The 72,089-nt window shown below is 34.4% G+C and overlaps 4 protein-coding genes and 1 long non-coding RNA gene across 5 annotated transcripts; 3 read left to right on the forward strand and 2 right to left on the reverse strand.

Annotated features, from left to right (window-relative positions):
• Positions 1-13,018: 13,018 nt before the first annotated feature.
• On the forward strand, positions 13,019-32,020 carry LOC124543865 (sulfite oxidase, mitochondrial). The gene is made up of 11 exons (XM_047122189.1): positions 13,019-13,299; positions 13,514-13,674; positions 13,946-14,045; positions 14,955-15,133; positions 24,477-24,630; positions 24,712-24,904; positions 26,407-26,538; positions 28,006-28,189; positions 28,684-28,884; positions 30,120-30,289; positions 31,823-32,020. The coding sequence occupies exons 1-11, from the start codon at positions 13,274-13,276 to the stop codon at positions 31,949-31,951; spliced, it is 1,629 nt and encodes a 542-aa protein (XP_046978145.1). The 5' UTR covers positions 13,019-13,273; the 3' UTR covers positions 31,952-32,020.
• Positions 32,021-32,706: 686 nt separating this feature from the next.
• Positions 32,707-34,133, forward strand: LOC124532757 (gamma-butyrobetaine dioxygenase). Its single transcript, XM_047107819.1, has one exon. The coding sequence runs from the start codon at positions 32,819-32,821 to the stop codon at positions 34,073-34,075; it is 1,257 nt and encodes a 418-aa protein (XP_046963775.1). The 5' UTR covers positions 32,707-32,818; the 3' UTR covers positions 34,076-34,133.
• Positions 34,134-34,259: 126 nt separating this feature from the next.
• LOC124532766 (mitotic spindle assembly checkpoint protein MAD2B) lies at positions 34,260-35,163 on the reverse strand. The gene has a single exon (XM_047107831.1). It carries the CDS (start codon positions 34,955-34,957, stop codon positions 34,370-34,372), a length of 588 nt encoding a protein of 195 aa, XP_046963787.1. The 5' UTR covers positions 34,958-35,163; the 3' UTR covers positions 34,260-34,369.
• Positions 35,164-37,673: 2,510 nt separating this feature from the next.
• Positions 37,674-55,384, forward strand: LOC124544030 (tripeptidyl-peptidase 2). Its single transcript, XM_047122417.1, has 25 exons — positions 37,674-37,882; positions 37,963-38,094; positions 38,553-38,739; positions 39,531-39,678; positions 40,150-40,313; positions 40,770-41,013; positions 41,524-41,654; positions 44,744-44,906; positions 45,886-45,956; positions 46,041-46,180; positions 46,424-46,601; positions 47,134-47,299; positions 47,540-47,706; positions 47,786-47,964; positions 48,040-48,254; positions 48,597-48,708; positions 48,791-48,913; positions 49,773-49,928; positions 51,094-51,182; positions 51,501-51,697; positions 53,388-53,499; positions 53,779-53,851; positions 53,927-54,012; positions 54,435-54,594; positions 54,678-55,384. Exons 1-25 carry the CDS (start codon positions 37,718-37,720, stop codon positions 54,885-54,887), a joined length of 3,768 nt encoding a protein of 1,255 aa, XP_046978373.1. The 5' UTR covers positions 37,674-37,717; the 3' UTR covers positions 54,888-55,384.
• LOC124544037 lies at positions 42,633-43,391 on the reverse strand. The gene is made up of 3 exons (XR_006967514.1): positions 43,334-43,391; positions 42,952-42,996; positions 42,633-42,773 (listed from the first exon to the last, which is right to left on the reverse strand). It is a non-coding gene; the product is annotated as an uncharacterized LOC124544037 (long non-coding RNA).
• Positions 55,385-72,089: the final 16,705 nt, after the last annotated feature.

Consider the following 72,089-nt stretch of genomic DNA (forward strand, 5'->3'; position numbering starts at 1 on the left):
CAAACGACTGGAAACAGACATTACTGTAATAGCAGATAGGTTCAGCTGGGACGTAAGTGGAAGGTACTACTTCCTGCATTCTAAATGACTCAACAAGTAACCAGCGAGGGGAAAGTCGCTGATTCAATCCTAAACTAAATTAATTAAAATTATTAAATTTGAGTACCTTCAAACAAAGAAGGTATATTAACGCAAACCTAGACCAGACCAAGCTAAATTATTGTACAAGTAAAGACAAATGCTACTTTTTAGGTCTTACACCTGACGATCTAAACCTACGACTACTTATTAACATAATCTATTAGTACATATTCAACTTTTGTCTTGAGAATTGAATATGTACTCAGGGGTAAAGTCTTTGACCAGCATGTGTTGCCAGTGATGACTTACGGCTCCGAAACGTAGTTCACAATGGGCCTCATAAGAAGGCTCAAGGTCACCCAAAGGGCAATGCTATGCTCGGAATTTCTCTGCAAGATCGAATTAGGAATGAGGAGGTCCGAAGAAGAACCAAGGTCACCGACGTAGGCCGAAGAATTGCCACACTTAAGTGGCAGTGGGCGGGGCACATCGCTCGAAGAACCGACAGCCGAAAGAGCAGACAAGTTCTCGAGAGGCTAGAGCGTAGGTAGGCCACCCACAGGGTGGTCCAACAACCTGGTGAAGGTTGCGGGAAGCCGCTGGTTGCGGGCTGCACAAGGACCGGTCGTTGTGACGATCTTTGGGGGAGGCCTATGTCCAACAGTGGACGTTCTTCGGCTGACATAGATAGATAAATGATCATACAGAAACAACTTAATTAATTTAAATATAGTACTGGCGTACATAAAAGATCAACCTAGAGAAATTGTCTGCTTAGCCATGTGAGAACAATGACGAGCTTACTGCATTAACGTTTACTAATTTATAGTATTCGAAATAGTTATATTATTAACATATTGTCAGTAGAGTATCTTGTCTATGAGATGTATATTTTATTAAAAAACTTTCGTTAGACTAAGTTTAAATTTTGTTTTGTACAATAGATACACAATTTAAATAAAACATGTTACACATTATTGTCTTACTAGATATTTTCTTATAACTGATTAACTCTTTTATATAACCATAAACATACAGCAATATAAAATTATGATATGAGTATATCTATATCTTTTTCAAAACAATCTACATTTCGAAGCGGAGGAAGCCTCATTTTTAATATCTTTAAAGTAATGATTTACAATTTTTCCACCTATGTTTCACCCACTCATACACCTACCTACGTGGATAATTCTTTAAGGTGGTTCTTCGTATTATGTTGTGTGTTTTTTTCCATGGCCGGTGGACGACAGCGACCATTTAACGTCAGGTGATTTCCAATCAGTCTAAATATTGCATAAAATAGGGATATTGCTAGGCTGATGTTGAGGATGATGAAAGTTACTAACTGGTTCACGATTTATTAACGAGACGGTACAATTATACGGACTGTGATGCACTTGATAGACACTCTGTCTTACATCTGCAATGCTTTTACTATTTACTTTAATACCTATGTGCATATACGGCACGGGCATATATTCTACTTGATAATGTACGAGTATGTTTAGAGGCAAGGACTAAAAGAGAAAGAGAAAGATGTCTGTTGTTCAGGCAGAGCTTTCGCACTTACAATATTACTAGAAGAATCTGCGACTTTAACTGCTCGAAATTTGTAAAATACACATTTCCAAGCCCGGTTTTATCGCTTTAGGGGTCGCGTTTCATAAATTCGGTTCTTTGCCCCATAAGGAACCTACCTGCCGATTTCAAATTTGTAAGTGTTACAGTTTCTGATCTTACATGATTAATCAGTGAGTAGTATTTCGCTTATAAACAATAAATATATCATACATATATTTATTTAATCTGTATGTATTATAATTGAATACTCTGATTGTTAAAATTTATTGGAAGAACTTCCCCGAATGAACTTCTTTTTTAAAAATGTATTCATTCCGAATTAGTGGCCCCAAAAATTTTATTGAATACTCTTAAGCTTGTATGGAAGCTGTGATACGGCAATACTTTTTAACGCCTATTGACAGTTATTCTCCACGTGCAATATGTAGGTCAAATGTAGGCAAAATGACACTCACGAGTCCAATAAAATAACGCCTTGAGGGTCTTGGGGCTATATAGACAATGTTATACGTGTAATGCTTGTGTAAGCACACACAAAATTTCCAACTAGTGCCTTATTGCTCCTTTGAGTAAGTGGTAGTAGTAATAGTATTCTGAATGTCTTTATCAGCTTGACTCAATAACAACAGCAACAGCCTGTAATTAATAAATTTCCCACTGCTGGGCTAAGGCATATAGGCAAGGAACATATTCAACCACGCTGTTCCAATGCGGATTGGTGGAATACAGATTTAGTAGATTTTTTATGAAATTAGACACATCTAGTTTTCCAAAGATTTCCTTCATCGCCGAGCACAAGATGAATTATGAACACAAATTAAGCACATGAATATTCAGTGGTGCTTGTCTGGGTTTGACCCCGCAATCATCGGTTAAGATGCACGCGTTCTAAACACTGGGACATCTCGGCTCAGCTTGACTCACTTATATGAATATGATGACAATTTAACGTTGATTTTCCCGAAGAACTTATCATACCAGTATTTAGTAATTGATACTCCCAATTTCCATAGCACATCAAAAATAAATTCAATAATTTTTATTAACATTACTGAAACAGACAATCCCACCTAACGATATACAAATGGTACGTTAAAGCGCAGATAACAAACCCAATACGGAGATCATGATGGAATATAAGCCCACATTTCCTTTCTTTAGTTACGACGTAAATTATCAATTCCTTTGATATGACATCAATCTTCAAAGCAAACAACCTCGAGCTCTTCGGGCTTACGAATCAATATCTTGTTAAAAATACACGATACTGTGTAAACATTATTTTGTTTTCCTCGAATTATAGAAATGATTTGATAAACAATTATTTATTATTTATTTTATTGGTATACTATTCATTTCTTCTCTTGCATAACTATTATATTTATACTAACTGTTATACCTTCGACATTGATCACACTCACACACAGCCTTACTGAAAATTTGGCATAGACAATTTTACTATTTTTTTATTAACTGTCATAATCGTAATACCATAGACAAAAACTAAGATATTTATTTTACTATCTCGAGCTGAGATGGCCCAGTTAGCTGAGATGGCCCAGTGGTTAGAACGCGTGCATCTTAATCGATGATTTTGGGTTCAAACCCAGGCAAGCACCACTATATATATGTGCTTAATTTGTGTTTATAACTCATCTCGTGCTCGGCGGAGAAGGAAAACATCGCGAAGAAACCTGCATGTGTCTAATTTCATCGAAATTCTGCCACATGTGCATTCCACTAACCCGCATTGGAACAGCGTGGTGAAATATGTTCCAAACTCTCTCTTTAATGGAGGCCTTCGCTCAAAAGTGGGTAATTTACAGGCTGTTCCTTTTTTACTTACTTTTACTTTAATTTTTTGTCTATATTGTTAAGGTATACAGAAAATTGTTTTTGAAATGTTACTAGTATTCCTGTTATCAACTCGAGACTAGATGTATAGTGATCAATAATCTGCAACTTGTTGTTCATCTGGTTCGTTGATCTAATGACTTGATCAAATTCCGGACCCGATTAATAGCTATGAAGGTTTCCTGGTTTATTATTCTCAGTAGCAGATCGTTGGTAGTCTTAATATGCATAAAATAAAGCTGTATTGCCTTGAAAGACAGTTTAAGTAAACAGAGTATGCACGTGATATGTTTTGCACATTTGGCTTGGTAAAATTAAGTCACCGCAAGTAGGGCTCGTCGATTTGACGATACCATAATGGTAAAGTGTTCCAAAAGTCACTGATTTTTGACTTTAACATGTGTTGTCATTTGCAATTCACATTATGAGTGTTTCATTATGGGTTAAGAGAGTCTACTACTATTGTGCCATTAAAATTAAACTAAGCCTGCAATCTCGACCGCACCGTTCAATCTCCATCGTGTCTTCTCTATCGCACGTGACATTGGCGAAATAATCTGTGCCCTCCCGGCACAAATAAAAGCCAAATAATTATAAAAAAATGAATGTTTCATATTAAACATGATGTATAATATTTTTTTGTGTTTCATTTTTAATATTATAATGTATTTTTAATATATATTACATAAAATATCTTAGCTTTTAGAAACCTATCTTCAATATAAAATTTTTGCCGTCCCAAATTTCATATTTCTTTTGCGTAATTATCGTAAAAAAGGATAAAAGGTTTTTTGCGTTACGTATTAATATATGGATTTTTAAAACAACTGTTCACTTACTTATATATAGTTATTTAATTACGATAATCTAAAACACCATGTAATCTGGATATACATATATACATGAAGAATTGAAGAGTATTTTCATATCACCATTGCTGACTGCATTGCATGACTGCAACATATCACATTAAACCCAATGATATTCTAATAAACAGATATGTTATACCCATACTAAACAACAGAAAAAAGTGTGCCGCACCGGGTACCGTTTATTTTAGATTTCGTTACAAGTAAAAAGGATAGCTTGATAAAAATAATAAGTAAAAGGGATAACTAGATGTTTTAATTACGCAAAACGTATTACTATATAAACGTATATACTACATAATTATGATGTATTATAACGTAGTATTGCGTAAAACGAATAAAGGCAAACGACCCAATTAGGACGTTTTCTAGTCTTCACTTTTTGCGCGTTAATAACATATCTATTTACTAGAACATCATTGATTAAACCTATGTATTAATTTATTTACAATTAAATGAAATATTACGAATTTATAACACATTTCTTAAAACTATTTCGATAATTAATAAAATAGTCTAAAAGAATTTCAAAATCAAATATTAATGTTACGATATTTAATTAGTTTCTTACGATAAGTAAAAGTAATAAAGAAAATGTAATTATTGTTTAGGTGGTCGGTATGTTTCATGCATTAATTCAAGCTAAGTCGTCGTTAACTTTTTCAATAACCGAAATCCCCGGACGCGAGCCCGGGTTGCTCAGGGCCCGGGACAGAGGGAGGGCCTATAGTGACAGCTTTTGAATAATATAGTATTTACTTTTGTTTAAACAGGAAAACCTTACAACTAGTCAGGTAGACAATTAAAATGTTTAAATATTACCCATAAGAGGTTTCGCTGTGAGAATTAACCAAAATTGTAATTACAAATAATAATTTGGACCTTACACTTTTCACGTCACGTTCTTCTACTGATGAGAAATGACGTCACAGATTATTCTTAATGACAATTAAAGAAATAAAATTTTATAAAGATAGTTTCTAAACGAATTCAGTAATTAAAAAAGTAACACAAAACATTCCAACACATTAATCATATAATTTTGATTAGTAGTAACATTAAAACGCTTATAATATTAGGCTCCTATTCCCCGCCGTCACTGAGACCGCATCGAATCGAGCTAATAAATAGGAGTTCGTTACTGAACATCGATTTCGTAACTCGAGAAGTCGTGATGGAAAATTTTGTTCTGAAAACCTGCTTGCGTCTCACGCAAAACTTCTAACCAACTTAATAACCATGTACTGAGCCTTCAAAAACTTTATGTACCATTTTGTTAACATTGATGCAAAACACGTTTTAAGCAAACTCCTATTATCGTGATTGATAATTGTTAGGGATGCCACCTTATAATTATTAGTCATAGTAGTATTTTTATTGGATTTCTTACTGTCAAGAACAAATCAAAATCATAATGTACATTATTCAAGTAGGTTTTTACGAGCAATTTTTAATCGTCAACCAACAACTATTTTAAGTGAAGCTACCACCGGTTCAGAAAGTAGATTTTACCGAAAAGAACCTGCAAGAAACTCCGTAGTATAGTAGGTGTCCTATTCGTAATGTGACGTGCTAGGTTTGAATGTCACTCTTAAGTCAGTCAGTCAAATTTTAAGTGATTTATTGTGATATATAACTGTTTATTTTGATTTATAACTTATAACTTTTGGACTACATCACATACATTACTCTGATCCCAATGTAAGTAGCTAGCTATAGCACTTGTGTTATGAAAAATCAGAAGTAACAACGGCACCACAACACCCAGACCCAAGACAACATAGAAAACTAACGATAATCTAAAAAAACGATAACATCGACGCGGCAGGGAATCGAACCCGGAATCTCGGAGTGGCGTACCCATGAAAACCGGTGTACACTCCACTCGACCACGGAGGTTATTTGCTTATTTATATATAACGCTTTTTAGCATCGAAGTCTCGATAATTATCCAAATGTCGGAATCTCGAAATATTCAAAGTCAAAGTAAAGAGACGTCTTAGTTCGAGAAATATCTAAATAAACATTTTGGTTTACTTGTATTTACTAAATAACTTTTCCTATATATAATATATAATAACCTCACCTAATCAACATTTGATTGAATATAAAAATCAACTCCAAAATTAAAATTTGCCTCATTTTATTACTATTATAAATGAGAAAGTTTTTCGGATGGACGTTACTGATTCACGTCAGATTGGAATTGGAATTAAATTTGACACGAATATGGATTATAGTCTGGAATAGCATATAGTTTAATTTTAATCCCGGGACATGTACGAGGTACTTGCAAAATATACGACCAATATCAACAATCACATTGACTGTACAAAACAGTTGACATGTGTGTTAACTGTTATGTACAGTCAATGTACATAAAAAATATATATACACATAAAGTTTCCACATATAAACTAATAAATACATGTAAGCAATTTATTTAATTGAACAGAAAACATTGAACAGTGGATTTGAATTGAAACAAAAAAGGTATGTTCAATTAATAATGAAAATACAATAAATAGACAATAGTTTTTAAATTCTATTTTTCCTTTATAATTAAATACACACTAAATATTTTACTAAACAGAGTAAAAAATTTTCATAACTAAATTCCGAGTCGTAAAACAAAAAGCAAAACGTAGTTCGTGTAATGAATATTTTTACCGATCGACGCGAACATAAAAAACAGAAATATAAATCATAACAAAACATTATGTATTCATTCAAATAGAACTCGGAGGTAACGTTTATGACGCGTTTAATAATTCTCCTTTTACGATCAATTCTAAGAAGCTTTTAAGAAAAAATGTTTTTCGATTTTTTTTATAAGTCGTTACCAAGTGATATGATTTTACGTAGAATCAGTCGCTTGGTATGAAATAAACAATTTAAATTGTTTCTTATTAACCATAGTTAGTTTGGCTTTATATTTAAAGTCTAACTAGGTATACTTTTAATTACAAAAAAACAATGACAGATTTGGAAAATAGGTTTTACTGACCAACTTTTCAAAACTTAGTATTCACGCATTAACAAAATATAATAAGACACAACTTAGATGTAGTATCGGCAAATTCAATAAAACCGATGACAGCCCAGTTATACATCCAATAGAAATAGCTCCCTATCGCGAAATTCGACGCTATTCATCGCTATAGATTCTCGCGCCAGAGAAAGCAAGTGCATGTAAATAGACTTGTCAAATTAACTTATATATTATGTCATACGATATTACAAGTTATTAATTTTGTATAAAGATCATATTTACATAAGAAATAAATATTGATAATTTGGAATAGCGTACTTAATTCGGATGTGATCGGTTTTACTAAGTTTTTCGATACTACATCTAAGTTGTGTCGTACTACACACCCTTAAGAACTTTTTTGTCTATCAGTCAAGGGAACAGTTTTCAGTAGATTTATTGAATAGATTATTCTAAAAAATAATAGATATATATTATAATATTATAAGAAATTAAAGTAGAAAAGTAGTCGTCATTGCTATAGGTTATAAATTATGTTGAAAAATCTTTCCTAATACAATGTGTACCCGTGCTAAGCTGACGGATCGCTAGTTAACAATAAAATACAGTAACAATATACCAACAAAATACTACATACCTACTAGGTTAATTATTTTCAATGACAAGGAACAATACGCGTTATTTAGCTTTAAAGGGAAATTTTCAGTCATTCACGAACGAACGCTGGTAGGGAAAGTATTCACGAGTGATTAATGTTTTAAAAACACGGCCATTTTACGTGTCGTTCGTTGCTACGCTTTGCGGGAAGTCCCCGCAAGCTATGTATTGAACAGGTTTATGCAACAGGGTGGAATTAGTTTACCAGTTACACTAGTGACAAGCTGAGATGACCCAGTGGTTAGAACGCGTGCATCTTAACCGATGATTGCGGGTTCCAAACCCAGGCAAGAACCACTATATATATGTGCTTAATTTATGTTTATAATTAATCTCATGCTCGGCGGCGAAGGAAAACATCGTAAGGTAACCTACATGTGTCTAATTTCATCGAAATTCTGCCACATGAGCATTCCACCAACCCGCATTGGAATAGCGTGGTGGAATATGTTACAAACCCTCTTCTTAATGGAGGAGGAGGACTTATCTCAGCAGTGGGAAACGTACAGGCTGTTGCTTGCTTTATTGCTTTGCTTGCTTTACTAGTGACAAAAAGTAATGTAAAATTTTATGTATGTCGAGCATTGATCGCATAGAGATGTAGAGGATCATAATCATCATCATCATTAACAGCCCATGTTCATCCTGCTGGACATAGGCCTCTCCAATTGCACGCCACTGTCAACGTTCTTGGGTTACCCGCATCCAGCTCCTGCCAGCCGTCTTGCGTCTTGAAAAGAGATGTAGAGGGTATGGAAAAGATGGTATTTCACATTTACCATACTGATTATTAAATGTATGTATTATTGTTTTCAAGATAAAACAGGATCAGCGTTCATCCACTAATTGTTGGAAACGCACAATAAATAAATAGGTGATTAAAAAAGAAACGCAGTAAACATGTCTATTGTACTCATGTATATTGTTTTCATTATGAACTGTGTTTCGCTTGTTCAATATAAATAGAATATTCCAGTAAATATAAATGCATTCGCTCAAATGACGTTTGACCCAATTACATCTAGGTACGTAATATTCTTGAAAACTTACTGGAAAACTCGCATAGCGCATTCGTTTATAAAATAAAATTGATATGTAATCCTACTACTATTATAAAGGAGAAAGTTTGTAATTTGTAAGTATGGATGTATGGATGTTTGTTACTCTTTCACGTAAAAACTACTGAATGGATTTGAATGAAATTTTACCACAATATAGCTTATACATCAGAATAACACATAGGCTACAATTTTTGAGGTTTCTAATGTGAGGTCGTAAAAAAACACATTTTTTGCGCTTACATTGCAAACGCTGACTGAATCCTACAAGATAGATAAACAATGTACTACAGTATTGTACAACTTAAAAAGGTCTACAAAAAAGTCCGTGATGTTATATGTTTATCTCTTAGGAATAACCCACAATAATCATTTTTATCCTTTACTTTGTACGAGAAATAATGGCTTATTTACGAAGCGATTTTAAGCGATTACTAGACTAGACGGGACGAACCTGAAGTCCACGCGAACGAAGTCGCGGGCAAAAGCTAGTTAGATATATTTTTACTTAAAGGAGATAGAATAGTACAAATGGTAAATACAGTTTAGGTATCCAGGTCAAATACATTTTAAATACATTCAACGAGGAATGCTTCATATATTTCAGTAAGCTACGTTTTCTATCAATATGTACCGGTCATGTAGAAAATTCGTCGCCTACCGAATGGTAGTACTTCCTAAATATGTAATTGCCTATGTACATATATAATCTGAGAAAAATATTAAGCATTGAATTTCATTTTGGTTCTTTTTCAACATTTCAAACTGGGAAGCTTTACATAAAATCTTATGATATGATGATTTAAAAGTATCCATAATGTTTAAAAATTTGCGATTTATATTTGATAATTATTGGTAGCAGCCCAATAAAAACGTATAGAATGTGTTGGATTGATGCCCGACAGGACAGTAAAAGTGTTAACAGAGAATCAACTTGAGTGAAACGCCGATGTGAACACACTCAAATCAAATCAATTTTATTCAAGTAAACTTCACAATGAAACGTTTTTGAATCGTCAATAATTAAATACTACCTCCGTTTCGGAAAGCAGCTTCTAGCGAGAAGAAACGGCAAGAAACTCGCATAGTTGCTCTTTTCATATAAACAAATTTACAATGCTGTTATTTACTTTAATTAGTGTCAATTAGGGTTGTTGAGGAAGTGATTATGAGGAAGAGGAGGAGGAAGAGGATTTTTCGAACGCAAATTTAGAGGATGCGGATGAGGATGAGGATATTTTTCAATAAAGAGGATGCAGATGAGGAAGCGGCAGAGAGAACAGATTAGGAAGATAGGAAAATATAAATACTAGCGGACCCAACCGAAAAGCCGTTGTCCTGTCTGTACATAACATACATACACTAAAAAAAGTGCAGTCTTTATATCTTTATTAATTACTTAAGTCAAATATTTTATTAATCAAAAAAAAAAAGAATTGAATACTAATAAATAATCAAAATAAATTATAGGGGGTTTTTTTTGTAAAAAATAATTTGGACGCTGTTTCCCCTGACAACCTGTTTCTTAGCTCATCATATACCTACTCGTACTAATCCAACACTGCTAAAACGTCGTTCGCTGGGCATACTTGATGGAGGAGGAGATAGGTATTGCCCTAAAGCTCCCAAATATTTCGGATCATTTTTTCACCATAAAAGACTGTGTTCATGCATATTAATTAGTTTTTTTTTTTATGTCGTTATTTAACAGTAGCTTTAGTAACATGTACCTCTCCTCTATTGGTAAACGTGGAAGCGGTGGGTGTGGGGCAGGATGTGTCTACTATAGCTTCAGATTCCTCTTAAATTGCTCTTAAATTTTGAGGAAGCGATAGCGGAAGAGGATTTTTAATTTTTATTTATGAGGAAGCGGTATCGGTTGAGGAACCCAAAATATTGCGGAACTTTTGCATTATGAGGAAGCGGAAGAGGAATCCTCAGCAACCCTAGTGTCAATAGTGTCCTATCATGAAACCCGAACCTAACTCCAGGCGTTTCTTTCCAGAAAGTACTCTTTTAATGAGTAATACGATTTATTTATTAATTTAGTCTTTATAATCTTTTTGAATTTTGGAAATGGTAAATTGATTATTTTTCCCGGTATCTTCTATATATGTGTATAAAAACGTTCTCTTCGCCGTATGCAAACGGAAACTCTTAGCCAAACTACAGCCAGACCAACAATACGCCTAATATTGCTTATAAGCGTTTCTTCGTTTTAAAGAATCTATGTCATTTTACGCGTGATAATTCATAAGCATTAGGCTGGTACTCAAAACCGAATGAAGTTGTGTAAGCGAAAGAATACTGAAACAAAGAATGAATGGAAGAATCGAAATGCTTTCATTTTATATTTAAATCGTCCGTGTGGTAATTTTTGGGCCTGAAGCCAAATAAAACCAATTCTATTGCGTAATCTGCAACATTTTGTTTAATTTTCCTTAGTTATTAACAATTATTATAAACAATTTGTAACAAAATCATCAAATATTAAAATTTTACTGTAATAAAGTATCATTATTTTCAATAATCAAGTCATTGTTGTTGTTAGTGCTCATAAAATATTTGCAAAAACGCTTCGTTCAAGATGACAGATAACACTCGCTTTTCCCTGAGACACAAACTTGGAGTTACACTAAGGGCCTGTCTCTTTCCCTTAAGTAATTATTTATTTTACAGCGTTGCGATTCAATTAAAGGAAAGAAAACGAGCCGAAATATAAATGCTTCACATAAGCCCTACACACACTACAGCGATTTTTTACGTTAATAAATTTACGTTATCATAAAATAAATAATATAAACAAAGTATTATTAATTAAAATATGAAACTAATATTATTAGTGTGATAGTACACACATGTGTGTAAATGTATTATTATTAATAACTGAAAGGTCACGTGATTGAAAAATCATGCTCCATTTTTTAATTAATTAATAAACCTCTGCAAACTGTACTATACATACCAACGCTTCGAGAATAACCACTACTCTCAGAACTAATGCATCAGGTCTTTAAAAACTCATTAGGGGAGAAAAAAGTGAAGGTTCATTATAAATGGGTCAAAGGTAATGTATGTAACTCATTTCAATTATAATATCTTAGGTTATGTTAGCTTAATATTTATTAAAATTATTTAAATAAAGAAATTAAAAAAATGTGAAACTTTAATAAATAAAGCCAAGGAGATTTAACAGTTAAATTAAAATATCAGAATTTACGTAAATAAACAAGCTAATAGATTTATTTTTGTTAACAATTACATATTTGTATTTTATTTATTTATTTGATCTGTCGCCTTATCTGGGGCCCTGGGCACTTGCCTAAAGTGCCCAATGGAAAAGAGGGGTCCGACCACTGCTCCTGGACATCTGCAAAACCGGGGGACTTCAAGGAAGCGTTGCCGGCCTTTAAGCAAGGAGTATGCTGTTTTCTTGAAGGTAAATATCAGAGAACACACTTCTGTCATAACTCATACTAAATTATATTAAGGACCCAAAGTTCAATACTTATTTGTTCAGTTTAAAAAAGGCGCTTCTACAGAATATAAAACGAAATCAATTTACGAACAAAAAAGAAAGGGAGCAGATTATTATATCACCTTTGCACCCTTTAAAGTTCATAAATCAGAATGATAATTTTAATGAATTTCGTCATTGTTTTATGAAGACAACATCAGTTGAAAATATTTTAATATCTAATAAAGCACGGCATTTGACTCGATACGATAATTACACAATTTTAAGATAATAAGGATATTTAGTCTTTCGAAAGCTAAGCTATTTTAGTTTTCAAAATATATTAAATAACAACAGTTGTCTGTTTATTCATTTACATCCCTTTATCATTTGCCTGGCTAATTTATTTATTTGAAGTATGAATGAAGAATGAATGAAACGTAAAATATGTCAAAAGTATGTCAACGTCAACAGAGTTAGACATAAGACAGGTTAGCGGTCAAAATCAAAAATCAAAACATTGTCATTCATAGCGTTGTGTTTCTTGTAATAGTATTAACGTATTGTATAGATATTTCAATAAATATAAACATAGGATAAGATAAAAAATCAAGGTCAATCGCTTAGTTCAAATTCTTATACTCTTGGCTGTGAATAAAATTTACAGCGACGTGTACGTGGGTACATATTGGAAGATTTTCATAATTGATATTTAATCAAGATGTCTTTAAAAACTTTATTACTAAGGTACGTTTGGCATTTTAATTATGAAATACTTTTACCTAATCATGTCACTGTAGTTTATTGTTTTGGTTTAGCTTTCTTGGTGTCAATGTTCACAGTTTCAAAAACAATTATGATAATAATCATTGGACTACGTTTTGTATTTAAATCTTATAATCATATAATGTTGTTATAAAACTTCACAATTGATTTAATAATACTTGAATTTTATTTTCAGAAATTTAATTAGAAACAGTAAGATCACTAACTTTGCTCCTATTGTAATTCAGAGACAATCATATTATAATAATAATGAACGACATTATTGGAGCTCCAGCAGAAACACAGCGGTTGCATTAATAGCTTCAGCTTCAGTTCTAATAGGCACTGCTGCCAAAGGTAATTTTGTACTGTAGCGACAGAAACAGCTGTATATTAAATTTGCCTTCTAATTGTATATTAACTGAAGAATTATAAGCCGAGCATTGATTTATCTTCATGTGCTCGAAGCCTTAGCCCAGACATGGCTATCCAATATAGAAACATTTTAGAATTTAATAAAATAGTCATATTTGACACTGCTTACTTTTTGAGCGATTTTATTATAGTGTTTATACAAGTGTGTACAGTTTGTATGATGTGTAATATTAATCAAAATTAATAATTCTAGATCGAGAAAATGTAAATAAAAAAGGAGATGTTGAAGCAGGAGAGAAAAGATCAGATTTGCCAACTTTTACAGCTGAAGAAGTCAGCAAACATGATAGCAAGTAAGATCATTTAATACCTATACTTTGAACTCAAATATTTTTTATAAAAAATGACTACTAGGTATAAGATGAATTATTTTATACCATATACAAATTAAATTTAATTGTTGTATTCAAATGAAGCTGTAGCTTAAAAAATTAATTTCGTAATCTGATCATGATGGTCCAGGATCCATGGATCATTTTCATTACTATCACGCTAATGTCTCGTTAGTAGCTTCATTGTGATGAGAGTATTATATAGATAGATAGATATATTCAGTGGTAACAGGGATAAAATATATTTATTAGATGATTTTCAAAAATGTTCTACTAACTGGGTTTTTTTTTGTTGAATCTCAAAATACTTATCTTAATTATTTAAGTAATTAAAAATGATAACTAACTAGCACATTTTTTTACTTAGTTAATGTTTATATCATTTAAGAGTCACATTGTCTCAATTCTGTGAAACATTATCACGATGCTCCAATTAAATACATCTTTGATGTTCATGAAATTAAAAATCATTTTTTTTTCTGTATTTTGCTAATACAGCTAAATCACACTGGTATATATGCGCAGAGCATTGCATACTGCATATGAATATATATCACATTAGTGTCAAGCATAAACATTATTTCACTGGTTCACATATTTTATTTTGTGTCTCAAACAATAATTTCCAGACATGGTTTTTGTGCTACAAAATAATTATGATTGATGATTCTTGACTATAAATCTAGCAAAGGCAATACACATGTTCAGTATATTTCTTTATTACAACCAGCGTTCCAATATAAAGTATTGGATTTAGCATTACCCATCACCACACAATAGGATTTCACGTACAAATTTGATCATATAAGATTACTTGCCAATTAAAAAATAACCATCTTTCTACTATTAATCAAGATTTTGTTGTTTTAGAAAAAGTTTTTGGGTAATATACAAGCATGGCGTATACGACGTGACATCCTTTCTGCCATCACACCCAGGTGGAGAGCAAATCTTTAACGCTGGAGGGCTCAGCGTAGAGCCATTCTGGAATGTATACGGCATGCACAAGACAAAGGAGATATTTGAACTTCTAGAATCTTATAGAATAGGTAAATTGTTAATTCACTGTTATCACCATCTGTTGATTGTAATGTTAAATTTTGAAGGGGGCGTCAATTGTAATAATTAATTGACTAAAAATAAATTTAAATTTAAAAATTTTAATTTTCTTCGAGGCAAACTAAAAATGCGGTAGAGCTGGACAAGGTTTTTAAATTAAACAAATCCTCGACAGAAAGTGCTCCGGAAGTCAGTTAAATAACCCTTCAACATTACAAGTAGATTTACAAAAAAGGCAAATCTATGTTATAAATTAATTTATTCACAAGAATAGAATATAAAAAAAAATAATTTTAACAATTGTAAAATCTTAAATTTAAAGAGTAACAAAATCGGGCGCCTGGATGTTTACATCCATTTAAAATACATTAAATTTAATTAAATATTATAAATTGTAAATTTTTCAAAGTTAACAAAAAAATATTTTAAAGTTAGACTAAGTTATGTTATTAAAAGTTTCTCCAAAAAAAATATTCAAATATAAATTATTAGAATTAGGTGTAAATAAAGTTACAACAATGTATAAATATTATTTTTAAAAAAAAAGTTTGAATGCCAAATTTTCATAAGATTATAAAATGTATACTAAATCCCACGAAGTTCCAAAATTGCGGTAAAATAAATATGTAAAAATTACATACCGAAATCCAGAAGTTAAATAAATGTTATAAAGTTTTCACTTCCTTTACGGTTTCTAAAATTTTATCTTCAAAATATCCAATGAAATTAAGTTCAAATGTTCTTCGAAAAGCGTTGACAATAATCCACTCGAAGATACAGCCAAAGAAGATAATTCAAGGAATAATCCACGATAACACAGTTGTAGAAAATAACTGTAGAAAATAATGGTAGAAAAATACCAATTGAAAATAAACTGTTGAAAATAACCATTGAAAATAACCATTGAAAATAACTGCAAAAGAGAAACAATTCTAATTAGAACCTAATACGAATTTCGAAAATCTATAGTTTCACTTTAATAATTCAACCAACTTACCCGGTCAATCCCGGTTATTTTCCAAAAATAACAAAATGCATCATGGGAAATATTCTAAAAATTCCCTGTAAAGAACCACAATCGTTGTTACGAAACCGAACAATTGAAATAAATTCAAATTTCGAAGAACGTTTTTCGACTTACCACGAGGCGACAAATATCCAAAATAATTTTTGTAATCCGACATGGATTTACTTCCAATTCTTTACATTAAGACATATCGTGCCTTAAAACTTCAATTTTCAACAATATTCAATAGTTTAAACCAAATAAAAGTTACAAAAACTTTGAAAATAATTTAGCGTCACATTTCGACTTAAAAGGCGGAAGGAAAGTGAGGTCTTAGACAAATGTCAAAGATCATCTCAAAGATAATAAATCACAATTAGGTCAGGAGCGCATAATGCATAAAAAGTGCATTTTTATTTTAAATGTCAAATTTAGCGGTATTTTTAAATAACGCATAAACATAGCCTTAGAAATGGTTGTCAAAGTCAAATGACAGATGACATCCGATAACCTATATTAGAAATTTAATATATTTTTGTTGAAATTATTTAAAAATGGATGAAACATGTAACGTGCGCCACAATTACGTTACATTACCCCCCAACCAAAAAATAAAAGAGGAGCTCAACCTGAGAGACTCTTTTATTCGACTCTACAAAAGAGGTAGAGACCGACTCTATCAATCAAAATATTAGTGACATAACAAATAGTAACTCTTCAAAAGTTAGAAAAATATGGAAAACAACAAACCATAACATTTCTAAAAAAATCAAATCAAAAGTAATAGTTAAACACTACCCTAGAGATGAGAACTCTAATATAGTCTCACTCGAAAGCAAAAAGTTGTCTAACTTAACTTTATTCAGAAAATATGATAAGTATAAGTAATTATCAAACAACTTAACCTTGGAGATGAGGACTCAATATAGCCTCACTCGAAAGCAATGAGCTGTCTAATAAAACTTGTTTCATTTAGAGTAGGAAATTATAAAGTATTACCTTACTCGAAAGATGGAAATTTTTTTTTTTTTTTTTTTAATAAAATGTTGGGTCTACGGAACATACACTAATTGGCATACCAAGAACACCAACCTCAAAATGGTTTCAAATAAAAACAAAAGATATGACTAACGTGGCCGACGCAACTCAATACGACTTTCCGAACACGAGAGCATACAAAAATAGTTCTAACTGTGACCGACTCTACACCATCAGCTTTTCGAACACAGTTAAACAAAATTTCCAAAAAATGGGTGTCTGTGACCGGCTCAACACCACCAGCTTTCCGAGCACAGAACAAAGTTACCAAAAAATATGTCTGTGACCGGCTCAACTCCACCAGTTTCCCGAGCACAGAACAAAACAACAAACAATTGTTTCAAAAATGTGTTATTGGAAAATTCACAAAATTGGAATATCCAAAACAAAGTCAAAACCAAGCTGGACTAAAGTAATAGTCAATAATCGAATCCAAAGGATTACTTCTACAAAACTTCAACCAAAAATAACTTATTACTAAAATATGCAATAAGGTTCTACACAACTAGCAAAAATGTTATGTACAAAACACACAAACAAAATAATACAAAAGTATAAACACAAAAATATTGTAAAAACAATATTCAAAAAATATTACAAAAAAATGTATAAGATCTTATGAGTCAAAAGAAATATTCGGAATTACTTTTATATGGAATCCAAAATGTCCTAAGTTAAATTTAGCAAAAATACACTTGTAGAAAAGATATTCAAATTGGAATCCTATCACTCAATCTACTCACAAGTCATGGCTAACTCTATCATACTTCTCGCTCATTCCTCTCTAACAAAGCCATGGTTATTCCAAATCCAAATATAAATCTACAAAATATTTTAGAATGAATCCAAAACTATATTTTAATAATATCTTTAATATGATAACGACCAACAGTACCTTTCTCTAAATCTTTTAATATATAAACATTATTAGAAATCTTCTCTACTATTTGAGATTTTATAAACTTAGGAGCAAGTTTAGCCGAAAAATATTGAGAGGCATTAGACAAGATGAAATTTCTTCTCCAAACTATATCACCTGACTCATAGGAAATGACTTTCCTTCTTTTATTATAGTATAAAGCATTCTTTTTATAAGCTTTAAATAAAGATTTGGTTACTAAATCAAAAATTGAACTTAAGGAATCTAAACTTTGTGCATAAGTTCGACGATTACCAAATTCGAGTTCATTTAAATTTGTAAATGAATTACTGAAACGATGTAATGAAGCATCAATTATAACTTCACGACCAAACATAAGAAAATTGGGAGTAAATTCAGTAGCTAAATTAATACTGCTATTCAAAGCTAATTGAACATGACATAAAAAATTTGACCAAGTTCTATGATCATCATGAACAAAACATGCTATGCAAGTTTCTAACGTTTTATGATAACGTTCAACTGGATTATTCTGAGGTGTATATAAAGTGTTATAAAATATTTTATTAATGTTAAAGCTTTTCAAAAATTGTACAAAATGTTTAGAAGTAAATTGAGTACCATTATCACAAATTATGATTTTTGGACAACCAAATTTGAGAAAAATATCCTTTTCTAAAAATCTACAGATGGATTTTGTGGTAGCATTACTTAATGGATTTAACCAACAATACTTAGAAAATACATCTAATACTGTGCAAATATATCTGTGTCCAGAATATGATTTTGGCAATGGACCAACTATATCAATAGATAGCATAACCATAGGTTGAGTAACAATCTTTTGATTCGTCATAATACCAAAAGGTGGAGCATTTGAGTGCTTATAAGCTTTACAAGTTTCACAATTTGAAATATAATCTTTTACATCTTTAAACATATTAGGCCAATAATAGTGGATTTTTAACTTATTTAAAGTTTTATGAATACCTAAGTGACTTGAATCTAATGAATCATGATTATTACGAATAGTATCTAATACATTCTCTTTTGGAATAACAATTTTCCATGCTAAATTACTTTGCAATTGAAATTTGGGCTTACAAAATCTATAAAGAACTTTGTTTTCAACTCTATAATTTTTATATCTTAAGGGAAATTTTTGACAACCTATAAATATATTTTTGTACCAAGGATCTTCAATTTCTTCATCAGGATGGGTTATCTCTGATGGAATATCAATAGCATTAATTTGAATACGAGATAAAGTATCAGGCACAACATGTAAATTACCTTTTTTATGAATTATATTAAAAGTAAATTGAGATATACGAGCAGCCCAACGCGCTAAGCGTCCGCTTGGATTATTTAAGCGTAATAACCACTTTAAACTAGCATGATCTGTTATCACAGTAAATTCCATACCTTCAATATACGGTCTAAAATGTTCTATAGAATCTAATATAGCAAGAAGTTCTTTTTCAGTAGTACTATAATTAATTTCACATTTATTAAATGTTCTAGAATAAAATGCAACAGGATGTTGATTATCTTCATCATCTTTTTGACATAAAACACTACCAATAGCATAAGAGCTAGCATCACAATGCAGGAAAAATGATTTGTTAAAATCTGGACAAATTAATACAGGAGCAGTTAATAATGCTTGTTTAAGTTTTACAAAAGAGGTTTCGCAATCTGAATTCCATTCTACGGCACGCTTACTATTTCGACTACCGCGAGTTAGATCAGTTAAAGGAGTAGCAATATCAGCAAATTTTTCTATGAATCTACGATAATAAGAACACATACCAAGAAAACTACGTACTTGTTTTACAGTTGTAGGACGAGGAAAATTTTCTATTACAGACAACTTAGAAGGATCTGTATGTAAACCATTGCTATCGACGACGTAGCCTAAATAACATAGACGTTCTTTACAAAATTCACATTTTTTCAAATTAATAGTTAAACCAGCATCTTTTAATTTTTGATAAATTTTACTTAAAAGAGTTAAATGAGTTTGAAAATCACTAGAGATTGCTATTAAATCATCTAAATATACAAATACATTAGAATCGAATTCTACACCAAAAAGTTTGTCTACTAATCTTTGTAGTTCAGCGGGAGCATTAGTTAAACCGAAGGGCATACGAACGAATTCGAATAATCCCTTTCCAGGAATTACGAAAGCAGTCTTCTCTCTGGAAGTTTCTTCCAAAGGAATTTGCAAAAAAGCTTTAGACAAATCGATTGCTGTGATATACTTAGCACCACGCAAATTATCCAAAATCCGCGACGTGTAAGGTAAAGGATATGCATCTTTAATAGTGACAGAATTTAATTTTCTAGAATCTAAACATAGTCTTATACCACCATCTTTTTTTGTGACAGCTAATACTGGGGAGCACCAAGGAGATTTAGAAGGTTGAATAATACCATCACTAAGCAAAACTTGAACTTCATCATAAAGTTCTTTTTGTTTAGCAGGACTAATAGGCCAATAACGTTGTTTAATAGGTTCACCAACAGTTATAATTTTATGCTTAGTTAAATGTGTTAAACCTAAACCTTTCTTTTCATAAGAAATTTCTTCAAAAAGTTTTATAATTTTATTTAATTGTTCTTTTTCAGAAGAAGAAAGTTGAACTACAGAAGTTACAGAATTTACAATTATTGAATTCTTATTTTCAAATGTTATGTTTTTAAATAATTCATGAGCTAAATTAAATGCGAGCCAAAAATCGAATCCTAGAATAATTTCTGGATTTAGTGAAGGAACTACCATGAATTCTACAATGCGAGTTACATTGTCACATGTAATTGGAATATCTATAGTACCTAAAACGTCTTGTGAACTACCATCAGCTGTACAAGCTTTATAACTACTAGTCTTAAGTTTGAATCCTAAATTGAGAAATTGTAAGTGACTATTACAACCTAGTACACTTTTATTAGCACCACTATCCAATAAACCTGTAAATGATTTACCACAAACTTGAAATTTTAAAAATGGACGTGTGTCACTATTTTTAGTAAACAAAATGGGAGCAAATTTATTCATTGAGAAAAATAGTTTTAAATAATTACACCAATTAGAAAAGTCTTCACGAATTTCAGAAGCATTGGGTCTAGAAATTTTAGTATTTGTCAGATCAACTGATTCTTTATTAAGAACCTGAGCCTGACAAAATCTTACTCGTTTTTTAAAAGAGTACAATTATTGCAAAATTTAGTGATAACATTTAATTTACCACATTTAAAACATATAGTGCCTGGAATCTTTTTACAGTTTTTATAAGTATGTCCAATTTCTTTACATTTTAAACAAGTTAATGTTTGAACTGAATTAATATGCTTAGTCTTGAAATCTGAGTTATTATAATTAGATTTATTATTTAATATGCAAAATTCATCAATCTGATTTGAAAGTTTTACTAAATCATCAATAGAATTCAATGAACGACCTACCAAATGAATAGAGTAGCTTGGCAGCATATTATGTTTCATTATTTCTAACAAAGTATGTTCAGATAAGGGATAAGTTAATCTATTTGACATATCTACAATTTCAATAATAAAATCTGATAAAGTTTCAGTTTGTTTCTGTTTTCTAATTCTTAAATTGTATTCAAGTCGATAATCAAAATCTAGTTTGTCAAAACGCTTTAGTAATTCTAATTTAAGATGTTTCCAAGAATTAAGTGAACTGCGAATAGATCTAAACCACTTGAGAGCAATGTCAGTTACTACATCAGTAAAGCATGGCAATATTTGGTCATCACTAATATCTCGACTCACACAGTATTCTTCAAACGTTAACAAAAATTCACGTACGCATGTTTTACCATTAAATTTATATTTAAACTTAGACAAATCTACTCGTTTATAGTATTGAGGTTGTTTATTATTCATAGATAAAGTGTTACTAAAAAATTGTGGCAAGTCTGCCGACAAGTCTACTAAATCATTAGAAGCAGAAGGCTTCGCCTGAGAAATATTCGTCTCTAACATCTGAGAATGTTCTACATTAATTACATTAGGAGTTAAATTTTTATCACCGCTATCATCAATAGATGGTTTAAGAGTTAATTCATCTCTGTCAGTCATGGTTATGTCCTAGAATAGAATTGATAATGGAACGAAAAGCTTTACTTCAAAACATAAAAAAGTTATAAACTTGGCATTCAAATTACATAAATACTTAACATTAGTATTTAGTACAAAATGATTTTAACAAAAATTATACATATGAAAATACATAGTACATATTAAATGCTTTACAAGAGCTTTAATTGTAATTCAGGTCCCTGGCTGAGGGCGCCAATTGTAATGTTAAATTTTGAAGGGGGCGTCAATTGTAATAATTAATTGACTAAAAATAAATTTAAATTTAAAAATTTTAATTTTCTTCGAGGCAAACTAAAAATGCGGTAGAGCTGGACAAGGTTTTTAAATTAAACAAATCCTCGACAGAAAGTGCTCCGGAAGTCAGTTAAATAACCCTTCAACATTACAAGTAGATTTACAAAAAAGGCAAATCTATGTTATAAATTAATTTATTCACAAGAATAGAATATAAAAAAAAATAATTTTAACAATTGTAAAATCTTAAATTTAAAGAGTAACAAAATCGGGCGCCTGGATGTTTACATCCATTTAAAATACATTAAATTTAATTAAATATTATAAATTGTAAATTTTTCAAAGTTAACAAAAAAATATTTTAAAGTTAGACTAAGTTATGTTATTAAAAGTTTCTCCAAAAAAAATATTCAAATATAAATTATTAGAATTAGGTGTAAATAAAGTTACAACAATGTATAAATATTATTTTTAAAAAAAAAGTTTGAATGCCAAATTTTCATAAGATTATAAAATGTATACTAAATCCCACGAAGTTCCAAAATTGCGGTAAAATAAATATGTAAAAATTACATACCGAAATCCAGAAGTTAAATAAATGTTATAAAGTTTTCACTTCCTTTACGGTTTCTAAAATTTTATCTTCAAAATATCCAATGAAATTAAGTTCAAATGTTCTTCGAAAAGCGTTGACAATAATCCACTCGAAGATACAGCCAAAGAAGATAATTCAAGGAATAATCCACGATAACACAGTTGTAGAAAATAACTGTAGAAAATAATGGTAGAAAAATACCAATTGAAAATAAACTGTTGAAAATAACCATTGAAAATAACCATTGAAAATAACTGCAAAAGAGAAACAATTCTAATTAGAACCTAATACGAATTTCGAAAATCTATAGTTTCACTTTAATAATTCAACCAACTTACCCGGTCAATCCCGGTTATTTTCCAAAAATAACAAAATGCATCATGGGAAATATTCTAAAAATTCCCTGTAAAGAACCACAATCGTTGTTACGAAACCGAACAATTGAAATAAATTCAAATTTCGAAGAACGTTTTTCGACTTACCACGAGGCGACAAATATCCAAAATAATTTTTGTAATCCGACATGGATTTACTTCCAATTCTTTACATTAAGACATATCGTGCCTTAAAACTTCAATTTTCAACAATATTCAATAGTTTAAACCAAATAAAAGTTACAAAAACTTTGAAAATAATTTAGCGTCACATTTCGACTTAAAAGGCGGAAGGAAAGTGAGGTCTTAGACAAATGTCAAAGATCATCTCAAAGATAATAAATCACAATTAGGTCAGGAGCGCATAATGCATAAAAAGTGCATTTTTATTTTAAATGTCAAATTTAGCGGTATTTTTAAATAACGCATAAACATAGCCTTAGAAATGGTTGTCAAAGTCAAATGACAGATGACATCCGATAACCTATATTAGAAATTTAATATATTTTTGTTGAAATTATTTAAAAATGGATGAAACATGTAACGTGCGCCACAATTACGTTACATGATGCTATCATTTATAAGCATAAGGAAGAAAAGTTGATTAAGAATTATGCCCTGTGTGACTCCTATTTATCATTTTTGCAAGATTAGATACATATTTATCTATGACTAGCGACCCGCCCCGCTTTCGCATGGGTGCAATACTGATACTAAATAAACAGAATTTGTTTATTTACATCTCATTAGAATTTCCTAAAATCAGTGATATATACCATGAATGAGAAATTTATACCATGTATTATGGATTATATACAAAAAACTTCCTCTCGAATAAATCTATGTATTAAAAAAAATGCATCAAAAACCTTTGCGTAATTTTAAAAATCTAAACCTACATAAGGACATTAAACGACTTTGTTTTGTACTTTATGAGGTTGGTGATGGATCCTGATTACAATCAAACTAGTAATAGTTACAAAGTAACTTAACTCATTTAGATACATACACAAAATATTTTTCGTGCTTACAACACTAAATTGTCTCAAACAAGCAAAACTAATTTTAATTTCAGGCAACCTCCGTGATGAGGATGTGGTAGATCACACTGATGATGAGTTTTGGGCGAAGGAACCCTATAGAGACAAAAGGCTCATCGTTAAAACTGCAAAACCATTCAATGCGGAAATACCTCCCAAACTACAAGTAGAACATTTCAATACACCAAAGTGAGTTGAATATAATTTTCCTAATTTGAGTTGGATCGTAGATAGTTTTATTTTATAACAGATGTTTCTTTCTATTCACAGTGAATTATTCTACGTCCGTCAACACATGCCAGTCCCAGACATTAACGAAAATGACCATAAGTTAACCGTGACGATAGTCGGTAAAACAACTAAAGTAAAGGAGTTCACGTTAGAAGATTTGAAAAAGTTCAAACCAGTCGAGATCAACGCGGCGCTCATGTGCGCGGGAAACCGCCGCAGCGAAATGAACAAGGTTAGAGTAACTACTGAGTTTCTTGCCGGTTCTCTTAGAATCTACTTTCCGAACCGGTGGTAGCTTCACTTAATTGTTAAATGACGATTCAAGTGCTTGTAAAAGCCTACTTGAATAAAGTTTATTTTGATTTTGATTTTATTAGTCTTAGATGTTATTTGTTTGTTTTATATCCAGCTTAGTCTAATATGTTCCAAACCTGCTCCGCAATGGAGGCATTAGCCCGGCAGAGGGCAATTTACAGGCTATTTGATTTAGATGTTATTTCAAAATCGTAAATCAAAATACGAAATGTTTTTGGAACTAAGTATCACTTGCGAATAATGGTCATTTAATAACTTGACTGTTCTATGTCTTTGAAAGATTGATGCTCCTCTATCACCGACCCTACGAATTTGACCATTAGAATCTTTAGAAGTAAAAAAATACAGACGAATTAATAATCTTCTCCTTTTTGAAGTCCGTTAAAAAGAATTAAAAATGCCTCAAACATTCTCCTCAAAAGACTTCTTACTATTTTTTTGGTCATACGACGCAATTGAAATAAATACTTGTTATATTAGTATCAATTACCAATTGTTTCGAGTGCAGACACGAGTCATTGGAGGTCACGCGCCTCGATTCTTTAGTATTCTACAAGGATTAGAAATCGCGACGGAAAATTGATTGATTTCTTTTATTTGTTACTTATTTTATTTATAGTCTTGAAATAGATTATTTTATGAATGAATCTGTTCAATGATCGGGTCGTTACCCGCCGCTCTGCTTTCGTTTTAGAGGGCAAAAAGTATGAGGCATTAAAATTAGCCCATGGCGTTCCCCTTTTTTTTCTTTCTTCCCTGGAATAACGCTCTTGTGCGTTTTCTCCAAAAACTCAAACTCCAATTCCTTTATTCAATACAGAAGCATCACACTTACTTATTGAATGTCATATAAACACTACCACCGGTTCGGAAAAACGAACACCCTGACCTGAGAAGAACCGGCGAAAGAAACTCAGAATGTCTTCTTTTTTTTGTTATTTTTTTTTGTCAAATTAATGATATTTATAACGTCACGTGAAGCATGGGACGTTATAAATGCCTTGGAATTAATTGTTTATTCTTATCTCTTAATTTTTTTTACATCTTAAAATTGGAGAACTCTGAAGATTCAATAAATGTCAATAAGGATAATAATTTTGCTGTTGTACAAGTAAGAGAGTCGAGATGGCCCAGTGGTTAGAACGCGTGCATCTTAACCGATGATTGCGGGTTCAAACCCAGACAAGCACCGCTGATTCATGTGCTTAATTTGTCTTTATAATTCATCTCGTGCTCAGCGGTGAAGGAAAACATCGTGAGGAAACCTGCATGTGACAAATTTCATAGAAATTCTGCATTGGAACAGCGTGGTGGAATATGTTCCAAACCTCCTCAAAGGGAGAGGAGGCCTTTAGCCCAGCAGTGGGAATTTACAGGCTGTTGTTGTTGTTGTTGTACATATGTAAGGTGCTTGCGCAGGTGAAGCCGGTGAAGGGCCTGAGTTGGTCGACGGGCGCCATCAGTAACGCGGCGTGGCGCGGCGTGCTGCTGCGCGACGTGCTGCTGCACTGCGGCCTCGACGACGACGACGTCGACGGCAAGCACGTCATCGTGAGTGTCACCTTAATCGCTGTCCAAACGACAAATTTTAAGCCATTTTTTTTTTAGTACAAATTGTTTCCCAAGACTAGAAGTCAAACAAGTAAACAGTATTGTTGTGTTCCGATCTGAAGGGTAAGTGAGCTAGTGTAACTACAGCCACAAGGGACATAACATTTTAGTTCCCAAGGTTGGTGGCACATTGACGATGTAAGGAATAGTTAATAATTCTTACAGCGTCAATGTCTATGGGCGATGGTGACCACTTATCATCAGGTGGCCCATATGCTCGTCCACCAACCTATACCATAAAAAAGTAGGTACCCCTATAAGGTTTAACAAAATTAGAAGTTTCTATATTCAGAAACATCGAGCCTTTGCTGGATGCTCTACTTAGTTCCGAAACGACTTATCAAAATTTTAGTTCCTACAACAATCGTGGTAGAATTCCTTTGCACGATATCTAGTGTAGTAACAATAGAGGTAAATATTTGTAGCATCAAATGTGTCATCAACATCATTGATAGTGACTGCAGCATTAGTGTATTTATTAACTATGACATTGTCAGTATATTATTTATTATACTGTCATATGTAACGGTAAAAGAATGCCTCTGTTATCCAAATACGAATAGCCCATAATAAAAAGAATAAATATTTGCATAATTTTGTTTAACGATTAATAGCCTGTCTCGACATCTGTTTATTTAGTTTAATTTGATCAATTTGCGTTTATTAATTCAAAAGTATAAGGCTTAGTAGTTAGAGAGGCGAATAGGGGAAATTTATGAGAGATACCTTAGAATAAATAGTCTGAAATACTCGAGCGCTTCAGATTTTCATAGGGGAGTTTTATCTCGGTATCCTGAAAGCATATTTTTTTTAATCTGACAAAAATTTTGGTGGGTTCTCTTATTCTCAAAAAAAGTTTTTGGTTTCTTTTTTTCCTTTCTTTCTCCTTGATAAAACGGGTAATTTAAGAATGACAATAAAGCGATAGACACAACGTAGATAAAGTGTAATACGGATTGTATTATTCATTGTATACATTTTTTACTACTTTATATGCCCACACTCACCACGCAACCCGGCAGATTAGTATACCGTTGTTATCAGAGCCACTTGATCCATACGTAGTATGAATATCTGATGCGCTCGAGAATGCCCAAGTAACTGCTTTTTTTTAACATTTTTGAAAAACCGTACACGCCAAATCTACCCCTAAAATGGTTCTTACCATACGAAATTCTTTCTTTTCGAAATTATTTTATCTTTCGATTTTGATAGGTCTCGATGGCGCCGTTTAATTACGTCATTTAGTCTCGCCTCCCTAACCATAGCGTACACATGATCACTTCGATCGAAGTGATTGATAAAGTTATTTTTATAGCTAAATTTTAATTATGTATATACAAAATGAAACTGAAAAATGTATGTGCGGAACCCATTTGTAACTGTGGCCCGGCCCGTGTGGCGCAGCTGACGGGCGCGGACACGGACGCGACGGGCGCGCAGTTCTCGACGTCGCTGCCGCTGCGCGACGCGCTGCGCAGCGTGCTGCTCGCCACGCACATGAACGGCGCGCCGCTGCCGCCCGACCACGGCCGCCCGCTGCGCGCCGTCGCGCCCGGCGCGCCCGCCGTGCGCAGCGTCAAGTGGCTGCGTGAGTGCCTCGCCTTACGTTACGCAATTGTTTCTCTCGTCAGAGTCGAGATGGCCTAGTGGTTAGAACGCGTGCATCTTAACCGATGATTGCGGGTCCAAACCCAGGCGAGCACCGCTGATTCATGATTGATTTGTCTTTATAATTCATCTCGTGCTCGGCGGTGAAGGAAATCATCGTGAGGAAACCTGCATGTGACAAATTTAATAGAAATTCTGCCACATGTGTATTCCACCAACCCGCATTGGAACAGCGTGGTGGAATATCTTCCAAACCTTCTCCTCTAAGGGAGAGGAGGCCTTTAGCCCAGCAGTGGGAATTTACAGGCTGTTGTTGTTGTTTGTTGTCTTGTAAAACGTTACGGCGCGTTAAAGGGGGAGGGGTGTTCAGAAAATCTTCGAAAATTGCGTTACGTAATACTTGAACGCGCTCCCCTTGAGTGCGTGTCTCACCAACATCACTAGTAGTAATAGGGATTCTAAACTCATAAACAGAATCGATCACAATATCGACCGAGGAGAGCTCCTCCCATTGGCACCAGAAGGACTACCGATCCTTCAACCCGTCGACGACGTGGGAGACGGCGGACTTCTCGACTGCCCCGCCCGTGTACAGCCTGCCCGTCACGTCCGCCATCTGCGACCCGGAGGACGGCGAGACGGTCACCGTCAAGGACGGCCACATAGAAGTTAGAGGTGAAAATTCAATATTTATTAGCCATAGGTAAAGTAAAATATTACAGGTAATCCTCGTGCTTAAAAACAATGTAAAATGAGACATATTAAATTGCTTCGTTTTATCTTCTTGCTACGACGTTGACCTCGTGACAAGTGAATTCTTCAAGGCCAAAAATCAAAATAATTGATGTATGGTTGAGGAATAGTGTCCAAAGCATTGTTCGACGTAAATTAAAACGACGTATTTATTTTGTGTATTTCAGGCTCATCTTTCAAATAATCTCAAAATCTTGCAACCTCATTCTCACAAAATGTTTGTCCCCATTTTCTTCATAATCTCTGGATCGAATGCCCCCGCGTACGGGTTCACCGCGGTCCGTACAAGAGCTGTACGTAACACAGGAGCGCGCTATGCGTGCGCAGCTTAACGTTAATTTTTATTTTTTTTAAATAAAATGTTTTATTTCATAAAGCCATCTACAATATGTCCGTCTCAATTTGGTATAAAACACCATTTTGATGTATAGGTACAATGTATATACATTTGTGAGACAGAATGAACGCCTGTGTCCGTGCTAGTATAAACTGTGTTACAGACACAGGCGCCTTCCTCTTACAGTTTATTCACAGATTGCTTCGCTTTGTAAAAGTTCTGGTTAGTAGAAAAAAGAAATAAAAAATAAATAAATAAATAAATAAAACTTAATTTAACATAGGTTTAACTTATTGTAATTTATATTGCAGGTAAAGGACGCGTGTTGTGTGAGTGTGTGAGGTGTGTGTGAGTGTGTGAGGTGTGTGTGAGTGTGTGAAGTGTGTATGAGAGTGTGAAGTGTGTGTGAGAGTGCGTGTAGTGCGTGTGTGCGAATGTACGTGTTCGTCATATGTATTAGAAGATTTAAATACTATATTAGAGAAGTATGTAATTTAAATCTGTTTATAGAGGCGTTCGTAAAGGTGGTGGTAGGGCTCTGTGCAAGCCCGTCTGGGTAGATACCACCCACTCACCAGTCATTCTACCGCCAAATAACAGTACTCAGTATTGTTGTGTTCCGGTTTGAAGGGTGAGTTAGCCAGTGTAACTGCTGGCACAAGGGACATGACATCTTAGTTCCCAAGGTTGGTGGCGCATTGACGATGTAAGGAATAGTTAATATTTCTTACAGCGTCATTGTCTATGTGTGATGGTGACCACTTACCATCAGGTGGCCCATATGCTCGTCCGCCAACCTATTCCATAAAAACTAAAACAGGCTACGCGTACTCGGGCGGCGGCGCGCGCGTGGTGCGCGTGGACGTGAGCGCGGACGGCGGCGCCAGCTGGCGCGAAGCGCGCCTGCGGCAGCACGCCGCGCCGCCCGCGCGCCACTACGCCTGGACGCTCTGGAGCGCGCGCCTGCCGCTCGCGCACGCGCCCTCGCAGGTGCGCACACTACACTCGCTCGCTCCTCTGACTAAACAACACATTTAAATAAAACTAGTAATAATAATAATAAACTTTATTGAAAAAACACAATGCTTACATAATAGATTATAACATATGGTACAATATTAATCTTCTTAAACTTAGCTTAAACGATTTCAATGATTTCCATTGGTTTTGGTGCATTATGGTTTTAGCAATTTTAAAATGTTTGATTATCTTTGGACCCCACACTAGGAGACCTGTATCGTGGGGCCCGAACACTTGATTTAACAGGTTGCTTATCATCGGACCAAGACTTAAATATTCACCAATCTGATTCTCTATACCTATAGCATTTGTGTTTGGTGTAACGTGTTAGTACTTATATTAGTATGTAGTGTTAGTACTTAAACTAGTTATTTAATTACGCGCGCCTGCCGCTCGCGCACGCGCCCTCGCAGGTGCGCACACACTACACTCGTCCTCTGACTGAACAACACATCCTAATCCATTGAAATTTGGAACGATAATGTCACACATCACATCTGGAAAGCCAAGGGCCATTTAAATAAAACTAGTTATACCGGATTTGAATCGCGTATATTAATTATTTTTGGCATCCCGACGTTTCGAGCACTTTACAGCGTTCGTGGTCACGGGTAGACTGTAGACTGTAAAGTGCTCGTAACGTCGGGATGCCAAAAATAATTAATATACGCGATTCAAATCCGGTATAACTAGTTTTATTTAAATGTGTAATAATCGCGAAAATTTAAGACAACACTAAGCCAAGGGCCAGTTTAAACGTTGCCCACATCCAAAATCCGAAATAAAACCTTCTTATCAGTTAATTTGTCTATTAGGGGCTTAAAAATTTGTGTCCTTCGTAACATGGGATCTTACGCCCGTTTTCAATAACCTATCTAAGATTACAGATAGATCGCTATCCTCGATTGTCAGTTAGAATTTATTTATCGTTAGTATGCGTTTCACAATCAAGGATAAGTGCCATCTATCTTCGACCATTTAATAATTCCATATCACTATCATCACTGCTACAATATTCCATCATTAATAAAAATTAGAGCAATTATATTTCAAAATTTCAAGTCGATCGGCCGAATGTGACGGATAGGCGATTGACGTTACTAGAAATAGCTTTGTCTATCCGAGAGTAACGTCAAACGTATATAGAAACGTAGGTAACTACGAATCCTATGAGCGTTCTTATCTCTAATAAGCTATCTGTCCTCCCGATGACAGATAGCTAATTTCGATAGGAAATGCTTACCGTCGATAGGTAATTGAAAACAAAGTAAAGGCAGAAGGATAGATTTGGTTATCTTTTCTTCTTGGTAAGGGATAGATAGATTATTGAAAACGGCCGTTAGTCAATTCTTACTAAAATTGTAACTTAAAGCACAAAATCATCATCAGTTTTATAAATAAGCTATATGCTCATGCTTGCTCGTATACTCGAGAGAAAATTTTTTATAAGTTCTTTATTATCATAAAATTATTATTTAGTTAGTAATAACTTATTTAATATAGGTTGAGATATGGGTGAAGGCGACGGATAGCAACTTCAATACTCAACCGGAGAAGTTTGACGACATCTGGAATATTCGTGGAATTCTCAGCAACGCGTACCATAAGATCAAAGTCAATCTAAAATATTGATATTATTAGTTATCTAATAACATTTATATACTTTAATGTAAACGGCGATTATTTTATTTTTATTTTTTTATAAAATATTTAAAACCAAATATTATAGCAATGACAATATACGTATTTTCTATTATTTCATTGAGTTTTATTTTATTAAATTGATTACTCATAATCATAATATTTATTTGGTATTGGGGTCTTAGTCCGTCTTGGTAGGTAACACCCACTCATCTATTAAATATTCTATTAGATATTCTACCGCTTTGAATGGAGAGTGTGCCAGTGTAACTATATGCGCAAGTTATATAAAATCTCAAATTCCAATATTGTTGCAATAAGGATGAAAATAATGTCTAATATTTCGGTGGACCACTTCACATTCATGATCGTCCATTTTCCCGCTCATCTAACTTTATTATAAAAAATTGTTAAGATAACTATTTAAGAATAGCCATTTCCTCAATTTTTGTAATAATCACATACGTTTTACCTTTCTTTTATCAATATAATACGCAAATTATTCATACCTACCTAAATCTTAATTATATATAATTTATTCATACATCCATTCCATTCGGTATGATAATTATTAAACAAATATTTTGTTGGCCTCTGACGTATATATATAACGTAGCTAATAAAATTATTATGCATAGATTCTAACATAAAATATGATAATAAACACATTTAGATCCTAGTAGGTATCTAATTAATGTATACTTAAGGCAACAAATGGAAGCAAATTTTTAAAACATATCACATCTGTTATCTAAATTGAGTGTACATACTACATTTGAGTACATAGTTTATCTCACAATAAATTGTTAATAACCTCTATCTCAATTGTACTCACTGTTGTACAATTCAAAGTTCACAATGATTGTGTTGAGGCGAATTCAATGTGCAAATAAATTTATATCAAGACAAATGGAAATTATAAAACAAATTAAAACAAGCAAATTTCACACAAACAGTATATTTAAGCAAAGAGATAGTAAGGATGTTATGAATATTGAAATTAACGGTAAAACTCTGCAATTTCCAAGTGTATGGTTAAGGGACAACTGCCAGTGTGAACAGTGTTTTCATCAATCAGCAAAAAGTCGAATAATTGAATGGAGCAAATTCGACTTAAATGTTAAGCCAAACGACGTCACTAAGGACGATAATTCTTTGCAAGTTACGTGGGACGACGGTCATGTATCCAAATATAAACTCAGCTGGTTGAAATTCCGTAGTTTTACGTCAGATGATCAACAAATCTACACCAACACACTGTATAAACCAGCAAAAGTTACATGGCATGGAGACGACTTTAGTAAAGTTTGCAGTAAGCATGATTATAATGAAATTTTAAACTCTGATGATGCACTATACAACTGGTTACTTCAGTTTTCAATTTATGGAGTCTCATTGATAGAGAATACACCAGACTCAGAAACTGCTTTAGATAGTATTGTAGCAAAAGTAGGTTTTAATAAAAAGACACATTACGGTGAAAAGTTTGTAGTGCAACATGTAGTTAATACTAGTAATGTTGCATATTTGTCGAACAATTTGCAAATGCACACAGACCTCCCATACTATGAGTATTGTCCAGGTGTAAACCTACTGCACTGTCTTGTGCAGACTCTCAGCAAAGGTGGCGAAAATCTCCTATCTGACTGTCATTACACAGTGGCTTACATGAAAGAGAATCATCCCGAGGAATATAAAATCTTAACAGAAACAGAAGTAGAATGGAGTGACGTCGGTTGTGAAAATGGCAATGAATTCTTCAAACTCTATAGATCACCCGTGATATGTCTAGATAGAAATGGTGAAGTAATAAGAATTAACTTTTCAGTTCCTCAACGTGGTGCACATTTCCCCGGACCCATTGAAAAAGTAAAGCCATGGTATAGAGCCCATACTCTCTTCTATGAATTGAATAAAAACTTCTCAGCCAAGTTTAAAACTAAAGCTGGGGACATACTCGTGTTTGATAATATTAGATTATTGCATGGCAGGAATATGTATGAAGATAAAAGTAACAATGTAAGAAAGCTGATTGGTGCATATGTGGATTGGGATGAAATTTATTCACGGTTGCGATGTTTGAAAGTGAAGTTGCACCCTGAAGATAGAATATGAATTGATCTACTTATTTTTTATGAATTTCTTTAGAAATTACTATGAATATAAAATTTTACTATTTTGTATTTTATATTTGTTTCTTGCTCTTATCCTAACCTTCTCATGCAAGTAATATAATTATGATATTTTTGAATGAAGGTGTCAATCACAAATATTATAATTATATTTTTTTTCAAGTTTATTCATACCCATATTACACTAATAATAGTAATATCAAATATTTAGTATAAAAATAATTTATTTACATTATTTACACTTTAAAGCTTAAGATAAAAGTTTAAGAAAAAGTGGCTATTTTGCAAATTCAATGTATGTGTCAATATAACAATTCCTTACAGAAAACCTTCTTATTGGTAATATGTTATCAGAGTCTTCATACTTGTCATCCACTTCTACTAATGGAAAATCTTCTAGATCTGGTTTAGATGCCATAGCAACTGCTGTTGATTCATTTGTATGAATATAAATTGTGAAGCTGCCATCTTCAGGAAGATTGGTGAATTTGTTACTGAATGTTGCTAACTTAAGACAAAACGCGCGCAAATTCTGCTCAGTTTTAATCAAATACGCATCTGCAGTTTCGTCATAGACATCCATGTGGTCGAAGTCAAAAATAAATTTTAGTATAGGCTTGTAAGTGTTGTTGGTTATAGAAAACTCTAACCGTTTTAATTGTCCAATTTTCAGGCATTCTGCAATACTTTTTAAGCACAAATCAATGTATTGGTTGAGCTCAGGGTGCATTGATCGATACACGACAATGTTATATTTCTTTTTCGTTTCAAAAATACTTTCTGGGTATATTGAAGTGTAGTATAAAATACTATGGAAAGCGACAGCGAGAAATTCTATACTTATATCTACCAAACAGGAATCCATTATAACTTCCAGAACAAATATTACAGACTTATTAAATGAGATACGTGAAAACCCTTTATTTTGTCGTAATTTATCATATATTTACCACAAATTAATTATCATGATCTAAAGTCCTTATCGATTTACAAATTCTTAGAAAAAGTAAAGACAAATTATCAAAATGTACGTATTTAGCTAATGTTTCGTTTTGCGAAATTTTCAAATTCAAATCAAAATGAAATGTCAAATTACAAACGTCAATCATTGTAAACTTTTTAGTTTTTTAATTTCATATTGGAACAAGCTTTAGGCAACGGCTTACACCAAACAGTTTTTAATTCTTTATAAAATAACAAGATAATGATTTATTGGATATTTGTTTTAGTTACTCGCCTTAAATGAATGAGTTAAATCACAAGAAAACCTCGGGACGTCGATTAGTTCTACAAATATTCTAGCAAAACCCGTACCACTATGTAAAATACTTATGAATGTAATAATAAATTGCAGCCAATCTCGTATCTTATATAAATTCCTGCACATAATATCTTATTATACATATAATTCTTTATAGTATTGCTCTTGTGACCACTATTGAAGTAGCCTACTTCATCAAAAAATGTCATTTTTCTATTATTGCAGACTATTTGATTTTGTCCTCACCCACTTTAAGAAGCATAAGATCAAAAATATATTTTGTTTAATCTTTATTTGCAAAAACCCTCAATTTAATACCAATAGTGTGCCTTAAAATCATCCATAAATATTTAATATTGTTTAATTTTGATATTTTATTAAAATTTGAGTCATGAGAAAAGATTTTCTTGATTCAACTATGTACAAGAAGATCTGTTTTCGTTTTATTAATTTGCAGCACCTACTTTTTCATCTATATATATTATAAAATTGGAGTGCCTGTTTGTAATACTAAAACAGCACTTTCTTACTCCATGCATATGTATGTATACGCGTTACATATAACAAAATAACATTTTTTACAATTTTTGTCTGTCTGTCTGTCTGTTAGTTCCAGCTAATCTCTAGAACGGCTGGTATGATTTTGACGGGATTTTCAATGGCAGATAACTGATATAATAAGGAGTAACTTAGACTACAATTTTTTTTTTAAATTCAAACGCCTACAAGGTTTCGGACACAACTAGTCATTATTAAAATATAACTATATTAATCCTAATATAAAACAGGATATTATAACTGTCCAAAAAAACAAGGATATGTAACTCTGGGACTTTCTATAATCCACCTGTACATTTAAATATTTGAACCAATTTCAATGTATATATTGAAATTTGGTTTAGAATTTCAGATATTTAAATTGTAATGATGCTCCATAGAGAATTATTAGAATGCTGTATGTTGTACTGTTATTTTATATGATATTGAGTGCAATAAAGCTTTTTTATCTATCTATCTATCTAGAATGCACAAATCAATATGAAAAAAAATCAATATTATTGTAATACAGTAGTTATATTAAAGTTGTGTCGAAAGATTGTTACTCTTCAGACATGGTTTGGCAATATTAATAGTTGTACATAATGTAGAACATAAAGGACTTCTTAGGACTGTACTGCATAGAACAGTAATAACAGAAGATATTTTTAATGTAAATTGCCATACCTATAATACATTGGAAAAATGTTGTAATAAAACAATAAAATGTTGTTTGAATTAAATAATCTATATTTTGTAATGAACTATATATTTCATATTACAACAACCTTTTATTTATCGGGCAGAGCATCTAATCCCTGAAAAAAATTAAGAATATATATATTAATATACCATCATATTAGGGCAACAATAGGAGAAATATAATTAAACTCTTTTAAAGCTTACATTGACTTGGTAAGGGTTTCCTGTGATTCTCCGGTCTCTCTGGTAGTGCATACGATCCCATCGACTGATCATAGTGCGTCTGTAATGCTGAAAAAGGAAACACAGTTGATTATTATGTTGATATAAAACATGAGCATGTTATACGTACAGAATTAGATTATCTCATATTTATATTTTTACAAAGTTCTACAAGAAGCTAACACTTGCATATCAGCAAAAATCATATATATAAAATTGTTGAAGCTTAAAAGAATTGGTTACAAGGTATTATCTATGGTTCTCTTATAATTTTACTATTAAGAGACCTTGTTACCTAATAGAATTTTAAGTGTAAACTTACATTCCCTAAAGTTAAATTATGTATGTGATAAAGACCCCAACCGGGTAGCCCCAGGCCGGCTGTAATGATTAAGAAACTAGGTATAATTTCGTACCACATATTAATTACGATTATTCAAATAATAATCGCAAAATTATTTTATTTCGAAGAATGACAATGACGTATAGATCAAACTTGTCAACCTTAAATAAATTCGACATCCAGATAATAAAATTTTTTTATCTGATGTAAGATGGGTATTAAATTTTTAAATAACTATGTTTAGAACTTAAAACTATATTGCTAATACTTTCCGAGTTAAAAATTTAATGGAAAGTCTTAAAATATTAATTTTCCTTCTTTACATAATAATCGAGTAATTTTGAAAATGTATGATATTCATAAAAAATACTTTGAAGAATATTAATAAATAAATTATTGTATACATCTTTCTTTTGAATACGTTACATTAATATGTTGCTTATTTCAAAAATTTCCTCGGGCTAAATATATTTTTCTTTTCTTATCGCCTTTCGTAACCAACAAAAAACGATTAACCATTTCTTAATTTAATCTGTACACAAGGTATACGGTCATCAAAAATGGCAGACGTACCGATCGATTGTGATTTCCCTGTTTGGGGATTATTACCTAAAAAAGAAACAGGGGTGGTTTCATTTTTAACAAAATACCCAAAATACGATGGCAGAAACACAGTTATTGCTATTCTGGATTCGGGTGTCGATCCGGCAGCGGCAGGGCTTAAGGTAAAAAATTGACTTGTCACGATTTGTTTGGTTGCAATTTTGTTGAATATTTTCACTAAAATTAATATTTTATGACTTAGGTGACTAGTACTGGAGAGACAAAGGTCATAGAAAGATTTGACTGCAGTGGTTGCGGTGATGTGGATACTAGCACAATCATTCGTAAGGTCGTTGATGGATGTATTACCGGCATCACGGGTCGCAAGCTAAAAGTAATTTTATTTTATTATTAAAAATCGTTGCTGTTCTTTTTGTTGCGCTAATAGTTATAATTTGCTTGTTGAGCTAATTTATGAAATTGAAAATAAAGTTGTAACATACTAGGTTATTGACTTCGTGTCATATGTTCACAGCTGTTCTTTGTCATTTATACCTTGACACCTAAACAGTTGCTAAGCTGGTTTTTTTCCTTTTAAGGATAATTACATTCTAAAATATTCATATTATGAACTTAAATAATGTCGATGATTTATTTAATCAGTTTAAATTAATTTTTCCTCTTATAAAATTATTAAACCACTGAACTTTGCTTTAATTTATATTTTGTTTCTATTCATCATATTACTTTTAATAATTTATGGCTTTATAAAAAAATGTTTTTTGTTGTGTATTTAGTTCACTGTTTAGATATGTTATATCAATTTTTATTCATAAAATTCATGTGTTAAAGATTCCAGAATCATGGAATAATCCAACAGGGGAATGGAGAGTGGGTGTTCTATATCCATTTAGTTTATATCCTACAAAAGTTAAGGAACGCTTGCAAGATCATAGAAAGGAACATCTTTGGGATGTAGGTTACAAACCTGCACTAGCTGAGGCTACAAAACAATTACAGGACTTTGAAGATGAAAATTGTAAGTTTTGTGAACATGTTAAAGTGGTTTGTGTACAGTAAATATATCAAGGATGAAATATAAACATACATTACATTCACTTATTCCAAGGGATTTGCTAATAGCTTTACAATACTGTGCATTAAAACAGTTTGTTCTTAATATTTATTTATTCGTAATGCAACACTATTCCATTAAACTTATAAGTCTACTTCAATCTTAATTCCAATGTTTAATTAACATTCAATGCCATATTAAGCTTTAAGATAGCTCTCAACCAATGGTATTGATTTCGATGTCCTGTCTTTTGTCCTCTTAACATTGTAGTTGACTAAAATCACACTGGTCTGTTAACGGTTGAATGTTAATAAAATTTATTAAATGTGAAAGTATATTAACTTTAATATGCAAAATAGAATCTTAAGCTGTTTATGTTAAGATCTCTTATCTTGTTGAAGGGAAAGTTGTAAGGTTATAACTTGTATTCCCTACCAAAATAAAATTTAACAGTCAAGTATGATTTTCCACTTGATTGAATTTCACAATGTTAAAACATTTTATACTTATGTATAATTTTTATTATGAATATTTTATAATTATGCATCTTTAAATGAAAAATAATGTATAATTTCTTGTATGACAAAGGAGGGAGTTGAGGATGAGAATGGAAAGCAAGTCTTGTCAATTTAATTCAGAGACTTTTTAATATACAATACATTATGTAAAACTGCAATAGCTCATTTTCATTAAAATTGATAAATATTAGATACCATTCTAGATATTAATAAGTTATTTTGTTTGTATTTGTTTAGCATCAAAAACAACTCTTAGTCAAGATGAAAAAATGCAAAAAGAAGAGTTAGAGGCAAGGGTAGAAGTATTAAAAGAGTTTGAGAAGAAATATAATGATGTAGGACCCACCTATGACTGTGTACTCTTCCATGATGGTACTGTTTGGAGGTAAGGCCTTTGATTATCTATCGGAACCATTACATTTAAGTAGAATAATCATTTTGAGTTATGCTACTCTAATTTAGAAATATCCAAGTCATCTGAAGAGCTTTTGCTTGCATATGACAGTAGACTTTGCTTAGATGGTATTGCCAGTGGATAAGGTTTAATAATTAAAAAGATTAAATTTTACAGCAGTATTATTAAATTCCTCAATATATTGGTCTGATTTATGTTTTTTACCTTTGAATATTAAAATATGTAACATTGAGTTAATAAAATAATAGAATGTGTATCATTTCCTAAATATAGTAGCATAGTTTGTGCTCTAAGTCTTTCAATAACCATGTGCTATGTGAAATTAATTCAATGAATGCTAATGTACTATTAATTTGGTGATTTTGAATAAACATAATATTTTAAATTTTATATTTTCTTTATGTACTTCAATTGCTGATAATATTTTATATATGATTACAGAGCATGTATTGATACCTCTGAGACAGGGGATTTATCCTCAGGACCATTTTTGGGGGAATACAGTGTCACACACGAGCACTCACATCTCACTCCATTGGATGAAATGACTGTTAGTATTAATGTACATGATGAGGGCAACACACTTGAAGTTGTTGGGATGTGCTGTGAGTTTCTTACCTTATTTACAAAATGAATATCTCCTATATATAAATACATATGTTGTGTTATATAAATGTGTTTTTGTTAATATTGATTTCTGTTCTGGAATAAATTAAAAATGTATAATTAATATATATATACTGAGATGGCCCAGTGGGTAGAACGCGTGCATCTCAACCGATGATTGCGGGTTCAAACCCAGACAAGCACCACTATATATATGTGCTTAATTGAGTTTATAATTCATCTCGTGCTCGGCGGTGAAGGAAAACGTCGTGAGGAAACCTGCATTTGTCTTATTTCATCGAAATTCTGCCACATGCGCATTCCACCAACCCGCATTGGAACAGCGTGGTGGAATATGTTCCAAACACTCTTCTTAATGGAAGAGGAGGCCTTATCTCAGCAGTGGGAAATTTAAAGGCTGTTACTTTACTTTTACTTTTATTGATATATTTCAGCAACACATGGAACCCACGTAGCGGCAATAGCAGCAGGATACTTTCCCGATGAACCAGACAAGAATGGAGTGGCTCCTGGTGCTAAAATTATCTCCCTAACCATCGGTGATAGTAGGCTGGGTTCCATGGAGACTGGAACGGCACTAGTGAGGGCGTGTATAAAAGTTATGGAACTGTCAAAAAAGATGAAAGTAGATGTCATCAATATGAGCTATGGTGAACATGCCCATTGGTCTAATGCTGGGTTAGTATATCATCATAATTATTATTATTAGCTCTATGTATATTATATAATTACAGAAACTTCTGTCTTTTTTTTTATGTTATAGGTTGGCGGACGAGCATATGGGCCACCTGATGGTAAGTGGTCACCATCACCCATAGACAATGACGCTGAAAGAAATATTAACTATTCCTTACATCATCAATGTGCCACCAACCTTGGGAACTAAGATGTTATGTCCCTTGTGCCTGTAGTTACACTGGCTCACTCACCCTTCAAACTGGAACACAACAATACCGAGTACTGTTATTTAGCGGTTTAGCTGATGAGTGGGTGATACCTACCCAGGAGTGCTGGCACAAAGCCCTACCACCAAGAATTTTTTGTCTGATATTTGCTAAACATTTTTAAACATTAATAAAAATGTCTTAAGATATTAATTGGTCTGAATATCAAGGCTTTTATGAGATGGTATTATTAAAAAGTCTATTATGTTTTTAGTAAAATAACAACAACATAATATGTCTCCAGACGCGTCGGTTCCGTGATCAGTTCGGTGGTGAACCGCTACGGTGTATCGTGGGTGGTGTCGGCCGGCAACCACGGACCCGCACTCGCCACCGTCGGGGCGCCGCCCGACATAGCGCAGCCCATACTCATCGGTAACGTACTAAAATATTTACAACTAGCTTTTGCCCGCGACTTCGTTCGCGTGGACTTCAGGTTCGTCCCGTCTAGTCTAGTAAAGTAAAAGTAACAGCCTGTAAATTCCCACTGCTGGGCTAAAGGCCTCCTCTCCCTTTGAGGAGATGGCTTGGAACATATTCCACCACGCTGTTCCAATGCGGGTTGGTGGAATACACATGTGGCAGAATTTCTATGAAATTTGTCACATGCAGGTTTCCTCACGATGTTTTCCTTCACCGCTGAGCACGAGATGAATTGAAGCGGTGCTCGCCTGGGTTTGAACCCACAATCATCGGTTAAGGGGACTACAGGAGCTAATTGCCCTTGAGAATCACGCGCACACACTTACACTAACGACAAAAACGGCATGTCCCCGCGCGCACTACGCTTAGCGAGGCGGCGAGGTTACGCCTGAATATTCCAATAGATGGCGCCGAACCGCCGCGCGCCGCGCCGAGCGAAAGCGAAGCGAAGTCAATTCTATCAATTCCATCAATCACAGATGTCATAGAAATGGATAGGACAACAGAATTATTTTTATTTATTTTAAGTGTCATTTAAAAATCAATTATGGTAAAATTAAACTGATTCAATTAAACTTAAAGGATTCTTATTTATATTTTGTGTACAAAAAATAGACTGTTAATTTTAACCTTTTTTATTTAATTTATATTACATAACATTAGTTGTTTAATACTAAATATTATAACATAGCAATTTTTAACATTTTATAAGTTTGATAATATATATATATATATATATATATATATATATATATATATAAATTAAAACAAAATCTAAAACATGTTTAGTCGATTTGATTGAATTATTGGTTAACGAGGTCAATGAGAATGGGTTTGGTCATAAATCGCACAAAAATTGATACGATAGAATATAATTTCTATTGTTCTTGACTGTTACTTGAAAATGATTAACAAATAAAACTGATTCAATTAAACTTCAAACATTTTTATTTATATGATGTTAACAATATTATTACCTGTGAATTAGAGGCTTCTTCTAGTACACGCTTATATGAATGTGTACTTTTATCATTTAATTCACAATCATCGTGATTTTTTAGTGTTTCCAAACTATAAAAAAAAATTGATTTACGTACAAATGACACATCCAAATATTTTAGATCTTTGGTTCACAACAATTACATATTTCTATGGTAACGACTTCACTTTTTTTTTTTAATTATTAAAATTAATTCATACAAAACTATAATTCCTATTATAAACAAAATCTATAAAATTAAACTCTTACGCATTAGAAACAGCTTCCGTGTTATGATTTTCCACTATCTTCATCCTGTAAAAAATAAAAAGATGTTAATCATTATATTTTATTAATTAAAAAAGTATTAAAAAATATATGTTTCTAAATATAGTCATTTAAAAAAAAACTTCGGACTTGTGGGGATCGAACCAAAACACTTACATCAGATTTCCGTACTTTGACTAAATACTCCAAGGTAACCGATTGAGAACTTGACGAAAAATCTGATTCTATGCGAACTGATTGAATGTTTTTTCTAATAGATGTGTCCAATATTCATTATTTATGAATATATATATATATATATATATATATATATATATATATATATATATATATATATATATGTTTACTAATAAAATACTCTTACCTTTTTATATCGTTCATATGTTCGGCTCTTAATTTATATGAACGTTTTTGAGTTTTTTTCACAGATTTTACTTTATTACCCATATTTGCAAAATGAAACTTTATTAATAATAACTGAATAAAAAACAAATGGCTAATTACAACTAGATTATTTTAACTTAATATATATATTTACAAGAAAGAATAATACTTGACAATTAAAATTACACAAAAAAATATCTCGTAACGCAATGATCCGGTGAAAACAGCGACACGTCCGTTTAGCAACAGGCCTCGGCCGGCAGTGTCTGTACGAGGCGCTCACGCACACATGCTTACGCATTTCGTTCGAAAATAAGAAAATCTGATTTAAAAAAAATCTATTGATATTACTAAAAAATTATGACAATAATTATTTAGTATATTGTTTGTAGAATAATCTGACAAAAGACAAAAATGATTGAATGTATATAAGTATAGTTTTGAAACAAAAAAATACTTTTTTAGAGGTATCTTTGCGATTTTTTTCTATCGAACCAAATTAATTACATCATGTTTTCATATCAATAAATAGCTAGGATGTATCCTGAATATTATCATATATTTTTTTCATTTTTTTTATTGCATTGGATTATATACTTTTGGGCATTATAAAACTTGCATTTAGCTCATGTAGTCCCCTTAAGATGCACGCGTTCTAACCACTGGGCCATCTCAGCTCATTAGTAGTCTAGTCTAGTAATCGCTTAAAATCGCAATAAAAGGATAAAAAAATGGTTATTGTGGGTTATTCCTAAGAGATAAACATACACCATCACGGACTTTTTTGTAGACCTTTTTAAGTTGTACAATACTGTAGTACATTGTTTTGATCTATCTTGTAGGATTCAGTCAGCGTTTGCAATGTAAGCGCAAAAAATGTTCTTTTTACGACCTCACATTAGAAACCTCAAAAATTGTAGCCTATGTGTTATTCTGATGTATAAGCTATATTGTGGTAAAGTTTCATTCGAATCCATTCAGTAGTTTTTACGTGAAAGAGTAACAAACATCCATACATCCATACATACAAACTTTCGCCTTTATAATAGTAGTAGGATAAAATAAATAAATAATAAATAAATAAATAAATATGAGACAACATCACATACATTACTCTGATCCCAATGTAAGTAGCTGGAGCACTTGTGTTATGGAAAATCAGAAGTAACGACGGTACCACAAATACCCAGACCCAAGACAACATAGAAAACTAATGGTAATCTACATCGACTCGGCCGGGAATCGAACCCGGGACCTCAAAGTGGTGTACCCATGAAAACCGGTGTACGCACCACTCGACCATAGAGGTCGTCAAAATGCTTCTCTACAACACAATGAACGTACGTAACGGTGTGCGTGTGCGTGTGCGTGTACGTGTGCGTGTGCGCAGGTGTGGGCGCGTACGTGTCCGCGGAGATGATGCTGGCGGCGTACTCGATGCGCGCGCAGGGCGCTCCGGGCGCCTTCAGCTGGAGCTCGCGCGGCCCGTGCGCCGACGGCGCCGCCGGCCTGGCCGTGTGCGCGCCCGGCGGGGCCGTCGCCTCCGTCGCCAGGTCGGCCGCACTGCATTGTTATATTATTCTACTAATTTTTCATTTTATTAACATAAGAATAGGCTATTTGACAATAAAGTAAAAAAAAGTAAAGTAACAGCCTGTAAATTTCCCACTGTTGAGATAAGGCCTCTTCTTCCATTAAGGAGAGGGTTTGGAACATATTCCACCACGCTGTTCCAATGCGGGTTGGTGGAATGCACATGTGGCAGAATTTCGATGAAATTAGACACACGCAGGTTTCCTCACGATGTTTCCTTCACCGCCGAGCACGAGATGAATTATATACTCAAATTAAGCACATATATATAGTGGTGCTTACCTGGGTTTGAACCCGCAATCATCGGTTAAGATGCACACGTTCTAACCACTGGGCCATCTCAGCTCAATTTGACAATACGAAAAATAAATTGTGAATTACTGTAATCAGTGTATATTATGAGTTTAAAAATGGTTATTTACTAGCGAAAGTTAATAATAATACTTAATTTATTCAAAAATCCATAAAAATGCATTTTTTCAAATGTTTGTCACGTGACACAAAACGCTCCTGATTGGCCGGGCTTATGATGAAGTCACTTTCTTGTTAACTACAGATTTGACTTGCTTTTTTACTACAGATTAAAATACAAGAAAGTGACGTCACAGACCCCATTGCAGCGCCATATTGTCCAAGTAGCGTTTTTGCGCGCTATTTAAATATGAAATTTTTGAAATGATGTTTTTCGGCAAATATGTACTAGAAATAAAAAAATCAACTTTTACTGAGTTGCTTAAATTCTACTTAATAATATAAAATGGATTTTAAAAACCAGTCAAATAGCCTATTATGTATTCCGCGATCACAACACTGCACCGTCTGGATTTTCTTACACCAGTGGTCAGTACAATTGGAATTTAAAAACTACTTAGTTGTTAGATCTCGTAGTATATAGTAGATTCCATCATATGTTGTTCAATGTTTATGTTTATTCTATAGATTCACATTACGCAATTCTCAATTGATGAATGGAACGTCCATGGCGGCGCCTCACGTCGCTGGAGCTGTCGGTAAGCATTTTTTTAGCTTCTATATATTATATTATAATTGATTTTTTTAAGAAATAATATTAAATTCTTAATTATATATTCCAGCGGCACTCATATCCGGCTTAAAGGACCGTCAACTACCATATTCACCGTACTCTATTAAACGTGCATTGGAGAATTCGGCGACGTTCCTGCCTCACGTGGAGCCCTGGGCGCAGGGCTGCGGACTGTTGCACATTGAGAAGGTAAAGTATCTCCTATTAGAATATAATAGTTGACTTCGCTCAACATGAACTAAGAACTTTATTGTAAGGCTCTTTGATTAATTGAGCATTACCGATTTGGTGTTATAAACAAGCACTCAATATATTCATAAAGATGGAATATAAACTTGCTGAAGAATAAGTTTGGCTAATACTATTAAAAAATAGTACTGATCCAAAATTAACAAAACAAGAGTGATAAATAATCAATATAATATTTGACAGGCTTTTGAAATTCTCACCACTTACCACGATCAACCAGAACGAGATGTGACATTCAATATCAAGTGCGGTAACAACAATTCAAAGGGTATCTTCCTGAGACCGAAGATGGAAGATGTCTCCAAAGATATTGGCATCACAGTTGAACCACAGTTCTTGGAAAACCATTTAGATGAGGAAAGTGAGTAGATACAACATTGAGTAAATTACTATTTTGCTATTTTATAATAAAATTCCTATTTTATTTCCATATTAGTCAGTAGGATAGCCTGTCTCTAACTTTTATACAATTTAGTCTAGAAAACCACGTCTAGAATGGATTTTTATTTGTAGGCTCAAACACGGAATTATATTTAGAAGAGAAAGAATGTAAAGATGTAATGATTTTCTGTAATGGTATGTTAATCATTTTTAAAACAATGTCAGGTACCTTAAGCATTTAGTATTTTGTATTACATTAGATTTTCAGAAATCAAAGAATGAAAGTATCAATAGATATATAAATATAGTTTTATATTTGTTAATTTGATTGTCCGTTCAAACTCAGTCTCACCTACATAACTAATTTAGTTAACAGTCTTCGACTCGTATAAATATATCCCTTGTACTATTGAATGTGAATTTAAATTTGTTCCGATACAGACTAGGTGCATAGAGAGAGTAGCCTAAGCATGAAACAGATACAAAAAAAGTATGTAGCGTGCGTGTTGCAGACAAGTCAGTGATACCCAAGCAGATCGCGTTCAGCGTGCGGCTGGCGCTCGTGTGCCGCGCCGCCTGGGTGGCGCACCCCGCGCACCTCGAGCTCATGAACGCGCCGCGCCCGCTCACCGCGCGCCTGCACACCGCCGCGCTGCCGCCCGGCCCGCACCACGCCAGGTGCGACCCCCCCCCCCCCACACACACCGTAACGCGCTACACGCCTGGTGCGCCGACACGTACTCAACGCGCTGTTACACCCTAGACACACACACACACACACCGTAACGCGCTACATGCCTGGTGCGCCGACACGTACTCAACGCGCTGTTACACCCTAGACACACACACACACACACCGTAACGCGCTACACGCCTGGTGCGCCGACACGTACTGAACGCGCTGTTGTATCTGTGCAGCATCGACGCGTACGACGTGAACTGCATCGAGAAGGGCCCCGTGTTCCGGATCCCCATTACGGTGCTGCAGCCGCAGTCCCTGGACAACTCGCCGTCGAGCGCGCCGCAGATAGACGAGAAGGACGTCCTGTTCCAGCCCTCCACCATCAAGCGACACATCGTCGTCGGTGAGTGGTCGCGTGGCTGGCAGCCCCCCCTTCCCCCGCGCCGACTGCACGTGCGATCTGACCGCGCCCGTGTCCGCAGTGCCGCTGGAGGCGACGTGGGGCGTGGTGCGCATCCACCGGCGCGGCGGCGAGAGTTGCGCGCGCTTCCTCGTGCACGCCATGCAGCTGGCGCCGCGCCGCTCGTGCCGCGCGCACGACACGCACCGCCTGCTGGCGCTCGCGCCGCACGCGCCCGCCGTCGCGCCCTTCCGCCTGCTCGTGAGTGTTCGCCTCACACCCCCCCCACACCCCCCCCACACACCCGCTCCGCACTGACGCCGCGCCGTTCCACAGGGCGGCGTGACGCTCGAGGTGGTTATCGCCAAGTACTGGGCGAACATCGGCGACGTGACGGTCGACTACAGCATCGAGTTCCACGGCCTGAAGCCGGACTTCGGCACCAAGCTGACGCTGTCGGGCGCGTCGCTGGGCGCCGTCACGCTGCGCGCGCTGCGGCCGCAGGACGTGCAGCCCTGCGCCACGCTCAAGCACGTCGAGCACGTCTACAGGTGCGTCCCTACGTCCACCCCATGATCATTATTTATGAAAAAAATATAGAAAGTCAAAGATAATAACGGCAATATAGCTAAATATAATATATATGTGCCGTCAGCACATCGCCTTTTTAGTTGTACTCTATATTTGGCATGACGAAATCATAACAATTTATTGTTAGATTATTATAATACATTAATCAGTCTGTCAGTACAGGGTACTCAAACAATTGTGACAAGTCGTAAATAAAAATATATTATTCCTTCGGTCTTTGAGTATTGGCTAGCCTCATACCTGGATACGTCTATATAATATCATATCATATGGATATATAATATCAATTCTTCCGTTTGCAGGCCGGCAGAGTCGAAACTGGCGCCGCTGACTTCACGTGACGTGCTGCCGCCTTCGCGTCAAATCTATCAGCTGATCAACACGTACACTTTCCACATACCTAAGGCGACCGAAGTAAGACCCTATTCGTTGAACGATCACAAACCGACACGAAATTGTCGTTTTGATAGTATATCACGTGGCACTCTCGTCGCAGGTGTCCCCGATCGTGCCGATGCTGTGCGACATGCTGTACGAGTCGGAGTTCGAGTCGCAGATGTGGATGTTGTACAACAGCTCCAAGCAACTCATGGCCGTCGGTGACGCCTACCCCACCAAGGTACATAGGTACAAGACATTCTCCACAAAGAGTTACATGTTCCACATATTACTACTCAAATGATTCTATTATAGTCAGTGGCGTAGCTATCGTAGGGCCAGGTGCAGTGCACCAGGGCCCCGGAGTTCAGGGGGCTCTCTAAACTAAACATTAAGCTTCAGAAGCTAGAAAATAACGTGATTTTTTATTTGGTATATATAATTTTAAACATTAATTATTAGTTTAAAAAGGATGGGAAAGATGATCGCCCGATTCTTTTTCTATGCACCGGGGCCCTTCCTCACCTAGCTACGCCACTGATTATCTACACTAATATTATAGAGGAATTAAGAGGAAAACTTTGTTTGTTTGGTTGTAATGAATAGGCTCAAAAACTACTGGACCGATTTTAAAAATTCTTTCACCATTCGAAAGCTAAATTAATTCCGCATAACATAGGCTAAATTTTATTTTGAAAAAAATATGGTTCCGTAAGATATTTTGGGTTTTTCGGACAAAAAAGGAAAACATCTAAAAAAAAAGTTGATTTTTTTGCGTATGATGCCTAAACTATAAAAGATAGAACTATAAAATGTTCTAACTCCGGTCCTTAGAGGGAATAATGGCCGACCCTAAGAACCTCATCAGATTCGTGGCTGATGTTGGTCTGGCTGAGGTGTTGTGATCACGCATTTGAGGTTTATCACAATAGATCCAAGAGCCGGTTGCAGTAATTCTTCAAATGTGACCGTGCCTCAGCAGTAGGGATAATAGAAGACTGATTATGAACCGTTATATACGCGGGCGAAGCCGCGGGCGACCGCTAGTAGTAAGATATGTTGAATAACGTTGGCGCGTTGGCGCGTTGGCGCGTTGGCAGTACTCGGCCAAGGTGGAGAAGGGCGAGTACACGCTGTGGCTGTCGGTGCGGCACGAGTCGCGCGCGCTGCTGGAGCGCCTCGCCGACCTGCCAGTCGCGCTGCAGCAGCGCCTCGCGCAGCCTCTGCCTCTCGACGCCTACGCCGAGCAGGCGCAGGTCGGACACGCTTTATTTATTTATTTATTTAAGATTCACCAGTTGCATGTTGCGGAGATGAGAATGCTGAGAGGAATGTGTGGTGTTACGCGAATGGATAGAGTTAGGAATGAGTATATAAGAGGAAGTTTGAAAGTGACACCGATAGCCGAGAAGTTATGTGGAAGGCGGCTATCATGGTATGGGCATGTAATGCGGAGGAATGAGGAACACATTGTGAGGAAGGCCTTGAGCGTGGATGTGGATGGATATAGGGGTAGAGGACGACCAAGGAAACGATGGATGGATTGTGTGAAAGACGATATGGCTAGAAAGAATGTTACTTGTGAGATGACGTCTGACAGAGAAGTATGGAAGGAGAAGACATGCTATGCCGACCCCAAATAAAATTGGGATAAGGGCAGGAGAATGATGATGATTTAAGATTCACCAGTGGTAAATACATCAACACGTACAAATGTATACAATTTTAATACAACTTAAAACTAAATGCATTACCTATTAAGGTGAATACCACTTGCAAAGATACAGTTGGAGATGACAAACTTACAAATAATTAATTGTTAGTAAATCAAGGTTAATTAAAAATGACAAGAATTAACAATAATAGTAAAATAATAACATACAAATATGTATATATATAAAAAAAAAAAAAAAATTAGTTAGCTGACAATTTTGACAATATTTTTTTGTGAAACTTGTTTGATTTATTTATTTTATTTCATCCATACATCCAATTTTCATTTTTTTATCTTCATGTCAATGGAGCCAGTCCAGTGTCGTCAATACATTATAATACTACTTTGTGGTAGGGCTCTGTGCAAGCCCGTCTGGGTAGGTACCACCCACTCACCAGTTATTCTACCGCCAAATAACAGTACTCAGTATTGTTGTGTTCCGTTTTGAAGGGTGAGTGAGCCAGTGTAACTACAGGCACGAGGGACATGACATCTTAGTTCCCAAGGTTGGTGGCACATTGACGATGTAAGGAATAGTTAATATTTCTTACAGCGTCATTGTCTATGGGTGATGGTGACCACTTACCATCAGGTGGCCCATATGCTCGTCCGCCAACCTATTCCATAAAAACAAAAAAAAAACATATATTATGAAATAAATGGCATACAACTTGCAAAAGCTAAATTGTATATGGTCTGTATTGTAGGCATTGACAGGCGGCAAGAAGTTCACAGCCGCTTCATTGGCCAGCGGAGACCTTCTACCTCTGTACTTCACACCCGTGCCTTCTGACAAGTAAGAGTGCCCCGTACGTGCGATTGCGTGGTACCAGTGGCGTAGCTAGGTGAGGAAGGGCCCCGGTGCATAGAAAAAGAATCGGGCCCTCACTCCCTCTTTCCCATCTCTCTTTAACTAATGATTACCCTTTAAAATTATAGATACCAAATAAGAAATCTTGTGCGCAGGGTCGTGATTTTAGCTACAGAAGTTTAAGGTTTAGTTTAGAGGGCCCCCTGAACTCCGGGGCCCTGGTGCACTGCACCTCCTGGCCCTACGATAGCTACGCCACTGCGTGGTACCCGTCACAGCCCTACTCACCGTGCGTGCCCGCAGGGTGTCCCGCTCGAGCTGCTCGGGCGCGACGCTGACGGGCAGCGTGTCGTTCGCGAAGGACGAGCTCGGCCACAAGGCGGACAGCTACCCGCTGGCGCTGCAGCCGTGCGAGGCGCCGCGCCGCCCGCGCGAGCGCGCCCGCGAGGACTACGCCGACGCGCTCAAGGACTTCGCGTGCGCCTGGCTCGCCAAGCTCGGTAACCGACGCACTACTGACACCTCTAACACTTGATAGTTCTATGACAACAACATCCTGTAAATTCCCACTGCTGGGCTAAAGGCCTCCTCTCCCTTTGAGGAGAAGGCTTGGAATATATTCCACGACGCTGTTCCAATGCGGGTTGGTGGAATACACGTGTGGCAGAATTTCTATGAAATTTGTCACATGCAGGTTTCCTCACGATGTTTTCCTTCACCGCTGAGCACGAGATGAATTATAAAGACAAATTAAGCACATAAATCAGCGGTGCTTGCCTGGGTTTGAACCCACAATCATCGGTTAAGATGCACGCGTTCTAACCACTGGGCCATCTCTGCTCTTTAATAATTACTTGATAGTTCTATGGTTCTAATATATTCATTTAATGTTAGTCTTTGTCTGATAGAGCTGAGATGGCCCAGTGGTTAGAACGCGTGCATCTTAACCGATGATTGCGGGTTCAAACCCAGGCAAGAACCACTATATATATACAGTGTAAACTCTATATAACGACACTGAAGGGACTGTGCATTTTATGGCGTTATAAAGAGTGGTCGTTAAATGAAGAGAAGAAAAATCAGAATTCGAAAAAAAAGTTTATTTTAGTCTATTGTTATTAGTTATGTACAAAAAATACATATATCTTATTTGAACGCTATTGCGTATACTCTGTTATTTTTGTCTGACGCCTTTTGCTGCACGACCAATTTTGTTGTATATTTTTAATTTTTTTATTTATATCTTATATAAAGGAAGTAATTTTCCAATAATTTAGCTGCTTTCAGAACTTCTTTAACGCTTGGCGGAGGCCCAAGCTCGTCCGTCTCATCTTCTTCATCTCTTTATTCTTGAACCTCAGTTTTTTCTCACTGAATCCAAAATTTCTATGTCTGTGAGTGAAGCCGTTGTAAACAGGCAGTTGTCTACTTCGATGTAGGCTTGAAAATTTACCGTATTTCCTGTCATGTTGACCTGCTGAATCCACTCAGTTAATGGAAGGTCGTCGTCGCTATCAAACTCAAGTTCTGTTTCCACCTCATCAACCGTAGAATACATATGATAACGTTGTAATCCATGACTCATACTTATTAGGCATGGTCACAGTCTTCACGTGCAAGCAATCCCAATTTGTAAACAAATTAACGAACTTCTTAGAAAGTTCCTAATGCGTGGTGCCGACATTCGAGTTTATTGAGGGCTAGAATAATAAAGCGACAAAAGAACGTACACAGATGCGCAGTTTTTTCTAATTTTAGCAACTTAAAAGGAAAAAAACTTAATTTTTATTTCTCAATTTTTGTCGTTATTGAGAGTGGGTGTGATGTTATGTAGAGTGTATCATTGTATAGAATACAAGCTAAACCAACTAAAACCAATTGATTTCGACGCTTTAGAGAGTTTGCCATTAAATCGAGTGACGTTACATGGAGTTTACACTGTATGTGCTTAATTTGAGTATATAATTCATCTCGTGCTCGGCGGTGAAGGAAAACATCGTGAGGAATCGCGTGTGTCCAATTTCATCGAAATTCTGCCACATGTGCATTCCACCAATCCGCATTGGAACAGCGTGGTGGAATAAGTTCCAAACCCTCTCCTTAATGGAAGAGGAGGCCTTATCCCAGCAGTGGGAAATTTACGGGATGTTACTTTACTTTTTCTGAGTTAAAACAAGCACTTGGTTACAGAGGGCGAGAAGCTCGAGCAAGTGTATGAGGAGTTGCTCGAAAAGTTCCCGGGATACCTCGGTGCTCACATCGCCTACTTGAACGCGATCGACCCACCGACTGACCCCAAGAAGTGAGTGCTAATACTATATTCTGACGTAATATATCATCAGTATGTGTAAATTCATTCAAAATCAAAAAATCAAAATCAAAGTATACTTTATTCATGTGGGCTTTTACAAGCACTTTTGAATCGTCATTTAACAATTAAGTAAAGCTACCACCGGTTCGGAAAGTAGATTTTACCGAGAAGAACCGGCAAGAAACTCAGTAGTTACTCTTAGGTTATGTAACAAGCTAAGCAAAATATTAAATTTTTTTTAAGTTAAATCTAATTTAAATATATTTTCAGATTACCAAGTATTAATGAAGAACCAGATGTGACGACAGCTTGGTGCGAACAATTAATAGCAATAGCTGATAAGGTATGTTATTGGATTGATTGTATTTTGTTGTGTTTGTAATTTGCACAGAAGATAATAATTGTATTTTTTTTACAGGTTATAAAACAAATCGACCAAGATAAGTTACTGGCGTATTTAGGTATGAAGAATGACTCCCGCAGTGACGCTAGCAAAATCAAGCAGTAAGACTTTTTATTTAACTTAAAAAAATTGTACTAATATTTTTTAAGAAAATAAGAGTAACTTCTACTAACTTTAATCGATTTTGAAATGCTATTGTTCATAAACTTATATTTTTAAACGAAATATATAACGTACATTTATTTTTATGGAAAAAAAGTAATACAAACACGTTTGCTGTGTCATCCAGCTCGAAGGATCAACTTATAAAATATAGCTATCATGATAAAGACAACTGAATAAACTTTTTTAAAAAACGTAAAGTTGTCAATTGCCCTGACATTCCTAACGTGGCTAACGTCGCCTACGTCGCTAACGTCGCTAACGTCGCTAACTTCGCTAACGTCGCTAACGTCGCTAACGTCGCTAACGTCGCTAACTTCGCTAACGTCGCTAACGTCGCTAACGTCGCTAACGTGCGCAGGGAGCGCGAGCGTCAGAAGAGCCAGATGGTGGAGGCGCTGTGCCGGCGCGGCGCCGCGCTGTGCCGCCTGCGCGCGCTCGCCGCCAGCGACAAGCTGGCCGACGCGCTCACGCACAACATGCACGACCTGCTCAAGTACACCGACCTCGCCGACGCCAAGGTAGCGCCCGCCTCACACACACTACCCCCCCCCCCCCCCGCCCCCCACTACCCGCGCGGCGCTAACGTGTCGGTGTGTCGCAGACGCTGCACTACGGCGTGTGGCACAGCGTGGCGCTGGGGCAGTGGGGCCGCGCGGCGCGCCTGCTGCTGCGCCTGCTGGAGGAGCGGCCGGCGCGCGAGGCGGAGGAGCGCCTGGCCCCCCTGGCGCTCAAGCTGGGCTGGGGCTTCCTGGCCGAGCACACGAGCCGCCAGCTGCCGCAGCGCTACCCCGCGCACTACCGCCCCTTCTGATCGCGCACTCCCTCCCTCCCGCATCGCACTGTATCGTTTTGCAGAACCGTCCTCATCCGAAGCACAGTGGTCACATAGTATCTTCAACGAGCTGGACGAGAACGCGTATGCCTCCCAAGCCTTCTGATAATTTACCCCCTTTACGTATATAGCATTAACATCCTCTAGATAATTGAAATCAGTTTTGTCTAATAGAAAGTTATATAAATTGACCCACACTACCGATACCGCGCTCAACCCTTATTAATAAAACTCTCTCATTTTTTTAATGCTTCATAACTGTATGCTTTATATTTTAATTCAATTTTACCAGACGTTAAATTACCTCAACTTTAAGAATAATTAAATTATGCAAATTATAAATAGATCAAATTATAAAACATTCATTGAATTTGAGAACAATCAACTTTCAATACATACTACATCTGTTTATAAATTTTAAAATAAATCAATGAATTTAATATATTTCACGAGATTGGGGTGTCTTCCTTAATTTCTAAGAGGCAAATTTTAATAAAAGCAATCCGTATTGAAATAATTCCGAGTGTACATTTAAAATGCATTTTACCCGCAAGGCAACGAATTTTTATACCAATAGTAACTCATAATGTGTAATCTGTGTCAATTTTGACAGCTTAAAAATAGGTTCTTTTATATGTTGACATAGGGTGCTCAGCGTGTGCTCAAACACTAGATCAATACTTTTATTATTTTATTTTTTTATTTTAATAGGTGATAAATAATAAATGAATTAACGACGTCAGAATAGTTTTGATACTTGAAGTGTATAGCGATTGTATTTAATCTATTATCGCTTGAGCTTTTTATAAGAATTTCGAAATAATCTTATCTCAAAAGTAATGCCTTAAAAGTATTATAATTATGCTAAATGACATTTCAAGTATCAAAGACAACTGTTAAAGCAATACAGCACATAATATTATGTAGTACATTATAATAGAATATCTACACATTAAATAAATTGCAGTTCATAAATAATATTAAAGACTTCGAGATACATATATAAATGCGAATTTAAAAATAAGCACTATACGAATCGAACCCGCATTCTATTAAAACCATTAAATATTTAAACCCACAGAAACAATACTAAGAATATTTAAAAGTACAGAGAAAAACAATCTAAGTCAAATGGAAAAACTTTTATGAAATGTCTTTAAATTAACGTGCGTAACACTATGTAACAGAGTTACTTTAAATATATTTTTACAAATTTCAGATATAAATAATATCTATAGAAACAGTATGCCTTTAATTATAATAACTTTTTAAAGGTCAATATGGTCCAAATATTTGTTACATATTGAGTACATTGTTAGTTTATACCGTTAGATTATAATCTATCTATCGAGATAATATTTCAACAGTTACAATCTCACGAGATTGTAATCTAACGATGTCATATATAAACAAGAATAATATAAATTCTTTATGCATCAATCTTTCAAAGTGATAATAGAATCGGGGGATATGAGCCAGTGATGTACTTACTATGTATAAATTACCGATTAAATTTGAATTGATATAAGTTGAAAATCGCATTGTAATAGACCGTATATCATATTTTTTCTTAAACAGAAAATCAATAATAAATAAATCAATTTACATGTTTGCTTCCTCATATACAACTTTTTATTGTAATTTGTAGATATTCTATCACAATGTACAACACTAATAGTATTTGGTATAGATGTTACAGATAAATATTTTGTTAAGCTGAGTCGACCGACTGAACACGTTTTTTTATATACATAGTTTATAGATAAAGCGAATCTTAAACGTTAAAAAAAAGTCTAGTATATTTTAGAACATTCTAGAAAATTAATGAGTTGAAGCAATAAGTACAGACCAAGGTAATTAGATGACTAAAAATATGTAAGAAAGTCCGATATCTTTATAACTTCTATTCTTAATAATGTACAGTCGGGGTAAGAAAAGGTTCGTCACCGTAAGATCTATTTTCGTGTGCTCAGTATGAAAGATAATCTGTTTTACTGATTGAGAATGACATATTGCGTCGTAATTATTTGATGTTTAAACTCAAAAGGTACTAAGAGTTTAAGACTTGATAAAGGAATTTGAAAACTGACGAAGGTTTTCATACTCTGACTGTACCTTGAAAGTGACGAAAAAGGCTTTATTTTAACGCCGGATGGAAACGATTCCGAAGAAAAAAATTATTTTCTATCAAGTTGTTTAATTATCTTGGAAAAATCGATAACAATAAAGGGCATTAGAATTTAGCGTAGTCTTATTTTTTTATATCGACTAGTTATAGTGGCGTATGCATGTTTAGCGAAATTTGATCGTTCCGTGTGAGGCAGAGAGTCCATATTGGCGTGCCGGTGTCGGTCGGTCGAGCTTCCCGCGATCTGGTCACGCCGAGCTACGTGATCATGTTTAGATGATTTAAATGAATTGTTAATTAAGATAATAAATATTTGTGACAATTTTATTCTTGTTTTATTTTTATCTTTATTATAAATGTCAAGCTTCTACAAAATTATCTAGTAAGACACAAATTAGATGTAACATCGGAAAATGCAATGGAATGAAAATAAAACCGATTACTGCCGTTGTGTAACAACCAATAGAAACAGCTCCCTATCGCGCCATTCGACGCTATTCGTCGCTATAGATTCACGCGTCAGTTCAAATCAAATCAAATCAAATCAATTTTATTAAAGTAAACTTCACAATGAAGCGTTTTTGAATCGTCAATAATCAAATACTACCACCGTTTCGGAAAGCAGCTTCTAGCGAGAAGAAACGGCAAGAAACTCGCATAGTTGCTCTTTTCAAATAAACACATTTTTGTTCAACCCGTGACAGCGAGTGCATGTAAATCGACGCGTCAAATTGACGAATATATTAGGTCATATGATATTACAAGATATTACGTTTGTGCAAAGATCATAGTCGCGTGAGAAATAAATATTGATAATTTGGGATAGCTTACTTAATTCGGATGTGATCAGTTTGACGAATTTTGCCGATGCGACATCTAAGTTGTGTCGTACTATACTCTCGTATATAATCCCTTTATATATCCTGTTAAACTGAGGTTGTTAAAATGAGTTTTTAGACTCTGAAAATAATTTTACATACCTTTACCAAGGCCGCCTTGGAATGTTCTCAACTAGATTATTTACGTCATAAACGATATCATTTATTCTACGACTTAAGATCACCATGGGTATTAAACTTTCTAAGTTCAATGAGACATGAGAAATTCTTTTTCATTTTCAAAGTTGGTTATTAATTGTCATGGGGTTAAAAATTCTTAAAACGCCTGTTTATAAAGGCGGTATCTTAACATCAGATGACTCGTTTACATCTGTAAACGAGTCATCTGATGATAGGTAGGTATCTACCTACCTATATTAAATCACTACATAGTATACTGTATATCCCTTTGTATGCTTAAATCTTTAAAAGTGCGCAACGGATATTGATGTGGGTTTTTTAATAGATAGTGATTCGCGAAGTAGTTTGTTATATGTATTACATGGCCAATTTAGTAAGAATACACAGATAATCATTTTAGAAGTTTCTACTGTGATGTCATATCATTGTACCTGTGTGAAGCCGGGCGGGTCCCTAGTAAATATGTAAACGAAATTCTTAACGTCGGAATGATATCACATTAATGATTCAGGAATTATATGATACGATAATTGTGGTGTGCGTCTGTAATTACATACAATTCAAACATATATTTAGACGTATGAAATCTTAATAACATGGGCCTCCGCAGAGAAATAAATCACACTTACGACGTATGCTCGTTAGGGGTTGTAATGGCACTCAGTAATATGAATAATTGATCTGACTCTATTATTAAATGAAATAAGACGAAATAATGATCGTCTGGACCGATTTCGGCCGCGGCAACTAAACTCAAGGGAGACCAGCCAACTACGTAGTAGGTAAGTTACCAACGATCCTTTTATGTCATAGTACATGTCATGAAATAGAATTCGGACTTAAAATTTAAAAAACACATTTCCAAATTTAAATTCAAGAAACAGTTAAGTTAATAAATTTGTTTCTTAATTAAATATATTTTTTATTCAATTGATTCTTATATTCAAACTAAATAACCCGAAAAGAACAGATATTGTTAAATAATAAATTTTGTATGAGTATTAGAAGACGATTTGCTATCATTATTTATAAACACGAAATAATATAGAATATCACGCTACGTTTTAATTATTGTTTGCTGCAAACTACAATAATGAGGGCTTAAAATTATTAAGACAACTTGAGATTAGAGGTTAGATAGGATTTTCATTAAAGAAGTATCTACCCAAAGAGTTTTTAATATAGTATTTGAATATAAAAACTCGACTGTTAACAGCGGAATAAGAGGAGTCAATTGCTTTATCCATTTGTTTTTTTTTTAGGTATAACGTTGGTACCTAATTTGGCGAGCAAATGTGCCACATTGGTGTTGTATAAATTATATCGGTAATGCACCACCAATCTCGGTAGACTTAGACATAGACGGTAACTAAGATAATATTTCCTTTGTGCTTGTAGCAATACTCCCCTTCCAAAATTTAACTAACAGTACGAATTTTGATGATAATAATAGTATTGAAATTTAAAAATTGAAAAAAAAAAACTAATCATTTCCGCGAAGGGGGAGTGGTGGTGTAGGTACTACACCCCCCCCTTACCCCCCTTACTTCCCTAACCTAAAATTCAGGATGCGAATTTCTAATGCAATCCCATTGTTAATATTACATGTAATAATGAAAGGCATATCATATTTACTAGTTTAATTAATTTGAGGTTTAGATTAAACACAGTTTTTGCTAGGAAACCTTTGTAAACATTTTAACTGCAGAATTGCCGAGGCACTTTGTTTTATTTCTACTCTGAAGTCAAATTTATCCTGTATTTATTGTGCGACTCATGAAATGAAACTGCTAGGATATTTGCGCTATTTATATGGGACACTTACGATGTCAGAAGAGGATAACAATACATTTGTATTGCGTTAGAACGGGATAGGCGTGCTTAGGGAACACGGAAAATGGTTTTATCTTTTTTACGTTTTGGGCATGTCGCAATTCTAAACAATAGCGCGTCCTATTTACTTTTGGTATATTGTTTCGACCCGACAGAGTTGTGATACGTTATGATAACAAGGGTATTTTTTAAATTATTCTTTTTCCACCGTCTGTTTAGTGGTCAGCTTATATGGTTAGAGATGACATCTGGATCGGGATTAATTGTCAGTTACAGCTAGGACAGCTGTAAGAATACTCATATGACTTAATAACTGAAATAAGTATAAGAAATTACTCGATACAAGATTTTATAGATGATAAAATAGCGAGGATTTAATCCCCGTTGACTTCCCCGAAACCGACAAGTACGAGACGAATTACAAACACCAATTAAAACCCACAATCATCAGTTAAGATACACGTTTTCTCCTATCAGTTTACTGAGCAATCGTCATTGGTGATGTGAAAATAGTAAATATTTCTTACGGAGCGAATGTCTTTTGTAGTGATCTTCAAGTGACACTTTTACGAAAATGAATTAAAAAAAATATATGTTATTATTTGTATGTTAAAACAGCAGTATAACGCAGTGCAGCAAATTACACACTAACAGTCCCATCTTCAATTCCCACTTGGGACGGTATTTGTTTTGGCCAAGCGACTAGTCAATCCGTCTCGGTCTGGATATTGCTCTCGTCTCTCTTATGAACCTGAATAACCTTCAAAATGAACAATGCTTATTTTATATGTAAAATAGAAGCAACAATTTAATCAGAACTCATTAAATATACCTTCATAATATTATCGCTGAACAGATTTTAAAGCCGATTTTCGAAATTAAATCATTAATGCGAATGCGAGAGATTAATGCATAAAATTTACTGGATTATCAAGAGTAGCGCAATATAATGAAGAAGATTACTGTTGTATAAAAATTACGCAAAATTTATTTATTAAGTCGAGATGGCCCAGTGGTTAGAACGCGTGCATCTTAACCGATGATTACGGATTCAAGCCCAGGCAAGCACCACTATTATATATATGTGCTTAATTTGTGTTTATAATTTATCCCGTGCTCAACTGTGAAGAAAAACATCGTGAGGAAACATATGTCTAATATCATAGAAATTCTGCCACATGTGTATTCCACTAACCCGCATTGGAACAGCATGGTGGAATATGTTCCAAACCTTCTCCTCAAAGGGAGAGGAGGCCTGTAGCCCAGCAGTGGGAATTTACAGACTGTTGTTGTTTTATTTATTAATTTACTATCGTAACATGTCCTAAGTATTCAACAGTTGGATAAAGGGTATTTTATAAAGGACGAAAAGAACAATTCAATACAGATTGGCCGATAAAAGTTCTATAGCGGTGTTACCACGAGGGAAATAAATAACGTAACGACTTTTCCATCATCACCGAACATTGTAAATGTAAAATAAATGTATCAGTCAAGTAGAAGTTTATTTATGTTGCTTTCATTATTTATATGTTCAGATAGACAGTCAAAGCTGATATCGAAAAATGGAGAGTGTGGAGCGTAGCCGTCACGCACACAAAGATAATAAAGATGAGTTGGCTTATTTGTTTACACTGTCTGTAAACAAATAAGCCAACTCATATATATAGTCTGTTGTGTTCAGTTGGCTTATTCTGTATGAAGAAACTGAAAACTCACCAATGATTTAGAGGGTGAAATGTGAAATTTGATATATGACATTGGCTAAAATTATTATAAGTAAACCGTAAATCGGTTGTCCTTCACCATGACTGACATGAGATACAAAGTGAGTTACATATTCACACTATTAAAGCGTTTTGTTTCTCATGAGATAATTCTTTAAATGTTATAATCATGATACTCAATGGAACGGGTAGTTGGATGGATGCTAATCAAAATGATCATTTTATTTGTTGGTCAAAATAAATTAAAGCCTTGCTCTAGGCATGAAGAACAAAACATCACACGAAGTCTGTGATATTACTATTGTGATAAGTCAAAGCACATGGCGATAAAACAAGAGGGTATATTTTATTATTTCGTTTTATCTCGCGCCTCCACCGCCGTTCTCATTGACATATTGAGCGAAATCCTTTATAACGGTGGAATTGAACTGTTCCACTGGGTACTTTATTGTTTTTCGAGGATTGGATTATGAGAATATCAAATGAAACACGTCCACGTTATTTGTAATACGCTTTTATGGATTATTTTCAATTAAATATTATGGTACATACGAGATTGTTTATTTTCTAAAGTAATCTTTTAATCGTCTATGACGAGATAATCTTAGCACCTAAACGCTTTGTTTAAATATTCATTATCTTTCAACGCATCATCTTAATTCATAGCATCAAGTGAAACCCGTAAAATTTGTCGAGTAAAACTTTTTTTTTTTTTTGTGAAAAAATCTCGATGACTGGTCCGATCGTAAAATGAGAAATGATGTTAGGGTCAGGTGGCCACCTCGGCAAAATTAACGACATTGCGTCATTAAAATAAAATCCGAAATAAATAAAATGCACGTTTGGCGCCATCAACATGAATGCCAATTTAATGAACGCAAGAACGTATAAGCGAGCTAAGGGACTTTCGCGGTTCACGGGTTCGGGGCGTGGACAATATATTTTAGTGTCTCAAAATTGCATCCTTGAATTTCGATTTTCATTTCAGGTTACATGTCAGTTTTTTATGAATTATGGATACGTAAAGCATATCTTTCCAAGCTCTGTTTTTGAAGAGTCGTGATACAAGGCAGAAAATGGCTTACAAATCTCGCTGTTGTGTATTTTCGGACATCTGGGTTGGATATTTGGATTTTTGACGCAATGATCGAAGCAGAAATTCAGAGAATTCCAAAATGAATACATATAATTCTTCGGACCGGAAAGACCATCACAGGAGTGATCATCTCTACACAAAATTAAAGGATCAAGCAGGTCTGAAAGGGCTTGATCGTCGATAATTCGAGACGATTTGTTTTTAATACTGTCATATGGAAGAAACTTGTATTGAGGAGCACCCAGAGCTCTGCGGATCATTAGATTTGATGACTTTTTAACATTTTTTTAAACATCAGGTGCACCTAAGCTGTCTTCCAGGACGATGCTTAACGATTCCATGGAATAAACATGATTACAATAGTATTAAATGTATGACAAGTGCACTTGTATTCTATATAATATCACACATCGCGGTAGGTTCATATTTAAAATACAAATGGCACTCAGAGATACAACTGATCCAATAAAGAACTGTTAATCAGAGTTGTGTAGTAATCATTTACGCTATAGAGGACAATACAAAAGAAAAAAGAAACCATATTTTTCATCATTTCTTTTTGAAAGTCGTTAAAGTTAAAAAGTCATATATTTTTATGCTTGTACACAATTGCTATTTTTATTTTTGAATAATAGTTTTGGTTGGATTCGCTCAGATATTTTCATTGAATCAAATAAAACGGTATTTGCTTTCATATTATTTGAAAACCATATATCAAGCTTCGAAAAACGATCAAAAATGTTATCACTATTCGTTTGTTTCAAACGCTCGGCTCAACGCTTTGATCAATTCCATCGAATAAAAAAGAGAAATACTACAATCGTCTGCGGTATATGATGTAATGATATCGTCATGGCCGTAAGCATTATTTGAAAATCGAATGACATTCTAATATTATATGGTTGGAGTGATTAAAGTCCAAGCATGGGGCCGCAAATCACAGGGCAGTTCAAGACGACGGTGAAATTAAAAAAATATCAATTTTTATTTCTGTGCCAAATTTCATTCAGATTTCTTCAAAAACTTCTAGCGTCACTGAGAAACAAACAACCCTCTAAACTTTGGCAAATTTATAATATATACTTTTGTCTAATTATAATTATGATGATGTTTGAGGAACGTTACATATTTTGTTTGATGTGTCAACAAAGGCTTGAACATTCAAGTGAGCTCATAAAACACAGATTCTATGTTTATGGACTCGAAAGAGATAGAAAGATATAAAGATATGGATGCTTTTATTTATTAAATCCATTTATTTTCGCGATCCGCTTCCGCCATGGCTCGGTAATATTATAATAATTCTTCAGAAATGCAACAGAAATATCATTCACATTAAAATAGGAAAATATCTCCACAGCGTGAAAAACTCGTTGATGGAAATATGGAAATGCAATGCCTTCAGAATTTGAAATCAGGGTTCAAGTGAAATATTAAAGAATTGCTTGGATTTTGCGAAATATCGTCCGAATGGACTGTCCCTTTGCAACTCGATGGAACGATGCGGCATTTTAAATTTGAAAATCTTGCTTCTTGGGGAGTATTGAATTTTATCGATACTATGGAAACTATACCTGCAATAACGTTCTCTTTCAATAATTTCACATAAAATAAAGTGCCATTGTATAAAGAATCGGCTACAATGTCTGAACTCCAACTGTAAATTAAAATATATGAATGACACTATTTCTGGTAACATCATAATAAATACTTTTTGTTGAAAAAAAAAATATTGAATACGCCATTAGCGGCATTTGTAATCAAAGGTTTTTCCACTAGATAATATAATGTAATTTTTTAAAAACATTCAATTTTCTTGCTTTTTCGGAGAAGCTTCAGTCGGTTTTATTTGCTGTCGTTGAGGATTTATTCGTTTTAAGTAAACCTAATTCTATTGTGCAGGAAAGAAATTGTATTATGTGTTGATATTAAAATATAAATACAATGAATTAAGTTCTAATTATTGAAAGGCTTGAAAATGTTATACTAAGAAAGACAAAGATTAAATTAATAACATAGTTCTTGCCAAAGTACGACGGTGATCACAATTTAGAGGTGTAGACGCTGAGTAAACAGCAAAGAGTCTGCGACGTTAAGTGCAGTGTTAATTCAATTAAAGTAAGCCGTTGCATGGAGCTTAGCTCACTTGGAATAATTCATAATTATACTCTGTGAAAGCTCACATATATCAAACTTTAAAACTTAATAGTAAAGTGCTAATTTTTTTCCAGATTAGGGAAATAATTGTTATTCTATAATCCTCGCTTTTTGTTATCAGATTAATAGCATGCTTTGTTAATGTTATTCTTCCGATGAGTAATGTTAATATAATTTAATTTAGTATACGTAATTAAAATAATTAGTATTTAAACGTACTTTTAGCTCCAAGGTACATAATCCATTAAATTGAACATGCTTGTTAATTCATAGTTTCAATTTGTTAGATATTATAACACAATTTGAATGATGGAAATCAGGTTTGAATTATGTATTTACTAATTACCCAATTAGTTACATAACTCAAGGTATTGTTACGAAGACGTTAGATGAAGAAGATAAATTCAATCGGTCTCGAGATCCGAAGAAACGGCAATCGGTCACGATCGAACTGAGATTAGGAATTCTTGTGTCTCTAATCGTTTTAAAACGGAATGTCTTTATTGTATTCTATTTATTTTTAGAGCTGAGATGGCCCAGTGGTTAGAATTGCATCTTAATCGATGATTTCGGCTTCAAACCCAGGCAAGCACCACTAATATATACGTGCTTAATTTGTGTTTATAATTTATCTCGTGCTCGGCGGTGAAGGGAAACATCGTGAGGAAACCTACAAGCGTCTAATTTTATTTAAATTCTGCCACATGTGCATTCCACCAACCCGCATTGGAACAGCGTGGTGGAATATGTTCCAAACCCTTTCCTTAATAGTAGAGGAGGCCTTAGATCAGCAGTGGGAAATTTACAGGCTGTTACATTGCTTTTACTTTTATATTGTATTAAATCTCAGTTACATTTTATATTTACACTAGCAGACCCGGCCACGCGTTGCTGTGGCTGAGTGATTAAGGAAGGATTTAAAAGACAAAATTTAATACAAATTAACATAGCATTTTTAATTTCATTTTATTTATAAATACTCTGATAACCTTTAATTAAAATAAATCACAGTTTATCACATTAAAGTTTACTGAAGCGCCAGTCGATGTACAATATTTTTGGTCAACCTGTCTTTTGTTAGCACAAATAAACTTGATGGGCTTCCTGCACGTGAACAGGCCACGTATAATTGCCCATGGGAGAAACATGGATTCTCTAAATCTAAGCCGCAAATAGACATTGTTTGGCCTTGTGACTTATTTATAATCATCGATAACGAATAGGAAATTGCAGTCTTTTAAATGGTATTGGAGAATCTGACGGTATCATTGGAATGCGTGGTAACAGAACGATTTCTCCTTTAAACTTTCCTGTCAAAATAGTTGCTTCGAGAACACTTCCGGTGATTTTTTTTATTACCAAACGTGTACCGTTGCATAGTTTAGGGGGGTTTAAATTACGCAGAAGAATAATCGGTGATCCAATTTTGATTCGAAGATTGTGTGGAGGCATTCCTGTTATGTCTAAAGAATTTAAAAATTCAATTGGAAAATTCACTGCTTCATTTTCATCAACAGTAGTGTCGATTGACTTGAACGACATCAAATCACCTGGTAATAGTTGTTGTATCTGGTAGTTAATTAGATCTACATCAACATTTTTCGCTGCCATAATAGCACGATTACTAAGCCAATTATAATTTAGATAGTTATTTATTATATCTGGGAATACACTTTCGATCAGTTCATTTTTAGTTTGAACAACAGTACAGAAATGTTCTGGTAATCTTATGCATTGGGTATCTTGATAAAATTGTACTTCACCGTTTCCAATATCTATGTAATAATTGCTGAGAAAATACTTGTGCTGCCGGATCATTTTGGAGTTGTACTCGCATGTTTTTTGTCAATCTTAGAGTTTTGACGTTTCTCTATAAAAATGATTGTTTTAGACATGCATTGATTTCATCGGCAAAAGTAGAGCGAGGAATGACAGGCCGGAAATCACCAGATAATAGTAAAATAGCACCACCAAAAAGTCTGTTATTACTGTTAAAATCCTGCAAAGTTCTATTTAATGCTTCGAGCGAATGTTTATGAGCCATGGTACACTGATCCCAAATTATGATTGAACTCTTCCGTAATACTGCAGCCATTCCGCTCCCTTTCTTAATGTTACACATTGCAATTGGATTATAATGGATATCTAGTGGTAGCTTAAAAGCAGAATGTGCTGTTCGCCACCATCTAGCAAAGTAGCGGCTATGCCTGATGATGCAATTGCTAATGCAATTTTTTTTGTGTGAACGTACTTTCGCAAGGATCAACGATATCAAAAATGTTTTACCGGTTCCACCTGGTGCATCCAAGAAGAAAAATCCGCCTTGTTTAGCATCAACAGCCAACATAATCCGATTGTATATACTTTTTTGTTCGTCAGTTAATAATGGTTCATTGTTAGCAACAATTGTAACTAAATCAAGATTATTAAATTGTTCTTCTCGCTGCAAATCACTGTTTACAAAGTCTGTAGCTGGGCGATTAGGTGCTGGCATACCATAATGATTAAGTGATGAATTTGAGATCATAATACATAAGTCTTCAATCAATATCAATGCTTCATTATACATATCTGGGGTGAAATCTAGATTTGGACATTGGTTTGTTTGTTTAACTCGGTACAGTATATCCTCAGTCATGTAGTTTTTATATGTTTCCCACAGTAAAGAAGACTGTGTTGGAAAACATGTCGTCAAAATAATGGCAAATAGTTGACGAATACAACTCGGCGAGGACGTTAAAGCAGCATCAGCAAGTGTTAAATCCCAGTGATTGTCATCTTCTAAAAGTCGCAACTCGCGACATGCATCTTGATACGTACCGAATACTTGACCATTAACTATTCGTAAAAATTGGAAAGATATCGGTCCAGGGACATTTACCAACAACAAACGCAGAAAGAAGCACTCACGTTGTTTTGGATGTACTGTATAAAGTCTTTCCAGTGTCTTAGCTTTAAATATACCTGCTATCGAAGGATGTGGTTCTCCTTTTTTACGTGGCTCCCATTTTTTAGCTGACGTATTCCATGTAAAATAGCATGGAATATCGGTATATAACAATGTTTTTGCAAATTGCCCAAATACATCAGTTTTTTGACAAAGTGAGAAAAATTCAGTTAACGTCGTTTTTTGGTGGTTCAAGTGCTCTTTGGACAACATTCTCTTCAGTGAAATATACACGTTGACCATTTTCAAGATGCACTGCAAGATGTTGTATAGAAGGTTCTCTTTGGTGTATGGGAAAACTAAGTATACGCCAGATAGCTTCATTGCTACTAAGGTATCTTCCTAATTGATATCGTGCTATTTCGTCATTTTCATGTATATTTTGTACTCCAAACATGGCCAAATCACTGCCCTTGTTGACGTACTTACAAATGTACTTGATGGATTTAATGGAACTACAAAGCTCAACATTAATATGAGCCTTGTACGTTTTTGAGAGCAGTGGTGAGTATGGTACCACCCATTGATTGTCAATTTTTAATTCGGTAGAATTTGACATTCTCATTTTAAATGTGTGGCCACCGTTATCAGTATTTCTGCGGCGATACAATGGATAACCGTCGATATCCGTAATAGTATCATTCGTAAATTGCTTAGGAAATTTTTTCTTACATTTTCCATTTTCCATGCATGGTGATGTCATATTAAAAGCACCGCACGGCCCGTGTATCATGTGACTTGTAACAATATCAAATAGTTCTTTAACAATACGGTAGCGCCATCTATGATAAGTTAATGATAAACGGTCTGACAGATTTCTGTAAAAAATCCTATGTGAGGCGCCATCTGTTCGAAATTTTCGTAACTTACAATTAATAACAACAATCAACTTTGATAATCAGTTTATTGTTATTTATAAATCATTGAGGCAATTAATCGAAATGAAAACTATCCTATCTCTTAAGTTGGACCAAATTACACATAAATGCCAAATTTCATCAATATCGGTTGAGTTGGTGAAGAGTTCACTGGGAACATACATTGTGACACTGGATTTTTATATATTAAGATTAGAAACAAACTCTGTGTAGTATATAATAAAGTCGCTCCCCGCTGTATGAACGCTTAGATATTTTAAAATATGCGACAGATTTTAATGCAGTTTTCGTCGATAAACAGAGCAAATTGTGAGGAAGGTTTATATGTAAAATACTATAGCAAGAAGAGCCTAAAATGCTACTTTCCAAACAGGAAAATAAGAGACTTTTCTTTTTATGTGTGTTCTTTTTCGTTATATATATTGTGAAACCGCGTCGGGTAGCTAGTTAAAAATAAAAGCCTAGTTATCGTTTACTGTTTTCTTTATATTCTTTTAAATAATAAATTTCAATACGATGAGACAGGAACTGTCTTCGATAAATTTTTCTCGCAATTTGCAATATATTTCGCTTGGATATATTGCATATTTTATATTCAGCTATCTCGTTCGCTGATTTGAACGTTTGATATTTCATGAATAAATTACGTGAAATTCATGAATTTATATCAACACTTATCAAAACGTAGATGGTGTCGTAATATTTTAAGAAATTTCAAAAATATATGCGGTTTTAAGCGAGAGAGTGCAGCTCAAATGGTTTCCAGATCATATTTAACACAGAAATCCTAATATCATAGTTTTTTCAAGTATGTTTTGAGTCTTGTCATACTAATTTAAATTAAAAAAAATAAATAAATGATTACTTAAAATTAAAATCAAAGTATACTTCAAGTAGGCTTTTACAAGACCTTTTTCAATTCAATTCAACAACCATATTAAGTGAAGCTACCACCGGTTGTGAGTAGAATCTCCCGAGCAACCGACAAGAATCGCAGTAGTTACTATATTCCAACATTTAAAAATACAAATATATATTTATGTAATATAGTTCGAAGTCCGAAACCGAAACACTAAAACAATGAGGCAGCATAAATAAAATATACAAATAAAATCCAAGTGTAACAAATAAGCAAAGTCCATTAATATTAATTCGCGTTCATGTCAAGTAATGAAAATTCGTTCGATGTATTATCTTCGTCATTTGTAGACACAAATTGCCAAAATTCCCAATAATTGTTCGTGACAGTTACACGATGAGCGCTGTAATTTTCGCTCATATGCTTGAAATTAATGTAATCGTACTATTTGCAGACAATGCACTGTCCGATATCTGAACGCGCGATGTAAATTATGACGTCACTACGTTCATTGGCTTTTGAAATTCAATGCAACGATTTACGATATACATTTCTCACTGTGTCAAATTTGGTTAGCTTTTCATTGCATTTACAAATTTAATGGCGATGTGAGAAATAGTTGAAATTTCTTATGTCCTAATGTTTGGTTAATAAAAACTAACCTAACCTCACATAAAAGAAATAGTAAATTATTATAGAATATTTATGTCACCGTAACATTACAAACACAGTTAGATTATAATCTATCTCGTCAGATTGTAAACTGTCGATTTATTGTGAATCGTGAAATATGTTTGCAATTTAACGCACTATTTTTCGCTTTATTGTAATCTATCGATGGGAAGCGTTCAAATTGTGGAGTGATTGGTTGAACGGAGGTTGAACGATGTAGATTGTAATCTAACGATGTTTGTACTTACCTTAACGTATCTTACGGTAACATATACATTATTAAAGGTTATTTAAACATAACATTTATGGACTTAATAGCAAAAACCCAGTAACATTGAGTATCGTTAGCTAAAGCTTGCATAAATAATGTGAGATCTTAATGTACCTACAATATTGCTGGCAGCAGATTAAAACAGATATATCGGAAGCAATTTCCAATAGCTCTTCTATTTCCTGTGTATGAAAACACTATTACAGCTATAATGCTATTTTAGTTTATCTTCGTACAAGCTGATCCGTATTACGCTAACAATACTCGGTGCATTTTCCCACCTGGTATGGTCGCGTCTGAGCGATTTATTGGCTTTGTTTGTACTTCGACAAGGGTTTTGGGTACCTGGGCATTGTTTTATTTCCTATACTAGAATGTGCTTGTAACGGTGACTTATGGAACCTATTATTATTGGGTGGCTGGTAAGCACGTGAGTCTTTATCGCTTTATGGCTTCAACGAAATAACTATTGAATTTTCAAAAACGAATTTGAAGATACGATACGGTCACTGGAGAATTTTGATTGAATACTAAGATCACAGTGGCTATTCCCAAGGATGACTGACTAAAAGGGTAGGAACTGATAGAATAGTACTTGGTATTAAAATATTGGTATGGCTTTGTGAACCTCGTCTGGGTAGGTAACCATTCTATCGCCAAGCAGCAATACTTAATATTGTTGTCTTCCAGCTTGAGGGTAATAAGCCAGTGTAACTGCAGGCACCAAGTATATGATGCCTTTATTTCCGGGATGGTGGCGCTATGACGAGGGAAGAAATGGTAAACTAAACAAATTTAAGGAGCCCGTTTTGACCAATTACCATCAATTTTCCCGTCCACCTAAATCCATCCTGAAATATTTATATTTGTAAAGAAATAGCAGTAATAGTTTTTTATCTGTGGTATTTGATTCTAAATTATTTGATATTTTAAAAAGTATTATTTAGTTAAAAGACATATGGAATTGTAAAGGAAAAGACATATAACAAGAGTTTAGTTATTAGTGTTGATGAGAGGAATTTCAATTAAATAAGTGAAATAAAAAACTTTCCAATCAACTACGAGTTTATCCATTTATAACAAAAAATTACGAAATATTTTCCTTGTACATATTACGGACACATACGGACACAAGTATGTGTGCAAATACAGGTGGATTATTTGTTTCCTCACTCTCATAATCTGATGGAAGGCAAATCTAAAATGACGTGGAAGAATTCAGGTTCAAGTGCAACGATATTACTTGCAATACTTTTAAGACAATAAGAACAGAGCCAACATCCAAACATCAGACTGAAACTAGAATTTTACCGAAAAATTTAATAACTTTTTGGTTCTCGGGATTTAAGGCTTAAAAGTGAGGCACTATCAATAACACAGAAGATGGAATACGTGGATACAAAAAATAGCTTGGTCAAATCCAGACAAGTACTAGAGATATTTTTTGTTCTTTGTTCGTAATGGTGCCATTAATCCTCTTTTACCTTTTCGGCAATAAACTATAATCAACGGAAATTGTTGTCGTCCAATGTTTGTCTGCGGGCGATAAGCGCGTCGCGAGTCGTGTAGCTTTATAGAATGTGACAATAACGTG

The sequence above is a fragment of the Vanessa cardui genome, chromosome 1, assembly GCF_905220365.1.
Source record: "Vanessa cardui chromosome 1, ilVanCard2.1, whole genome shotgun sequence".
NCBI lineage: Eukaryota > Metazoa > Arthropoda > Insecta > Lepidoptera > Nymphalidae > Vanessa > Vanessa cardui.

Coding starts and splice junctions, on each gene's coding strand:
- LOC124543865 (XM_047122189.1), top strand. CDS start 13,274: ATGTCTTTAAAAACTTTATTACTAAG. Junction 13,300..13,513: donor TTAAAAACTTTATTACTAAG/GTACGTTTGGCA, acceptor TTTTATTTTCAG/AAATTTAATTAGAAACAGTA. Junction 13,675..13,945: donor AATAGGCACTGCTGCCAAAG/GTAATTTTGTAC, acceptor TAATAATTCTAG/ATCGAGAAAATGTAAATAAA.
- LOC124532757 (XM_047107819.1), top strand. CDS start 32,819: ATGATTGTGTTGAGGCGAATTCAATGTGCAAATAAATTTATATCAAGA.
- LOC124532766 (XM_047107831.1), bottom strand. CDS start 34,957: ATGGATTCCTGTTTGGTAGATATAAGTATAGAATTTCTCGCTGTCGCT.
- LOC124544030 (XM_047122417.1), top strand. CDS start 37,718: ATGGCAGACGTACCGATCGATTGTGATTTCCCTGTTTGGGGATTATTA. Junction 41,014..41,523: donor GCCCATTGGTCTAATGCTGG/GTTAGTATATCA, acceptor ATATGTCTCCAG/ACGCGTCGGTTCCGTGATCA. Junction 44,907..45,885: donor GCCGTCGCCTCCGTCGCCAG/GTCGGCCGCACT, acceptor TTTATTCTATAG/ATTCACATTACGCAATTCTC.